At 42.1% G+C, this 72089-nt stretch overlaps 1 protein-coding gene across 1 annotated transcript; it reads left to right on the top strand.

Annotated features, from left to right (window-relative positions):
* The first annotated feature begins 37193 nt into the window (after nucleotides 1–37193).
* On the top strand, nucleotides 37194–70985 carry LOC147620544 (uncharacterized). Its single transcript, XM_086824769.1, is given in 11 exon segments — nucleotides 37194–37360; nucleotides 37462–37689; nucleotides 40995–41219; nucleotides 41222–41248; nucleotides 41251–41376; nucleotides 64026–64094; nucleotides 64327–64395; nucleotides 69881–70057; nucleotides 70138–70354; nucleotides 70471–70599; nucleotides 70837–70985. Coding segments are annotated over 5 exon segments (600 nt in total). The 5' UTR covers nucleotides 37194–37360; nucleotides 37462–37484; the 3' UTR covers nucleotides 64043–64094; nucleotides 64327–64395; nucleotides 69881–70057; nucleotides 70138–70354; nucleotides 70471–70599; nucleotides 70837–70985.
* Nucleotides 70986–72089: the final 1104 nt, after the last annotated feature.

The raw sequence follows: 72089 nt of genomic DNA, 5'->3' as shown, positions 1-72089 counted from the left end.
TGTTATTTTAAGTCATTTCTTCGCAAATGATATATACATATATATATAATATTGTGAGTGCCTCTCTATTTAAAAAAAGAAGAAGAAGAAAATAACATATAATGGCTCACATCTTTAGGGACATTCTTTATGAATGCATTCTCCATACGGACATTAGGTACAAGCCCCATATGAATAGTAGGCTATAGATAGCTTTCCAACACAAAAATCCACCCAATGTCTTAAGCACCAAACTAAACCTACAAAAATCATCAACAAGGTATATCATCAAAAACCCGCATAATCACCAAGCGAGGAGCACGTGCATAAGCACAAAATCAAGCCCTGCACCACGTGATCACAAACTCATAATCACCAAGCAAGCAAGGAGCACATAAGCAACAAAATCAAGCCCACATGATCGTCACAAACTGATAATCACCATGCAAGAAGTGTCAAAGTCACGCAACAGCAGCATGCACACCACCCTAGGGCACTGAGCAATGTCGGTGGCTGGGCTCCCATCTCCTAGTCGTTGCTCCCCCCCAAAAACCCGAGAGTAGCTACGAGAATTTCCACCTCCTTCAATTCGAGCACCTCGATCAAACAGAGGTTAGGATCGCCCAGGACCACACAGGCCGAGCTCTGATACCATGTCAAAGTAACGCAACAGCAGCATGCACACCACCCTAGGGCATTGAGCAGCGTCGCTGTGGCTGGGCTCCCATCTCCTAGTCGTTGCTCCCCCCAAAAACCCGGGAGTAGCTATGAGAATTGCCACCTCCAAGAAGCACTTATAGACAAGGAAATGAAGTGCCAACAAGAATGATTAAGCGTAACATTGAAAACTCAAATTAAATCACAAAACATGGAGTAAATATTTACCATGAGCAATAAAAAATTAGCATAGCATCCATAAATGAATGATAATATGATAAATCAAATGGGTAAATGTACCACTTACCATAATTAGAATAGATAAGGTTGGACATGAGATTAGTATACAACAAGATATGGATTCTGGAGATCATAGGGCCATAAGTGGAGTTGGGGGAGGATTTGAAAGTGATTACGAGGGAGTTATTGGAGAGTTGAGTGCCTATGTATTGCCCCCTTGCCCTCTTGAACACATCAATGGAAGAGGCCCATGGGGTAGTTCCTCCCTCATAAGAATTTGAGTATATGTCAAATACTCTTTGGCCTGGCCCGTCACATTGGGGTTTATCTCTGCAAAGAACATGATCACATGGTACATACTTGTTGATGAAATGCCAGTGAAATTGTAAGGGATAAATGGGCCTATCGAAGCTGTTTGTAGCATTGCTTTAGGAGGGCAGTCAATAGACTACACACTCACCTCATGTGTTGTTTGAAGGACATTGTTGTCCTCCAATGAAATTCGATACCAGAGTCGATCATAAGTACCTGTTAATAATCCAATAAGAGAGAAAAAAAACACCCTCATTAAAAAAAATGTTTAGATGTATAAGTCTATGCAATCTCCTCAATTTGATGTTTTTAGATTAAGTCTATGCAATCTTGATGTTGCTCTATGTATGTCCTACACATGGTTAGATCCGTGTAAGGTACATGAACTAGTTTATTCAAGTTCTACACATGGTTAGATTCATGTAAGGTCCATGAATTGGTTTATTCCTCGGGGGGCTCAACTCAAAAAATGTTAGTGTATTGCATGAGTTCAATAGGAGGGGTTTTTTAATTAGATACATTGAGAAAAATTAACACAATTACATTAACAGGAGGGTTTTTTAATTCAATTTTAGAAAAAATTCATTTAGTTCATAAGTAAAGAGGGGTTATTTTATGGGGGGGGATTTTAGTTAAGGGGTTATTAAAATACCTCTTGAACGCACGTGATACCTAGGGTTTTCTAGTAGTGCACCCCCCGAGGTTTATTCAAAGGCTCAAGTGAGGAAATTCAATTATACTAAAGTTTAGCACATCATAAAGCTCAACTCAATTATAAATGCCTAATTCAGCACATCATCATCTTCATAGTACAGGTAGAAAACCTTCTGGCGTCCAGAGTGAGATGGAGGTATGACAAGCTGGTCCATCCTGTGGAATGGCAGGACATCAAAATGAGAGACATATTATTAATTCCACCTACAAGAAAGTTGAAGGTAGATGAGGTTAAGGTTGTTGAAGTAACCCACTCAAAGAGGGAAAGCTGCTTATGAGGAGTCAATGAAGCAGCAAATAAAAGAATCCAAATCTGTTATAGATGTGGAGACTGTACAGATGGAGCTGCAGATATAGAGAAGGTTGCAGGAGCTGGGCCCTAACATAGTTGTCCATATTGAGGATGAAACTTCAGTGAATAATTTTGACTTGACAAAACCATGCTTGGCAGCATTGGCTCATAAGAATGAGTATTGCTCAGATACTATCATCCTTGCAATGCTCTAGTAAGTGTCTTTTATTTCTTCCACGGTGATTCCATTTTGTTATGTGAATATATTGCCGGTTACTATGAGCTAGGAACTATCAAAAAGGCCCCTCAATGAATAGGTGGTGAGCGTTCTGGTTGCCAATGATGCCATAAGTACACCGATAAAGGAATGATTGGAAATAAGGATTCAACCAGAGATTTTGAGAATTGTGATCAGTGACACAATGGTTTCATTAAAGGATTGTTTTTAAAGATAGCTGATGCTGAGAAAAAAGGCAATTTCAAATCAACGTGGACTTCTTGACCACTTCATTGTTGACGATTTAGCTTGGTATCTTGTAAGGATCCTCTCACCTGCATACAATCATGCAGTGTGACCCTTTTTTGAACCTTGGACACTAAAGCGTTCAGAGTTTGCAAACAAAGAAGAGAAAATTTAGAGAAGAAAATCACCATGCTCAAATGCAATGGTGCGAGGAAAGAGGTCAGTTACCTATCTCCTGTTTTTGCTTGAAGAACTCCACTAAGGTCCCTCCCATGTGTGTGCTAGTTTGAGAGTCTCTTACAAGAGCATGCAAAAGGCACACTACCAATCTACTGATTATTTCACCCAAGAGGGTGTACTTGATGTACTTCCACAACCTCTCCAACTAGATTTGTTGTATTAACATTTCTATTTGGAAAAAGACGAGAAAATCTACGCTTTTGCCACACACATGTTTACCCACACCATCCATCAGAGACGTAGCGATAGACATTCACATGTGATCAGTACCACTACAAGAATGCTTAAAATCTCTCTTCAAATGCCTGCTGAGTATGTGCTTGCATGAGATTTGACAAGACATTGTAAACATTGTCTTGCTTGTCTTTTGGAACCTGCAATATGCAGCCAAAGTAATGCAACATTATTCCCAACATCGCAACCCACAACAGAATTGACATGGGCAAAAACCCACCTGCTGTGGCAAAAGGTTTTGCACCCATGTTTTCTTGGCATGAAACCAACATAAAAGGACATGGCAAGCAATCTGTTGATGTTTTCCTTACTGTGGTCATGAGTCCAGAAAAATAAGGATCCATATCAACACAACCTTTTCGATGGCTTCCTAGCTCCATTAGGCTTTTGGCATTACAATGGCAACAAGGCGAGTTTCATGCATTCTTGAAAAGATAATCTTGAAAGTAAGCTCCAAAGCTATACTCTCCTGATTATTGCCAACATTAGTCATGCACATCATAAGCCAAATTGGAAGACCAACACCATTTTGGTTATGCAAAACAACCACATACAGAGGTAGACCAAAAACATTTGCCTTAAATGTGTTGTCCCACAACCCAAGAATTATGCTACGAAAAATGCATTGCCATCTCCAACAACCATTTGTCTTGAATGATGAGGAAAAAAGGTATTTTTCCTTGTCACCCGTGAGTGGATTATATGGCTGAACATAAAGCACCTACAACAAGTCCAAGCCACGTAAAAGCCTTCTTCAGACATATAAAAAGGTCGATCACAGCTGCATAACACGAGCTACCTTAATCATCAGGTGAACTTTTCCCTGCAAACAATAAGGAGAGCCAATAAAAAATGCCCATGCCCCTTTGACTCCCACGCATGTCATAATTGTCGAGCATGTTACCCTGAGTGCGCATGTGGTAGGCAAGCATCTAAACCTCCTTGGAGATCATGAAGAAGCAAAAGATCACATGATCTAGAGGGGAGGATCTTTGTATATGGAATCTCTATTTTTCTTTGGAGATCTTGGCTACATGGCGATATATTCCGATGTCAAACAAGTCATCCATGCAACAGGCTATGACACAAGGGTGGACAGGTAAATAATAAAGGTCAGCCCGAGAGCTTGGAACATGCCCTTCATGGACATTGTGTAGAAGGATGTTAACATTTTCTGTGTCATTAGCATACTCCAAGACAACCTTGAAGGGAAACCACATCACTTAGACTTTTGCAATCTTCTCTTATCATCACCCCTTAGGTAGATCTTTTTCCCTCGATGGCATATGAATTCCTTCACCCACTTGGAAGGTCCATTGTGCTTGGTAGTGCAAACCAACCCTAGCCTTACCTTGTACTTGACCATGATGTTAGTCAAGTCTTCTTGAACTTATGAGACATTTTTGTGACTATAATTGTAGATGATGTTTTGCTTTGTTTCCCACTTGCACGCATCGAAACAACTTCTTGTTTATGTCTATCATGCAATTGGCATCCACAAGCAATGATCCAATCTTTGATGTAGCTGATTGGAATTCCATGGCTTTGAAGATCTGTGCACCATTATGTCTTGATTGAACTAATGGTGTCCTTCTCTCCTAGGTGTTTTCCATGATTTGGATGAAATAGGGCTGCCCAAAAAATGTGCTTCCAATCTTCAATCACTACAATCTTTAAGTTGGGTGGTGATTTTAAGCAAATGCATTGACCGCTATCATTGCTAGGAGTAAGAGAGAAGCCCTCTTTTATTTGCTTCCACCTCTTTAAATTTAGTACACCTTGTATATCATGGGCCTTTAATGTATTAAGGGTCACCACAATTTCCCCTTGAAGATTTGCTTCCATCAACTTGTAGCTCCCCTTGTCGAAAGAGAAAACGGTGCTAGAGATGTAGTAATGTGGGTCAAACATATCCCTTACACTCGGAGAATCATCACATGCCAAGGGATGTAGTACTTCCTCCTCATCTTGAATGAACTCATCCATGTCCATGTCATTGCTCAATGTGTCGCCACTCGTTGCACTATCTGAAAATACCTCAAAGTTGGAATTATTTTGCATCAATTGTTGCATTCCAATGAACCAACAAGTAAAGCGAGATTACTATCCACTGATGATATTTTCATGGTCTCAAAGACCTCTCTTTTGACCATGCATACCCCATTCAGATTAGGGATAAAGACCTTGCTTGCATTCATTGTAGCCATTGGCAACAAGTCTACATGTTTGCATCAATTGTTACATTCCAATGAACCTACAAACAAAAGCCATATTACTATCCACCACTAATGATCGCTACTGGTCTCAAAGCCCTCTCTTTTGACCATGTATATGTCATTTAGATTGAGGATAGAGACCTTGCTGAGATTCATTGTAGCCATCCCTCGAGGGCACCCATTAGCAAAATTGAATAGAAGGTTGATGAGAGGAACAAATTTGAATAGAAGGCTGATGAGAGGAATAAAAAGTTCAATCTTTGTCTCTGTATATCTCGCACACATGATGGTGTTTGTGAGAAATGAGGGCACTATTTTTGTGTATGGACTTCTTGTGGCACCCCACGTGGAGGTCGAGATAAACGACCTCATATTTAGGAGTGTAAAGATACAAGTATTTTTACTAGGTGCTTGGTTAAGGGGCCTCTCCCCTAATAAGATTATGGATTTGGGAACCGATGCCATGGATCTACTAGAAAAGAAGATTAATATGCTGTCAATTGGAGTTACGCATGGGATCTTCATGAGTTTAAAGATGCAATAAGAAAAATCTTGGTAAGTTGCCTCTAAATTTTGTATACGAATGCTATTGCATGTAGATTCACATAGTTTCAAATGATATATATATATATATATATATATATATATATATATATATATATATATATATATATATATATATGTATGTATGTATATATATATAGAGAGAGAGAGAGAGAGAGAGAGATGTGAACAAAGGGGGAGAGAGAGATAGCTTGCCTTATTTATATCTCGCATCCCATTGGAAGCTTCGGGAAGCTTGCTAAGCTAGAGAGGAAGCCAAAGTTGATAGAAAGGTTTAGGAGGCAGGGTTGGGGCATCTAGCAAGCATTGAAAAATATTCAGCCTCGTTCAAATTCAAATCCCTCCCCAAGTCAAATCAAATCGTTAAAGACATTATCCCTATCCACGTGAAACTGCCATGTTGGCCTCTTTTTAGCCACATCAAACATTTGCTAAGCCTCTTACCTGCTGGCCTTTTTTCTCCACGTCATTAAAATGACTAAGTTTACTATGTTGGGCCCAGCTCACTGATCTGGATAGTCCAAATTGCAACCAATCCAGGAGGGCATCTAGGGCCGTAGATCCCATGTTGGCACTTAGTCCCATCATCATTCCCTTTAGTGCTAACGCACGGCTGGGCTGTGTGGTTAGTGCAAAGAGGGATCCAAGACAAAAGCATGGCAAGGGTAGCACATAGCAAAGGGACTAGCCTTGGAGAGGTGCTAGAAAGGCGAACAAGCGAAGGAAGTAGGAGGCCATGTGAGCGAGTGGCTATAGTGCTTTTCCAAAAGGGGCGTTGCTGTAGGCAGTAACAAAAAGCAAAGAGGGTAAGCAGCAAGGCCAAGGTTTTTTTCTCTCTCTCTAATTTGTTTTGTTGTAAACAAATCTCTCTTTACTAATCTCCTATCTCAAAAGCACAAGTGTAGCATTATATGGTAGTGATGTGTGTGAACACACTTCGGACTGCCGGGGCACTTTTTCCCTCACTAGGAGGTTTTTTCGCCCGTGCGTATGTACACCCTCTTATCTACTCATTTTGGGGTGTGTACTTCTCTTTTGTATCTAACACACATTTGTTCATTCTTATCTAGTGAGTTTGTGTGCTTTCAAGCTTCTTTATCTTGTGTGTGTGCATTGTTGCAACCCTAACCCTAATTCCAATCATTGGTATCAGAGCTAGCTTGCTTGACACTTGATCTAGTAGTCTGCCTCCCTCCTCACGAGACCCTTTTTTTATGTCTCCAATTGAGATACCCTCTTAGGAGAAGAAGGTATATACTGTAGTGTGTTGTATACAAAGTATACAAATTTTCAGGGTGCGGAGTGCGATTCGGGCGCGTTTTGGGCACCGCAGGTTTCTGTAGACGTTTTGGAGAGGCATCAGTTTGGATTGGTTCTACTCGGTTTCGGGTGTTCGAGCTGTATAACAGCAAATATTTGGTGTGCAACAGCATCTGCAGTGTCTTCACAACAACAACATCGACCATCATACTTTCGCCCCAGTAACACTATTCTCTCCACTTTGTAGGTGATTCAGTCAGTTTTGGCAGTCATCCGGGGTTGCATTCAGTACTTGCAGTAGTGTGTTGAAAGATTTTACACTTGGTATTCAACATGTTTTCTACTAAGGAAAAACTTGATGGGACTAACTACCCATTGTGGTCCTATATGATGAGGCATGTACTGGTTGCTAAAGGCCTTTGGAATGCGGTCAGTGGTAGTAAAACTCACAACTACTAGTGCAACCAGGTGCTGCTGGTACATCTAAAGTAGAATCTTATACATATGTGGCTCCTCCACATGCACCACTAGTACCTCCCACTGCTGCTCAAACGAGATGGGATGGAAGAAATGCACAGGCACATGCATTGCTTGCACTAAATTCTATGAAGCGAAGCATTATTTCTCATACTCAGTCATGTAAGACTTCAAAATAGTGATGGGATGCACTTGCTACATTATACTAGGTGTGCAATGAAGCACGTGTTGCATATCTGCGCAAACAGTTGGAGTCTGAGCTCATGAATGAGGGAGACTCAATGGACAACTTCTTGACCAAGATCAAAGATTTGAAGGAGTAGCTCACTAGTGTGGATGAGATATATCCTGATAGTACATTGGTGCCCACAATTCTCAATGCATTTCCAGATTCTTATCAGAGTTTTGCCTCTACCCTTAGCCTCATGATGAAGGAAAATCCAAATGCCCTTATATTTGATGAGTTGGTTTCAGTACTCTTGCAAGAAGAGTAGTCTAGGCAAAACACCAAGCTTTTGTTGCCAGTCAGAAAGGTAAAGGTAAATCTTCCTCGCATGGTGGTTGTAAGAAGCCAAAATCAAAATCCTCAAGTAAGCATGTAGAGAAAGAACGTGATAAGCCTCAAAAGAAGAGCAAGTGTCACTATTGTAGGAAACCAAGGCACTACATAAATGAGTGCAAGAAAAGGCTAGAGAAGGAGAAAAAGAAAGAATCGGGCATGGCTATGGCTGATGCATCTGCCAAGTGCAGAGAAGAAGGAATCTGCAAGTTTTGCTGAAGATGATTGGGCATGGATTGTACATTGTAGTTATGATCCTTCTGTTCATGATATATGTATGTTAGTTGCAGAATCGGATGCTTGGTTCTTTGACAGTGGTGCTAGTAAGCACATTACTTCACATTTTTTTTTCTCATCTTTGGAATCTATCCAAGTGTAGGAACCATCACATGTGCAAACAATTCCTCATATCCTGTCAAAGGAATTGGTAGAGTTGAGCTCACTGCTCCAAATGGGGGTGCATTTACTCTTTCTAATGTTTATATGTGCCAAGCATTAAGAAGAACTTGCGTCAATTTTAGTCTTAGCCTTGTTAGGCTTGATGGTGAAATTTGTGGATGACAGATGTACAATTCAAGATAGAAATGATGGTTATTATATCATTACCTCAGGTACCTTGTTTCATGGCCTATACAAGATGGATGTATTTGAGAAGTTGTAACATGATGCTTGCTCAGTCTCTAGGACTCGTGCTGAGTGATGCAGAATTATGGCATGCACGATTTGGCAATTTGAATTATGGCAGTTTGCTATGCCTTCAAAGGCATGATATAGTGTTTGAGTTGCCAACTCTTGAGACCCCTACTAGACATGTATGTAATGAAAAGATGTAGGGGGGAAGAGAGCTTGAGCTCTTGCAACCACACACACACTCACAAAACCCTAATGGAGAACACACAAGGTGAGAGGCTGAAAATCTTCTTCTTCTTCTCTCAACACTCAACACACCATATACAAGATAAGAGTACACACAATATGAAAGGTACTCAACCAAATACATACAAGGGTTCTCTATAGTGTGAACCCAACTAAATGAGCTGGCGCTATAACTATGCCAGTCTCGAGAATGGCTGTCACATAGCCTGTCATCCCACTAGCCGCATATCACCCAAGATCTCACCAACCATGCCAGTGGTGTAAGTGTGGGGCCTCTCCCCCAAGCCGGTCATTAGTGTACACCGCCTCACTAGACAAGCTCGATATCTCAACACTCCCCCTCGAGCTCAACTCCATCTCATGTACACCAAGCGAAGCCCTGTGAATCTGCGGAGCTTCTCTGTACCCAATGCTTTGGTGAAGATGTCAGCTACCTGATCCTCTATGCTGACATAAACAAGGTCAAGTTCTCTTGCCAAGACCTTCTCTCTGACGAAGTGGTAGTGGACCTCTATATGCTTTGTGCGAGCATGAAAAACTGGGTTCCTGGCCAACTGTATACTACTAATGTTGTCACAGAAAATGACAACTTGTCTATCCCATTGATAAACCCAAATCTGCAAGTAGCTTTCTCAACCAAGCTACCTCACATGCTCAACAATCTTTGTGAGTGCTGTGCAGAGAATCTTGTTAGTACTCTCAGCTTGTCCATTGGTCTGGGGATGATAGGGTGCAGAACGCTTATGAATTACCATAAATTCTTGAAGCAAAAATTCTATGACTTTATTTACAAAGTGCAAACCTTGATCACTAACGATCTCAATAGGTAAGCCATAGCATGTAAACACGTAAAGGTTATCATCTGTATAATCCTCTCACTAAGAAGAGATTATTGTCATTAGGGATGTCATTTTTATAGAGGATTTGGTCAAATAGTCGGTTGCGACTATAATATATTCCGCATGCGTGTTACGAGCTGGAGGTTTAATGGGACCGACAAAATCAATACCCCATTTTGCAAAAGCACGTGTGCTTAACATAGGCCGCAACGGCATATTGTCCTTTGTGATGGGAGGTTTGGTCCTTTGACAATCGTCACAACGTTTCACATATTCTTCGGCATCCATTTGTAAGGTTGGCCACCAAAGCCCAGACCACCTAATCAACTTAGCTGTGGTATTGCCCGAAAAATGTCCACCCCCACCAACACCTGCATGTGCATGAGTTAAGATTTTCAAATAGTCAGCTTCACATACACACATGCGTAAGTTGCCATCCTTGCCCCTCTTGTAGAGTTGGCCCTCTATCAGCATATAGTTTGCCGCTTCAATTTTAATAGCATGCTTTCGATGTTTAGGAATTTTTTGATCCGTATGACCATGCTGAAGATAGTCCACAATATACTTACTCCAACTTGGTGTAGTTGAAATTTGGAATAATGTGACATTATGAATTGGCTTCTGAATTTTACATGAAGCACAGTTATGAACAAATGTTTCAGCATCTGCATGCATGGTAGGCCACCATTGCCCATCCTGAGATATACGTCGCACACAAGTAGTAGCTGATGCATGGATTCCATCGATACCCGCATGTGCCCATTCCAAGATCTCCTCATATTGGTCGGGGTTAGGTATAAGCCTCAACACTCCATCATTACCCTGATGATATAATCTCCCTGAGATTAACTTGAATGGTCGCCATAGGTCCACATTAGGACCTGCTAGTTGTATCTGCCCACTTGTCAAAATTTCTAAAATGGATTCAGACCATCTAGGAGCTGTCTCTACAAGGAAAAGTGTTGAATCTAACATATCATCATCCACACCCACAGGAGCTTCTCCAGAGGTAATTCGAGACAAATGATCTACCCTTAGATGAGTTGTTCCTTTTCGAACTGCAACTTCAAAATCAAACTCAAGAAGGATGATAAACCACCTCACAATCCTTCCAGTTGCACAAGGTTTATTCACCAAATATAGCAATGCTTGATGGTCCACAAAAAATATGAATTTGTTTGCCAAAAGGTAATGGCGAAACTTTTTCACTGCATATATCATGGACAATCCTTCTCTTTCTGTTGTGGTGTAATTCTTCTCAGCATTGTTCAACTGTCGACTAGCATATGAGATTGGGAAATCCTTATTATGTTCTCCCGATTGAGCCAAAATACATCCAATTGCAAAGTTTGAAGCATCAATATGGACATGAAAGATTTGGTTCCAATCTGGTGCCCGTAAGATGGGTGCAGTCACTAATGCTTGCTTCAACTTTTCAAAGGATTCCTCACACTCATCAGTCCAATTAAACTTTACAAGAAGAGCATATAATGGTCTGGCTAGGACAGCATACATGTAGATGAATCTACGGTAATAGCCACAATGTCCCATGAATGTTTGTACCCCTTTAGGGTTGATAGGCCGAGGTAATGAGACAATGACATCAATTTTATCCATATCTATTGAAATCCCATTGCGAGAAACAATATGGCCCAAAATTTTCCCTTGTCTTACCATGAATTTGCACTTGTCAGGATTCAAGCATATACGATAAAGTTGACACTTTTGAAACACAAGTCTCAGGTGTTCTATATGATCATCACGCTCTCGTGAGTGAACACATAAATCATCCATGAAAATCTCAAGAAATTGCCTAAGGTATTCCTTGAATACATGACTCATTAACCGTTGAAAGGTTGCTGGTGCATTTGTTAGACCAAATGGCATAACACGGTAGGCAAAGATGCCATCTTCAGTAGCAAAGGCTGTCTTGTGTTGATCCTTTGGATCAATTGACACTTGATTGTAAACCGGAGAATCCATCCAAGAAACTATATGCCTTTTTCCCTGCAACTCGTTCCAGAACATGATCCGTGATGATTGGAAGTGGGTAATGATCACGCACAGTAGCTGCATTTACCTTCTTGAGGTTTACACATACTCGAAGTTTTCCATTTTTCTTGGGCACCACTACAATAGGGGAGACCCATTCAGTGTGTTCAATCTCATAGATAAATTCTGCCTCTAAGAGCTTGTCTATTTCTTCCTTTATCTTCCGTGTAAAATTTTCATTGTAAGTATAAGGATGTTGCTTGGAGGGCTTTGCATCCTCTCGCAATGGAATTGTATGCTGACATATGCTTGGATCAACTCCCTTGAGGTCTTTATAACTCCAAGCAAAAACATCGCGATACTCCTTTATTGTTTGTATTAATAACTTCTCCTCATCTAAGGACAAGTCTGTGGCAATCCACACATAGCGAGGCTCTTCTCCTGGCTTAGCAATATCTATCTTTTTTGCATCTTCTGGACCATCGTATGAAATCCCTGGCATGCTCGATTTTTGTCGCATGGGCTGTTGAAGAGCAATCTTCCGATCTTGAAGAGTGTACTGTGTGAAATTGGGAGGAACATTGAGACCTTGTTCCTGTCCACTTGAGTCTTCACTCATTGAAGACCATGCGGTTTTGAGCTCTCCTTTGCCATCTTGCATCAGATTTTTTTGTTCAACCGTTGTCTTTGCACTTCCCACACTCTTTTTTGAATCGGTTTTAGACTTGAGTTTTGGTTTTTGTTTCTTCGTTTTTTTACGATTTTTGCTAACAGTTGTTAGCTTTTCACCTGCTTGGAATCCATCTGATCGTTTGACTTAGTCTTTGATACTGTCTTGTGCTTGGACATAGTATAGATATCCATTCTTTCCTGAGAAGTGAGGTGGTGGTCGAGAGTTTTCACTCTTAGACTCCTCCTTTTCTTTTTGTAGTCTCTCACGTTGTTCCCGCTCATCTTGTCTACTGATTCTCTTATGGCTCTTACAACATTTACGTTTAGGTCGGCTTCGAGGGATCTCTACCTGAACCTCCCCTCCTCTCAAGAGTAGGCATGCCTTTCCTAACTCTTCCTCAAGGATTGTCACATCATTATTAAAATCAGAGTCCCATCCATCTTCCTTATCAGCATCATTAGCAGATTCGAGTGTCAAATCCTCCACTGAGACTTCCTCGACATGCATAGCTGTTGTGGATGTATCCCTATAGTACAAATCATCTAGAAGGGCACGAGGTTGTACCATTCGTATAGGAATAATATCATATCCATCTCAGTCACAAAATTGAATTGGCTTCGGTAAAGCACATGTCGATAATGTTGCAAGGACATGACTCCATTCTAATGGATCAATTAAATGCTCAGGGAAGGGTTGTGGAATGTATGCCTCGTCTGATACACTTCGATTACCCTTAAGTCTCTCAGTGTTGAAATCCCTACATGAGGCTCCACACATCCACAGATCTTCTCGCCCATCTGACAATGTAACTCTTGAGCCCTCAGATGAAGCAGAATCAAACTCATCTATTGGAGACCTTGTTACATCACGATATGAGTGATTCCTTAGGTTGACCCTTGTGATGATAGAATCATGTCGGAGGTACAAATAATTGTATCCCCAATCTTGAATCATTTTAAATTGTCGCATGAATGGTCTATCCAATATTACTTCATAGTTTGGATGTTTTCCAAAATCCACTACTGCAAAGGTATGCTCATATTCAATCCCACATGTGGTGACCAATATGTTCTCAAGTAGCCCAAGGGGATGTTCTAAGCTTCCATCTACTAGCTGCAAGCGCATCCTGGTACTCCTAATAGCTGGTTTGCCCCACTTTTCCCAAATGGACCTTGTCACAATGCCCACTCCTGCGCCACTATCAAGTATTGCAGTTGAAGATACTTTTTGCACTTCTAATGGGAGGGTAGCATTTCCCTGATCGTCCTCACAAAATTTTCCTACTTTGTTGATAGGAACTGGCATGACATGCTTTGTCTCAGGGTGTATAGTACACTCATGGTGACCCTTTTGTAGCAATACCTGCTCTGACAAACATGTGGCAATATCATTCCACAACTCAAGTCGAATTTTTATCAAATCAAGCAAAGGTAAGGTACAAGCCACTGGTGCTGACAAAATAGCTTGCACCATACTCATATCCTTCTCCTTGGTCAACCTTTTATGCATGGAGGGTATCCTCAAGGTTTGAGAACAGTTCTCATATTCTCCCAGATATGATGGTAAGGTTTTCATTGTATGCTTACTTCTAGGAGAAACAATTGTTTGAACTTCCTCCTGGATGCTTGGGCATCTAAAGTTGTTTTCCGTGCCCCTGGTAAAATCCACCTCAGAGAATGGAGGCGAACTAATAGAAGACATGTTCTCATTAACTTTCTCATGAACTGCGGCCCACATCTCATTTGCCATGTCCTCATTAGCATCAATAACTTCATCATTGCATGGAAAGACAAGGCTAGGTGGTGGCAGATTACCCCCTTTCAATTGGGTGTCAATTGGTGCAAACCTTTCGCTATGAGCTTGTGAAATGAGCTCACTTTTCATTTCCCGACTTGATAACACTTCTGGTATGGTTTCTAATGTTGGCTTAAGAGAGGTTGGGCCCCGAGGAATAGGTGGTGGTGGTCCCTAATGAGTTGCTGATGTACAGCTAGATTGATCTTCTCCTCACGAGGGTTTGGGTATTCTTGAAGCTTCTTGGGTAGCTCAGATAAAGCTGCAATGCGACTTCTATGAGCATCAATGATGGCCTCTAGAGTCTCATTCACTTTATCCACAAAAACAGAACCCCCAGAACTATCCTCGGTCGTACTAGCCTCATCTTGTTTAGCACTAGGCTCAGTTTGAGGTTGATGTTCCTCATGCACTTCTTGGGATGTAAAAGTTTTATCCCTCATGTTTTGTTTTGAGGCTTCTTGAGAACCAGTGGATGTACTTTTAGTTTGCTTGTTTCGGTTCTTCTTCCTCCTAGTGGTCTTTGTTCTATTGGACTGTAGGGCCTTGTCCACTAGATTTGTCTTTGCATCCCTAGTTCGAGGTGTCTCATCAGTTTGTATTTCGGCATTTCGTGTCTGTGATCTAGTCAAGACTCTAAGTGGCACGACATCCTCATTCTCAGATGAAGGTGGTGATGGAACTGCCCCTACAAGGTTGAGTGAGACCTTTGGTTGAGAGGTGCCTTCCTCATGTGGTTTCAGCAGACAATCCTTTGGGAAGTGTTCTACACAACACCCTAGACAATATCTTTCAATTGGTGGAAACTGTTGTACTGTTGTATTGGATCGAGATGCTTGCCTTGAGCGATGTGGACAATCACGAGCCCAATGGGGTTCTCCGCACTCATAACAGCGCACTCATAACAGGGGCCCATTGGTTTGGCCTCTACTTTCCTTGGCTGCCATTGACTTGAGGGGCCTGGAGTCCTAGGTTGGTAGCCGCCTAGCAACATTAAAGAGTTTTGTTCCCCTGGTTGAGTCTCCAGTGCTTGGTTTGGGTATGCGGGGCTTTCAAAGATATTTTCTTTAGATGAATATGATGCATATTCCTCCTCCACATAGCCTGGGTTTACCAAGTCCCTACACATATTTGAATTGTCGTAGTCAACAACCCTCACAGGAGCAGTCCCTGGAGCAGGAGGTTGAGCACCAAGAACAGGTCGTGCTTGCTCTTGTGCCATCGTCGTCGGTGGCTTACGTTCAAAATTAGTATACTGTTGATACATTTGTGAAGCCACTCCACCCCTTGGCTGCTCACGTTCCTGTCTCATTCTTGCAATGCGAGTACATTCCTGTGTGGTATGGGTAAAGTTCCAAGCACAGGCTTGGCACCACTTTTTTGTGGGTTGGTTTGTGACTAGAGGAGAAAAGGTATTACATTCCTCTGTTTTATGGTTACCGCCACATGCTCCACAAAGATGAGGACCTGTAGGAAGTACACTCCTCATTCTTTGCTGCTGTTGTTGGGGCTGCAAGGGTGGACAATAGGTCTGTCCTAATCTCCTTAGTACTAGGTTAGCTATCTGGTATGGATTTACTAGCGCGCTAGACCCTGAACTTTGGTCATCACCCCACTGATCTCTAGGTTTCACCTCTGGGCCAGAACCATCTTGGAATTTGAAGTTATCGGTGAAATCCATAGCATCATGGCAACACTCATTGAAATTTGTATGTTTCTTCGCATAGAGATGTGTATGCAGTGTTGAATTTTTGAGTCCTTTTAAGAAGAGAGAAATTAATCGACTTTGGGCGGGCTTCTCATCTTCTGGGCAACGATTAATGTACTGCTTCATTCTATCTACACAGTCTCTAACACTCTCATTCTCGCCTTGCTTGAAAGAGTAGATGTGTGCTACCGTGTCATGTTGAATTCCCATCAATGAAAAAGCAGCAATGAATCTCTCTTCCAAAACTCGTAAAGAAGATTTGTCTGAAGCCAAGCCAGGGCTTTTCCCTCAAGAGTGAGTCCAAATCCTTCAATTTGAGTATGCTTATCAGCCACTTGCTCAGCTCGAACTGCTTGCCTAAATGCTGCTACATGGTCGTATGGATCTCCCGACCCTTCATACTTCTTTACCAGTTTCTGAAGAGTTGATGGCCTTACTTGTCTTGAATACTCATCATAGGGCCTACGGCCTCTCACTCTCAGTGGGAATTGTTCCACTCTTTGGAAAGATGGTCCACATGCGTCAAAAATTGGTGTGGGTCCCCTATTACCAACCTCACCAAACCCCTCCAAAGATCTTGTCACCCGCATTTCAGGAGGTGCATTTATGGGAGGCCGAGTTGACTCCCCTCTCCTCCGATTGTCATAGTGAGAAAGATGTTGGTGTGGTGTGACCTGTGGTCGCACATTTGGTAAAGGACGATATCTTGGTGCTAGAGTTGGGCTACTAGCAGTGGTCCACTTGGATGTTGAAGGTCCCTCTCTAGTGAACTCTCGTAGAGGAGGAGCAACAGTTTCTCCAAGAAAGGCTGTCTCTCCTGGTTTGGCTGTATTTGTTGAGAACACTTCCATGAATAATGGTTGTCCTTTCCACGTGAGTTCCCGAATCTCTTTCCAATCTAAGGTTCGGTATTCATTGGCCCATTTATCAATTATTCTGTTCATGTGTCCTGCAAGCTTCTCAACTACCACCACCAGTGCTAGAGGAAGATCTAGCTGTGGCAATCTAGTTGTGGCATAATATCCCTCTAACGAGTCCTTATAGACCTCTTGAAGTGGGTCATCCTGTAAGACCTTTGTCACTGGAATTTGTCGTACAAACTCCCATTGGTTCTCAGCCCCCTGATCCATTCTGCTCTTGCCTTTCCTATCCCTTTCCAAATTTAGATCTACAAGAAGTAAATCATCAATGGATGGCTTTGAGGACTGGGCATTGAAGGGTCCAGGCATGTCCGGCTCAATGAGCCAGTCATCTCTCGACTCCCTTGCTCTGGAAAGTTCTGATAAGTCTAAGAACTCGGTTTTAGAGAGCTCCCCTAATTTGTCTACCTTTTCTGGATGGTAGGTGACTTCGTAGCGAACACCATCTCCACCCATGTACATGTTACCCTGGTCATTGACTAGAGGTGCTCTATCAAGTTCTGAGAAAATGTCTGCGATCTTAACAAGATACCGTTGTTGTGGATCCCTAAAGATCTCAGCTCCTTGAGCATTTGTGTAGACATATTGGAGTCTCACATTAAGTGTTAACCCCATGGTGTCGGCTTCAAATGGATTAAAAGATCTTGCGGGTGTTCTATTTGGGGGTACGGGAGGACTATTTGTCGGCCCTAGATTGTCCATGGACAATGAACTAGTTGTTTTGGAGGAAAGGGTATCGGATTGGGATTCAGAAAGGGTTTCAGCAATATCTGCCAAATTGCCTACCGATTGGGTCCCACTTTCCTGCGTAGGTACTCTAGAAGGTGCCCTAGGCCTTATGGCAGAATCTATAAGACGTCCCGACCGTAAGTGCATAAGGTCAAATTTTTTTGGTTTTTTATGTGTTTTTGTTATGTTTTGTTTTTGTTTTTGTTTTTTTTTTAAATTAATATATATATATATATATGTATATATATATATTAACCTACCTAATCACTAAATGCAACTAAAATGAGTATGTGTGGCGTAACTATCTATCCTATTTTTTTATATTATTTTTTTAAAATGATTTTTTTTAATGATTTTATGTTTTTACTTTTTTTTTAAATTAATTACAAAAATTATGAATCACACTAAAAAAGATACTAATTATGCACAAAGTTACAAAAATTAAAAAATGCAAGTTACACTAATTATGCAAAAAATTTAAAAAAATGAAGAATTACAAAATATGAAAAAAAATAGACTCCTAAAAAACACTTAATTTATAGAATTTTTTTTTTAATTTTCTTTTGTTTTCTTTTGTTTTTTTCTCCTTTTGTTGTTTTTTTTAACTAAAAAATTTAGTGCCAATTACAAAAATATGAATCTACTAATTATGCACAAAAATAAAAATAAAAATGCACGCTACTTTACTTATGCAAAATTTTACAGAAATTTTAAAAAATGGATTCAAACTACAAAAACTAAAAATTATTTTTCTTCTTTTTCTTTTTTCTTTTTTCCTTTTTTTTAATTTAATTATTTTTTCCTTTTTTTCTTTTTTTTTCTATCTCTTTTTTTAATCTCTTTTTTCTCTTTTTTTTTAAAAAAATATATATTTTTTTGTTGTTTTTTTATATTTATTATTATTATTTTTTATTTAAAAATACAAAAAACATGAAAATTTAATAAAAATTAAAAAATTAAAAAAATTAAAAATTGCGCCTACCTTATCCTCCACGCTCCACCGCTCGCCCGGATTCTGCGCTGCCCCCACGCACTCGCGTTCAATGCGGCGCTCGCTTTTCTGTGCCTCCCGCCAGCTGCACCACCAGAGTCGCCTTCCTCTCCTTCTCTCTCCTTCACCAGAGTCAACCGCCTGCTCGTTCTTTCTCTTCTTCTATCGGCCGTCTGCTCTTATGCTGCTCTGCCAGAGTCGCCGGCCTCTCCTTCTTCTACGCTTCTTCCACTTCCACTCTGCCTCAGAGCCGCCTACTCCTTCTTCTACGCTTCTTCCACTTCCTTTTCCAGCCTCCGTTGCTCTTCCGCTTCCCACTTCCAGCCTCCGTTGCTCTTCCAGCCGCCGTTACTCTTCCGACGCGTTCTCTCCACCACTTTCTGTATGGCGTTAGCTGCAGCTAGCCCTTCTCGCCTCTGCACGGTGTAACCGCGGACTAAGCCCAGCGACTTGGAGGAGCTGTCGGTGCCCTCTGTCGGTTTGATGGAGAAGAGCTCCGTATCGCCGAAGCGGTTGGTGACGCTGCTGTTGAGGGGCTGGACGAGGAACGTTCCGCCACCTCCTCAGTGCTTTCTTGCGGCAACGGCCACCTCACCAACTTGCGGCCACCCCCACTGCGCCTTCCAAAGCTCTCACCACCACTTTCTGTACGGCGTTAGCTGCAGCTACCGCCCTGCTGCAGTCAACAGCCGCCTTCGCAGCCACAGCCACCACTTCGGCCTTCTTTTTTTGCTGCGCCCAATGAAGACGCCCCCCACAGCGCCTCTCCAAGCTGCGCCTCCTTCAGTGTATATTTTTTTTCTTTTTTTTTCTTTTTTTTTAAAAAGCCGCCTCCCACCTTCTTTTGCTCTCACTGTTTGGCTCCGCCTCCACTTACAGCCAACTCTCCATGGCAGGTCGGCTTCCACCCACCTTTTGCTTCTCTTCCTACACTTTGGTGACTTTCACTCCCTTCAACACCAAGATCCCAATGGTAGATGCTACAAGCTTAATACCGAGATAATGAAGAAACAAGCAATCCTTGGCCGAGCATTATTATTTTTTACTAATTACATATATGTTAGCGAAAAGCATGAAAGCATGAAATGACCAAAAAAATCAATGAATGTAAGCATAATGACGGTACTTGAAAAGGAATAAAAGCAATAAAACATAAAAAAAACAATGCGGGAGAAACCTCAACCGCTCAATGGTTTTTTTCTTATCCTAACCTTATCCACTCACACCGGGATCGCACACCCGAACTTAACCAATCACTCAATGGTTTTGCAACCAAAAGAGGAAATAGTGGTGGTTTCCACACACTCTCAACCGGATTTAAGTCTTCTCCCCAGCAGAGCGGCGCCAATGGAGAGACGGAAAACTCTCTCACTTGTAGCAAGAGTAGTATGATCCACACGTAGCTCAATCCAATGGGATTTGCATCCCTTTCGGAGCTAGGGATTCAACCCGTACCGGTGCACAAAAGCTTATCCATTTGATGGAGAGAATGCTAAGAAAACTACTACTATTGACATGGACTTAACACACACACAAGCTCAATCTTGCCATACTCATTCACTCATCATCCCACTCCTTCATGCATCCAAAACAAGAAGAAAGCTAAGCTATTGCATACGCAAGCTCAAAGCATCCTTCATTCTCAAGCTCTTACTCCCTAGCATGCACACAAACCTTGAAGCTATCAACAAAGAAACATGCATACTAGAGAATAGACATGAGAAGAGAGACAAATATCAACTCATTGCATTGAATTAACAAAAGAATAGAACTTACAACAATGTAGATGGGGAGAGAGAAGAGCTTGCACCTCTATGGGAAAAGAGGGAGAGCTAGTCTCGAGAGAGCTCAAATGTGAGTTTGCCCAAATGTGTCCATGCTCTCAAATGAGCCACCTTTTATACAAAAACTCTAAAACTCCCAAAAGTTCCCATGTGGGATTATTGTCAAGCCCACTCCCACACTCATCTACAACTTGGAACTCCTTTCAAGAGCCCTAAGTATCTTTTTGTTGTATCCTTGCATTGATCTTCACTCGTCACGCAACAAACACCAAGTACTTGTTTTCATTACGCACAAAATTTTGGTGCAGTTACAAAATTTGTAGTAAAGTTCATGTCTACAAAAGTTTAATATAGGGGGATCAATGTCTACAAAAGTTTAATATAGGGGGATCATGTCTACAAAATTTAATAATCGCCTAAGTTTATAGGTGATGGTGAGATGGGCCTATTAAGAAGATCGTTCAATTGAAAGTGAGGAGATTCATCTGGCAATGTTCCATACTTTTCTTCATACCGCAAGAGCTTTTCCTCTTGCGCTCTTATGGTTCTCCTTAGCTCTTTGTTCTCTCTTCGCAAGGCTTCATAGACTTGTAGTAGTTGTTGCGCTGTTGTACCTTGAGTTGCTAGCGTAACTCCTTTGACGGCAAAAGATTGAATGTTCATGTGCTCATGAGGTGTGAGCACAAGAGGCTTCGTTCGTTGTACTTCTCTCCCCTCCATCTTTGCTCTCTTTTTATCAGTTGGGTGACCTTGAGCCGCACCCCTTGTGGTGGCTTATCATCCCAAATGACTTTCTTGTTGAGAAACTCCTCACAAAAAAGTTACTGCATGAAGTATAGGGGCACTTGATGATTATTTGGCATCGTTTTAGTTTTCTCCACAAATCTCTCCAAAAGAATGTCAGAAAGTCCCACATGCTGAAGATCTAATAGCTTCGGTGGGTACATTCGTTTTGGATTCTTTTGACGGGTTCTATCCACTAGTCTAAACAACTGTGTGCACACAAAAGAGTCAGGGACTAGATTCTTGCATTGCTCCAAGCTAAGTGGGGGCCCGGGGGCCCTCAAGTCCCTCTCTTGGAGGTTGCACGTATACGAAACCCTCTCGTCCGCTGCTAGATATCCTTGCATCCTCGTCCTTGAGGATTTGATGTGCTTCTTTGTGGTCTAAATCTTCCGGAGCAAGAACTGGGTAGTACGAAACTGTAACATTGGGGATATCCTCTAAATCCTCCCATTCTTGATTCACCTCCATTTCAATGAAGTCCGGCAAGGTGACAGGGTACACTGAAAAAACAAAATAAAGAGCTAGAATGAGAACCCTTGTACTAACAATTAGAGACATTGGACATTCACCGAGACAATAGACAATCAATGAGACAATAGACAATCAACGAGATGATAGAAAATCAATGAGACATTAGACATTCATCGAAAAATGAAAAACATGAAAGAGATATTACACATTCATCGGAAATTGAGTCACTTTAAACAAACATTACACAACCAATATCCAAATCGCAACAATTACTAGATTTGTTTACAAATTACAATTGACTTAGTTAAGACTCAAAAGGGCATAGGCCAGCCTGGCGAGGTAGAGATACATCATATTGGGGGGCTTTGGCTAAACACATCACCAACTCATAGGCTGGTGGCCTTTTATTTGGGTCTTCATTGGTGCTCTCTCACACACAAGCTCTATGTGTCTCAGGAAACCTCTCTTTGGATCAAATGGCAGGAAAGAAACCGCTTGGCACAATTTGGATATTACATTTCCCAAGGAGAAGATATCTTGTGCTTTGTTGAAGGGAGGTGGATGAATACATAGGCTCTCAAGCGCCATCCAAGGCCAATTTTGTCTGGCCTATACCTTTGCTAGGGCAGTGTCTCAATTCAAGGGAATTGCATGCTTGCGTGTTAGGGACCGTGTAGGCCTTCCCCAATCTCCGATACCAGCATAAACTTCATCATTTGTCCTCAAGAACTGAATGAAGGCAAATCGTTATGGAGTAAATCCATGCTGTGCATATAGTCCATTGTGTGCATTAGGGCATTAATAATGTGGAAGATATGTTTTTGGAAGCACGGCTTGTTATTGGGATCCCTGGCTAAACTCACAAAAATTTTTTGGGGGAGCTCTTTTGCCATCTACGGTGCATACCCACATCCAATTGCGGAGGCTACCGCCGTTCCAATGCTTGAAAATAATCATGGGTTCTTTTTCATCGCGGCATAGTCCAAGAGGATTAACTATGCTGCGATGAATAACGTCCACTATGGTGGCCTCGACAACTGCTGCATGATCTCTTCCTACGTTCACTTCATCAATCTTGATTACCTTGCAAACATACCACTGTTCGGGGAAGTTATTGTCATGAACCTTGCATTTGGTGGCGTATGCAAAGGTTCCCTCCCCCATTCGTGGGTGAAAGGACATCAAACTCTATTTGATTTCGTCTCGCAAGATAAATAAGGTAGGAGCTCCGGATATTGTGGCTCCATGAATTGATCTCTGCGCTTGGAGTCACGGTACCTGTGGTAGCGGCTGTGACCCCTGACTTGGAGTTGAAGTTTCGTGTTGCTTTCTCTTTCTCGTTGGCTATGCTTCTCTTTCTCCATAAGGCCTCTATATACTGTAGCTTTGCTTGAAAGGCCGGATCTGATCTTTTCTGAGCCGGAAAGTGACCAATGGAGCAAGAGATTTCTCTTATGCACCTTAAGCATTCCTTCCTGATTTCCCCATCTTCAAGTAAATGCATGTGCAACTTAAGGGAGGGATCATACTCTATCAAGGCCTTCCATGTCGTGGCCACCATGATACTAGAAATCTCTTGGAGATTTTTGTCAATTGTTTGGAGGAGCCGATCTATCTCTGCTTCAGGTTTGAAACTCAAAACATTCCCAATTGCCATTAACATTCGTCCCTTGTCAATTGGGGTTTTCGTACAAATCCCTAAGGCAGTTATTATGCTCTAACGCTTGCACTGGCGCTTGCTCTGGCTCTGAAAAGCTCATAGCTGAATCCAGGTATACCAGTAAACCTATCGAGATGAAAATGGACAATTTATAACAATACATAGATGGAGACATTCACATTAGTGCGTACGTGTGTGCATTAATATTTGTGTGATAATGTTTACATAACCAATATGACTACAATAACAAATAAAGGACAAACATTAATACACGTGTGTGTGTGTGAATTAGTGCTTAGACGTTTTAGTTCTGCGTTTTGTTTTGTCTTTGTGACGGGGTGAAACGTTTCATACCAAAACTCTACGTTTTTTGACATGAAACATTTCGCAGTGACGCTAGTGTATCCACATTAATACCTGAAGAAAATAACACACAAAGGACATGAAGACTAACAAACAAAGGACAAACATTGATACATATGTGTATGTGTGTGCATTAGTGCTTAGACATAAGCGCGTATATGCGCTAATATATGTGTATATGCATAGCCAAGACAAGACTCAAGAGATAAAGTAAAATGGGTAAACTAGTCAATGAATATGCACTCTATATAGTCAATGGGTAGAATGTTGATTCCACCATGGATATACCTAAGCTATATAGTCAGGAGATAAAGAAAACTATGGATATGCCTAGTTTCAAAGCTATAAACCTAAATTTAAAGCATGATAGAATCATGAATGTTGATTTCACCATGCATGGCTATGCAAAAGCTTATCATAATGAATGGAGTAGTGAAAGAGAGTATCAAGCTAGCTGAACTTTGATACCACCCGTAACAGTGGCACATACGTTCAACTATCTCAACACTGCCTCTCCCTACCATTCCTAGGGAACATAAGTGCTCAAAGTGCCACTCGAATCAGTGGCACTGAGTACAAATGCTTGGGGTGTTCTAGCAACTAATCTATATTCTAGAATCTACAATATGGGAACCTGGAAGTATAACAATGCCACCCAAACCAGTGATAAAGTTGTACACAGGTGGTGCCTAAAGAGAAGAGGAAAAGACCTGGAAGAGATACTCACACGAGTGAACACAAACAAAAACCTGGAAGTGCACAATGCCATCCGAAACAGTGGCACAGTGCACACAAGTAGCAAACAAACAAACCTACAATCACCACATGTTGCATCACTTAGCAGTGGTGAAGTAGGCTGCAATAATCACAACAATGTCCGATTCAACGTTGCAGTGATACTGCAATGCAAATTATGCAAATGAAGATATTTAAAAAATAAATAAATATGCTTTACACACAAATGAGAACAATGCATTTTTAAAAAATTTAAAACAAATTGTAATTTCAAAACACATTTGAAAATTCTAATTAAAAAATTCCATAACAATAGCGGAGTGGGACAACATATGCAATACAAATGAGAATAATGCATTTTTTAAAAATTTAAAACAAATTGTAATTTCAAAACACATTTGAAAATTCTAATTAAAAAAATTTAAAATTTAAAATTTTACCTATGCAAATGGTGAGAGAGAGAGAGAGAGAGAGAGAGAGAGAGAGAGAGAGAGAGAGAGTAAGAGAAATGGTGAAATGGGGGCCGATTTTGTGTTTTTTATTTCGGCACTTTTTATTCGATTGAATGGCTTTCAGTGCTTTTTATTCGATCGAATGTTTTTTATTCGATCGAATGTTTTTTATTTCGGTGCTTTTTATTCGATCGAATGGCTTTCATTCGAATATCTTTCGATCGAATCAAATGCTAAAAAAAACGTTATTCCTTGAATTATACATTTATTCATGTATATCCTCATATTTTTCGGTAAAATATCATTATACCAGACGTATAATGCAACTTAGGGGGGGTCACCCATAAATATGTAAGCGTAGCACGTGGGGTCAACAGAAGGGGTTTTTTAAATTTTTACACATTTTTTACATACAAAAGGGTACCATTTCAAGGGGGGTACTTACAGATTGAATAGAAAAAGGGTGTGTTTTATTCATGAAAAATTTACAGATAAGAGGTTTTTAAATTAGACCTTGAATGCACGTGATATAGAGAGTTTACATATAGTGAACCCCCCAGGCCCCAAGGCCATTCTAACATGCAAAAGAGGCATAGGTTATCGAGAATAACTCAAGAGTATCTAAACTGCTATAGTGCATGTTAGAATATGCATAGAGTATCAAGAATATCCCAAGGGCCATCCTAGCCTGCACAAGGGCATCAAGGGCCCAAAGGGCCTTTCTAGCATGGCATTTGTTGGAATTAGGGCTTCAGGAATGCACACACAACTTCAAGAAGATGAGGAAGCTTGAGCACAACACAGTAGTGTATTATGAGTGCCAAAAATGAAAGATAACAAGCCCTAGAAGATAATGGGCGTATATACAATGCACGGGGGAAAAAACCTCCTAGTGAGGGAAAAAGTGCCCCGGCGGTCCTAAGTGTGTTCACACACATCACTACTATAATATGGTAACAAATCCCCCCTGGAGTGATGCGGTGAACAAGAGCTAGCACTCATGTATAGGGAAGTGTCTAGCTATGTGGACGAATCCACAAAAGGGAGTAAGCCCAAAGCTTTGCGAAAAGCTTCGAACTTCTCACGAGGCAGAGCCTTTGTGAAAAGGTCTGCAAGGTTATCCTGTGTTGGCACATAAGCCAAACTGATCTCTCCTGCAGAGAGTCTCTCCCTGACATAATGGTAGTGCACCTCAATGTGCTTCGTACGAGCATGGAACACTGGGTTCCGTGCAACTGCCAATGCGCTCTGACTGTCAGTGAAGATGGTGGTGGCAGATGGCTGCCCAACACCCAAATCAGCCATAAGGCGTCTGAGCCACACACACTCAACCGTAGCTGTGAAAGCTGCCCTGTACTCAGCTTCACAACTAGAAGTGGCCACAGTAGGCTGCTTCTTGCTCAACCATGATATGCATGAGCTTCCAAGCATGAAGCAAAAACCACTCGTGGACACGCGTGTGTCATAACAACCAGCCCAGTCAGAATCTGAAAAAGCATGTAAATCTGGCGGCAATGATCCCCCCTTGGGATAAAACAACCCAAGATGCCGAGTATCACTTAAATAGCGAAAGATACGCTTCACTGCCTGCCAATGCTTAATGCCTAGGCTATGCATAAATCTGCTCACCTGTGAGACTGCAAACTGAATGTCTGGCCTCGTAATGCATACATAAATGAGGCAACCAACAGCTGTCTGATAGAGTGTGACATCAAAGTGATCTCCAGCATCATGAAGACTTAACTTCAAACCTGTCTCCATTGGAGTAGCAATAGGCTTGCAGTCTTCAAGGCCAAATCTCCGCAACAATGTTTCAATATACTTTGTCTGACACAAAGCAATACCTCCATCATACTGCTTAAATTGTATCCCCAAATAATGATGCAAATGCCCCAAATCTGACATCTCAAAAGAGGCATTCAAATCAGCCTTAAAATCAGCAATATGACTCTCATTTGGTCCTGTGAGCAGCATGTCATCGACATAGAGAGCAATGATTAGATGTACACCATCCACACGTTTAGCATACAAAGTGCTTTCTGTTGGACTATTCTGAAACCCATGTGCAGTCAAATATGCATGTATTTTTTCATACCAAGCTCGTGGAGCTTGCTTTAAACCATATAAAGCCTTTTTTAACCTGCACACTTTGTTTTCCTGCCCTCTTTGAACAAAACCACGAGGCTGCGATACATACACCTCCTCATGCAAATCTCCATTTAAGAACGCAGTCTTTATGTCCAGCTGATGTACATTCCAACCATTATGAGCTGCTAATGCACAGATGCTACGAACAGTGGTCATACGACATGTGGGAGCAAAAGTCTCATCAAAATCAATGCCCTTCTCTTGAGCATAACCTTTTGCAACAAGCCTAGCCTTATGGCGATCCACTGTGCCATCAGGCTTACGCTTCAATTTGTATACCCACTTAGTGCCAATGGCCTTCTTGCCAGGGGGCAAGTCACATAAAGACCATGTACCATTCTTCATAATAGCATCGTATTCTGCTTGCATAGCAGCCATCCAATTTTCTGAACTTTGTGCCTCATCAAATGAAACAGGCTCACTTTCATCGCACATACTAGAAACAGCCAATGCATAACAATCTGACGCATAAGAGGCACCATGAGAGCCAGAACGAGTGCGACTAGACAAAGGGGCATCCAACTTGCTGTCACGCAAAGTCTGCACCAACCATCTAGGCATATTCCTAGAGCCCTCAATCTCTTGTCTCTCATCCTCAAGTGCATCATGCACATCTGCATCAGATATAGGCTGATCTGTGCCATCATTTAAAACCTGCATAGGCTGAAAAACTGCCTCATGAGGTATTGCACTTGACTGTGCACCACTGAAAAGAGGCAACAATGTATCATAGACATCACGTGAGCTGATATCTGTCTCCTTAGTACATGAAACCAAGGGCTGAACTGCATCTTCCACAAATACAACATCACGGCTAACCAAAATGCGCTTTGTCTGTGGATGATACAAACGATAGCCTTTGCTCTCAGCACTATATCCAACAAAAATACATTTGACAGCTTTGTCATCCAATTTTCTGCGATGTTGCACAGGCACTAATGCATATGCCAGGCAACCAAAAACACGTAAATGGCCAACAGATGGCTTGCGGCCATGCCAAGCCTCATATGGAGTGACAACCTGTAATGCTTTGGTGGGACACCTGTTTAGTACATAAGTGGCACACATGACAGCCTCAAGCCAAAAACCATGTGGTAGACTTTGACTCTTAACCATACATCTTGCCATTTCCATGAGAGACCTGTTTTTTCTCTCAGCCACACCATTTTGCTGTGGTGTATACGGCATTGTACATTGGTGTTTTATCCCACGCTCAGCCAGAAATGCATTAAATTCTGAAGACATATACTCCCCCCCTCGATCTGAACGGAGGGTGCCCATCTTACTTTCTGACACATTTTCAGCCATAACCAAAAACTGCTTGAAGCACAAAAACACTTCGGACTTTGCCTTCAAAGGATATACCCATGCATGCCTGGTAAAATCATCAATGAAAGTCACGAAGTAAAGGTAGTTTCCAAATGATGGAGTTTGCATGGGACCACAAACATCACTGTGAACAAGCTGCAATCTGCGTTCAGCTCTCACTGATCCATCTTTGGGAAAGGAAGCACGCTGCATTTTACCCAATATGCAGCCCTCACAAACATGCTTGACAGGTGCCTCAAGCTTAGGCAAAGAAGACACCATTTCAGATTTCTGCAGGCGCAGCAAACTTGCAAAATTCAGATGACCAAAACGTGCATGCCACAGTTTTGCATTTGAAATAGCCTGCGTATCCATAATAGCACATGCTGAATCCTCTACACATTTGCCATCCATATTGAGCTTATACAGCCCTCGACATAGTGAACCAGATGCTACAATGATGTCACCACAAGAGAGATCATGAACAGTACATCTGTCATCCACAAATTTTACAACCAAACCTGTTTTGGCAAATGCGGAGACTGACAGCAGATTCTTTTTGATCCCTGGCACATACAATGCATCAAAAAGTGTAAAGGTGTTGCCATTTGCAACATTCAGCACAATCTGTCCAACTCCTTTAACGGGATAAGAGGAGTTATTGGCACAGGTGACAGTATTCCCTGTGGGAGCAGACTCAAGGAAAGTGAATAAACTGCGCTGCGAGGTGATATGCTTAGTGGCACCACTGTCAAAGTACCATACATCTGAATCTACTGCAGACATACATGTGTCATGCAAAGATGGGTCATAACTGCACTGCGCATTGAATGCCCATTCTGTATCTAGCACAACATTAGCAGATTCATTGTTAGAAGGAGAGGCATCTGCAACAACAGCCATACCAGCCTCTTTCTTCTTAGCCTCTTTCGCAGCCAGCTTAGGACACGCTTTGATGACATGATCATTTCCCTTACAGTACTTGCAAAATGTCTTCTGTTTGTCACCCTTCTTCTCATCTTTGTCTTCCTTCTTTGGTTGCGCAGCATTTGCAGATTTCTGCTTACTAGAAGAAAAGCCAGCTTTACCTTTCCCGCTTCTCTGACTAGCAACGAAAGCTTGATCTGCGACACGCATAATATTCCTGTTTTGCCTTGACTGGTCTTCTTGCAGCAAAACAGAAACTAACTCCTCAAATGATAAGGCATTGGGATTGCCTTTCATCATCAAGCGAAGAGTGGAAGCAAAACCCTGATAAGAATCTGGTAGACCATTCAAAACAGTCTGCACAAGTGAACTGTCTGACAGGATTTCATCTGCAGAAATGAGCTGCTCTTTGAAATCCTTGATCTTTGTCAAAAAGCTATCCATAGAATCACCTTCGTTCATATGCTCACTCTCCAACTGTTTTCGGAGGTAAGCAACACGAGCCTCATTTCTTGCCTGATACAATGTGGCAAGTACATCCCAAGCATCCTTAGAAGTCCTGCAGGAGCGAATATGTGGGATAATGGTACGTTTGACAGACAGCGCAATCAAGGCATGAGCCTGCGCATCTCTACCATCCCAACGAATCTGCTCTGCTGAAAGTGGTGGTTCTCGAACAGCTGCTACAGCACTTGTGCCTGCACCATCATCAACAGTACCTGTTTCTGATGTGTTTGCAGCATTCCCAGCCACAATAGGACGTGCATCAATACCCTGCACAATGTTCCATAACCCCTTTGCTACCAATACATGTCGCATCATATATGCCCACAATGGATAGTTGGTGCCATCCAACTTATCCTCAGCAGCCAACATGCGGAATACATCATTGTTGTCAGCCATGGCCAATGACTGTACTATTAGATGTAAATGCTGTCTGTAAGAGGTAAACCTGTATAAAATCGACCTGTGCTATGTAGCACAGCCCAAAACAGACGAATGGGCACCTGTCCTGCAGATTTTAATCTTGACAAAAAATCTGCACAGTAGGACGATTTTGCCTGCGCAGTACTTGGAATGCAAAAACGGAGGGCGAAATGACCTCAGATCAAAATTCTGAAATGACCAAGCCCTACGGGCTCTCCCACGGCATATACTAACCTGCAGTCGCTCGTGAAACCTCGTCGCAATCGGAGGAGATGAAGCGGCAGGTGCCGGTGATGCTGCCTGGGAGGAGGAAGCCTGCTCTGATACCAATTGTTGGAATTAGGGTTTCAGGAATGCACACACAACTTCAAGAAGATGAGGAAGCTTGAGCACAACACAGTAGTGTATTATGAGTGCCAAAAATGAAAGATAACAAGCCCTAGAAGATAATGGGCGTATATACAATGCACGGGGGAAAAAACCTCCTAGTGAGGGAAAAAGTGCCCCGGCGGTCCTAAGTGTGTTCACACACATCACTACTATAATATGGTAACAGCATTAGGGCCATCCTAGCATGCTTAAGAGCATCTCGAGGGGCCCCAAGGCCAAGATGTGCCTAGGGCTAATCTAAAATGCACAAGAGCATCAAGAATGGCCCAAGGGCTATTCGAGCATGGCCCGGGGGCCATTCTAGCATACTCAAGGGCATCTAGAGTGCCCCCCTAGGGCCATGCTAAGGGCCATTCTAACAAGCACAAGAGCATCAAGAATGGTCCAAGGGGCTTTCTAGCATGCTCAAGAGCATCTAGAGTGTCCATGCTAGAATGGCTTTAGGGCCATCCCAACAGGTAAAAGAGTCCTAGGTTATCAAGAATAGCTCAAGAGCATCTAGAGTGCCCCAGTCCATGCTAGAGTAGGCCTAGAGCATTAAGAATATCCCAAGGGCCATTCTAGCATGCTCAAGAACAGCCCCATGGTCATGCTTGAATGGCCCTAGGGTCATTCTAGCATGTATAAGAGCGTCATGGGCCCAAGGGCCTTTCTAGCATGGCCTTGGGGCCATCCTAGCAAGTTTGAGAGCATCTAGAGTGGCCTGGGTCCATGCTAGAATGAGCATCAAGAATGGCCCAAGAACTTTTTGGCATGCTCAAGAGCATCTATAGTGGTCCCAAGGCCATGCTAGAATGGCTTTAGGGCCATTTTAACATGTACAAGAGCTTTAAGTTATCAAGAATAGCTCAAGAGCATCTAGAGTGCTCCAGTGCATAGTAGAATAGACCTAGAGCATCGAGAATATCCCAAGGGCCATTCTATCATGCTCTAACATGCCCTTGTCCACTTTAATTGCCACCTTTGCTTGTATGGTTTTATCTTGCCCCATAGCTACTATCATGCTCATAATTTCTTGATAATGACGTTGCCAATGGTCTTCATGTCACATTGATTTCTTCTTGTCATTGATGTTCTTCCTCATGTCGATAATGATCATTGATCTCTTCTTGGCTTTGGCAATAATGAGCATTTATCTCCTCTCGCCTTTGTTGAGAGCGATCTTCGATCTCTTTCATATCTCACCTGTAAATCTCCATTGGTGTGATATTCTTGTCAAACAACTATGCGAAAGATGCCATTTCTTCCTAGGTTAGACCTAGACTAAGACTTTGCAAATCCTAGTACTGCATGCAATGGAAGTTTCATGCGAAAATGGGCTAAAAACCAAAAAAAACATCAACCCTAACTTGATATGCAAGGGTTGAAAATGCTGATTTTATGCAAAACACAAAACCTTAATTTTGGGTTGCAAACCGTGATTTCAGCGTGCAAACTATGAATGCGAGAATGACCTATGCTCTGATACCAATGTGATATGCTAACTTCTCAGAAGTGTGCTTACTAGTATATTAACACTAAACATGAAAGATTAACACAAAAACACAAACATAAAGATGTAGAGAGAAGGAGAAGAGAGAGACTCTCAACCTAACCTACTTCTACTTTGCATTAATGAATGAGTAATTACAATGAGGTGTCGTATGTCCAATATAGATATAGATGATGAATGCTTGCATAAACTAACTTCTTACTTCCTCCGCTTTTTGTTAATGCAAAACGCTGATTTGGAGATGACTTCTTGCTAATCCAGACTAATGGAGTGTTTTGCCCTTACTTTGGTCCTCTTGCCCTTGGTTAGCTCTGTAATCCCTTCTTTTGAGTGAATGATAATGAACCTATTGTGTCCCTTTTATACTTGAGATGTGATGGGCGTTTTTGAGGCTGACCATCAACTTAAATGCTGTAAAAAAGTCATTAAAAATGTCATATAAAGTCTTCAAATTGTGTCCGAAACCTGTCCCAACCATTGGTCCATGTCTTGGGCACCTTTTGGCAACTGTACCACTGCTAAAAGGGCTCCAAATTGGCTATCCTCTGCCTCTAACTTCTATAAATATATTACTTGTAACCTGCCATGTGGCAAGCAAAGGAGAGCCCCACTTCGCAAGAGAAGGAGAGATCTTTCACGTGAAGGAGAAAGGAGATTTTTTTTAATTTTTATAAGTATTTTTTACACATGCCTACATGCATTGGGCTCACAATTAGTTGTCACCATTAAGTCATTTGCTCATTGAATGAGTATATATATATATGTATGTATGTATAGGAGAGTTTCACATTTTTGAACTTTTAAAAAGGAACGTTCTTTTCCACAAGCCTAGATGCATTGGGGGTCACAATTAGTTGTCACCATCAAGTCATTTGCTCATTGAATGAGTTATATATATATATATATATATAAACACACACACACACACACACACACACATTAGAGAGTTTCTCATTCGCTCATTTGTTTTCCCTCGAGCACACACACACACACACACAATATTATATTATGTGCACATGTGTGAGAGAGAGAACGCACACACACATATACATATATATATGTATTTATAGGTATGTATATATGTATATATAAATAGATCTATATGTATGCCAACATAAACACATGCATGTGCATGCACACAACGCACCACACACACACACACAAAAAACACATGCATGTGCATGCACACAACGCACCACACACACACACACACGACGCACCACACATGCACACATGCACACAAAACACACACACACACACACACACACACACAAGAAAACACATGCACACACATTGGCATGCACGTGCACATACACAACTTACATATATATACACGCATACACACACTGAAAAACACAAATACACGTGCACACATTGATAGGCACACATGCATACATAGATACACATGCACACACACATTTGCACATGTACATGCACACAATCTCACAGACATATGCATGTGCACATGCACACACATAGACACAAAAATGTCTACATAAAAAATTTACATGCCTGCACACACGCATCACATGCACGTGCACACACATAGACACAAAAATGTCCACATAAAAAATTTACATGCTTGCACACACATATACATTCGCATATCCACACGTTCATACACACACACACACACACACACACACACACACACACACACATATATATATATATATATATGTATGTATGTATGTATGTAAATAACATACATATATATTTATATATATTATATTATATTATATAAAGAGTATAATGTGTATATAACTATATGATATATAATATATATGTATGTATATATGTGTTTGTGTGTGTATGTGTGTTAAATTATGATAAATATGTTGATTTTTATTTAAAATAATTACAAATATATATATATGTGAAAACACATGCACACACACTCGCACGCACGTGCACATACACAAATATGCACACTTACACGCACACACTTACTTAACCTCACACACACATACATGCATCTACTTAACCTCACACATACACATACATGCATCTAAACTTACATATATATACATGCATACACACACTGAAATACATAAATACACGTGCACACACATCGATAGGCACACATGCATACATAGATACACATGCACACACACATTTGCAAGTGTGCATGCACACAATCTCACAGACATATGCACGTGCACGTGCACACACATAGACACAAAAATGTCCACATAAAAAATTTACATGCCTACACACACACATACATTCATATATGCACACACGTTCATATATATATATATATATATATATATATGTATGTATGTATGTATGTATGTATGTATGTAAATAACATACATATATATTTATATATATTCTATTATATTATATAAAGAGTATAATGTGTATATAACTATACGATATAATATATAATATATATGTATATATATATATATATATATATATAGACACATACATATACATATACATATATATATATATATATAGACACATACATATACATATACATATATATATATATATAGACACATACATATATATATACATATATACATATATATATATATAGACACATACATACATACATATATATATATATATACATATATATATAGATATATATACATATATATATATACTGTATGTATATATATATATATATATACTGTATGTATATGTACACATATATATACATATGTATATGTATATATATGTATATACATGTATATATGTATATATATGTATATATGTATATGTATATACATGTATATATGTATATATACATATGTATATGTATATATATGTATATATACATATATATACATATACATATGTATATATACATATATACATGTATATATACATATGTATATGTATATACATGTATATGTATATACATATATATACATATACATATGTATATATACATATATATATGTATATATACATATGTATATGTATATATATGTATATACATATACATATATATATGTATATATATGTATATATATGTATATACATGTATATGTATATACATATATATACATATACATATGTACATATACATATATATATGTATATATACATATGTATATGTATATATATGTATATACATATACATGTATATACATATACATGTATATACATATACATATGTATATATACATATACATATGTATATGTACATATACATATGTATATATACATATACATATGTATATATACATGTATATACATATATACATGTATATATACATATGTATATGTATATACATGTATATGTATATACATATATATACATATACATATGTATATATACATATATATATGTATATATACATATGTATATGTATATACATGTATATGTATATATACATATACATATGTATATATACATATATATATGTATATATACATATGTATATGTATATATATGTATATACATATACATGTATATACATATACATATGTATATATACATATACATATGTATATGTACATATACATATGTATATGTACATATACATATGTATATATACATGTATATACATATATACATGTATATATACATATGTATATGTATATACATGTATATATACATATATATACATATACATATGTATATATACATATATACATGTATATACATATACATATATACATATATATACATATATACATGTATATACATATATACATATATATACATATACATATGTATATATGCATATATACATGTATATACATATACATATATACATATATATACATATACATATGTATATATACATATATACATGTATATACATATACATATATACATGTATATACATATACATATATACATATATATATATATATACATGTATATACATATATATACATATATATGTATGTATGTATATATACATATATATATAGATATACATATATACATATATGTATGTATATATATATGTATGTATGTATATATACATATATATGTATGTATGTATATCTATATATATATGTATATATACATATATACATATATGTATGTATATATGTATATACATATATATATACATATGTATATATGTATATACATATATATATATGTATGTATGTATGTGTTTGTGTGTGTATGTGTGTTATTTTATGATAAATATGTTGATTTTTATTTAAAATAATTATATATATATATGTGTATTACAATATTCTCAGGCACACAAGAAAACATATGCACACACACTCGCATGCATGTGCACATACACAAATATGCACACTTACTTAACCTCACACAAACACATACATGTATATAAACTTACATATATATACACGCATATTTATGCACACACACTCGCATGCATGTGCACATACACAAATATGCATACTTACACGCACACACTTACTTAACCTCACACATACACATACATGTATATAAACTTACATATACATACATGCATACACACACTGAAATACACAAATACACGTGTTATGTATATGTATGTGTGTATACATATACATATACATATACATATATATATATGTATTTGTATATATATATATATAGACATATATATATATATATGTATATATGTATGTGTGTGTATGTATATGTCTGTATATATATATATATATATATATAAACACCGGTTAACAGTCGACCTGCCGAAGTTGGGTCTTGCCCATTCGTTTCCCTTCATGCGGGCCACGCAGCATCTAATTAAGGTGTGCAGGTGATAGTTATGTGGTCATTGTCCGCCAACTACGGCTTTATATTCAAGAGTACAGGCGGAGTTACTTTGGAACGGGAATTTTTCCAACCCTGTAAGAGTGAGGTGCATTGGAAACTTGAAAGGCGTCGTCTAGAGCCTATAGCCTTTGTTGTGAGTTCCGTAGCAAGGTAGGGGTGTGCTGGCGAATAAATGCATACTCTGTCGCTTGCGAATTGGTGATAGGTTTTTGAAGGCTATTCTCTCCTTTATTGCCACTTGGCGGCTCGTTCTCTCTGTGCATGTAGGGCATCTGTGGTCATGGTAAGCTCCGCATCCGACGACTACCTTTTTTATCTGCGCATACCGTTCTATGTCTGGCACTGTCTGCCCGCGTTTTTTGTTGTATTCTTTTTGGCACTAGGGGTGAAAGTGAGGGAGGGGGAAGGGGGTGTCGATCACCATCGCCGCTGCACTCGTCTTGGCGGGCTTTGATCAGAAGCTTGAACGAATAGGTGCGGGTTTTTGCTTTATTTTCTTGCTTTGAGGCTTATATGCTGCTGCCACGTGATATTAGAGTTTACAAATACGACACACCCTCAGACTAGTTATTCAGATGATCTTAGGGTTTCGGCTTCCATGGAAGGATGCAAGGTCAAGGTGACTGTGGTGCTACTGGGTCGTTTCGAACAGGTCAGTTTCAAATCCCCTGCACCGCGTTTGGCATTGCTGGCTGAAGTCGAGGAGTCGTATGGCACTGGGCGATTATGTGACGCTGAAGGTGATTGGGTGCTTGCGGATGACCTGTCTGCGGGCCAATATACATACACGCCGGTGAAGCAAGGTATGACTCTCTGCTGCTTCTTGAGGCTGCCTTTTTTTCTAATGTGAGACAACATAATTATATTTTTCCCTTGCTTACAGAAGGATATTATCTGCGTTTGCCTTGTGTTGAATCTTTTGTCTTCCAATTGATTCCCAAGGATATTGTCTTCTTTCTTTATATTCAGAGAAATCTTCTGTTGGTTATGCTAAAAGATCTGTGTGCATTCATGGTCGAGAAGAGCCCCATTGATCGTCTTTAGTTAGCTTTTCCCACATGTAAAATCTTTCTCACATATAGAAATGCACTAACAGATTTCTTGGCAAAAAGTCCCAGGCCTTCTAGATAGTTGGTCACAATTGCGAATGGAATTATTGATGGGTAGGCGCCTTCTAGATAGTTGGTCACAATGCGAATGGAATTATTGATGGGTAGGCGTCTTAAGAGTGCATATACAGCAGCAAAACGCTGCTCATCATAGTCGTTAAGCACTTCTTTTAACATGGTGCTCAAAATGCCCTTGGTGGGCCCGCAGTAACGGTAGCAAAATGCTAAAACGTTGTTGTTTCAGCCTCTGCTCAGCTCTAGCATGTTGGCCCTGATGATGCTCCTTGATTGCCCTAAATCCGCCCCCAAGTTTACCATGCTTGCCTTCTTTTCACCCTAGCTATGTTGAAATGATGCTACAAAGGACAAAGTTCTTGGCACCCTACTAGTGCACACCCCGCCTAATGCTTGCTTGCAAACATTGAAATACAGTTGTATTCCCTCTCAGTGAGTCATTCAAATTTCAGAATCAGATCAGAACTACACTTCATACTATCTGTATTCTCTCTTTTTCACACTTGTGAGAGTCAGATTTGCAATAGCAGAGCTAGGTGTGGCACAATAGGTAGTAGCCACATGCATCACACTAGGTATTAATGCAAGCCATCCAGGCCTGTAGCAGACCTACGCAGGTTTTTTGCAGCTTGGGTGGTCGTCCAAGCAGTGCTGCAGCAGCAAACGCTGCCTCATGCAGCCCTTGAAGCCTCGGAATATGTGTCGATCACAAGACAGACTTGTGCACAGGTAGTAGCAGTCTTCTTTTTGCATGAGGGATCTTCATCATTGGGCATTCATCTTCCAGCAGCAGCACTGAGTTGTAGTTCTGCTCCTGGCCTGCCCCTATGCCACCAGCCTGCTCAACGCGGCACCCTGCTTCACCATTGTCAGCTGCACACCTGCGTTTACAGTCTTGTGTTTTGCAGGCCTTGCTCAGCACACTGCTCTTTTGCAGCCCTGCATTCGCAGCCTTCTACACTGACACCTCACGGAGTGCCACTGCAGTCCCCGATGCGAGCCTTCGTCATTGACCGTGCTCTTTGTCTTTGCTTCTTCGCCGGTCTACTTCCTCAGGGTCACTTCATTGGTGCCTCACACAGAGGTCCTCTTGTACTGGATTACATTCACCATTATACATATATTCATTCATCCATTTCATGCTGTGTTGATTTTCTCTGATCTCTCACACATCAGGTTCTTACATCCTTTTGCCTTCACATGGTATCACAGCTATCGTGAGCAAAGGGAACAAAGACCTTGAGAGCACACAACATGGATCGACTACCTGCAATTCTGGAGGACCATCCTTTGTTACCAGAAGCTGATTCTTGTTACTCGGATCGAGACCACACGGAGGACGGGACTTCTTAGGCCCCATCTACAAACCACTCGCGACTAGGCTCATGCCAGAGATGGGAGCCCCAGTAGCATTGCAGCCTGGCTCATTTGGTGAGCTAGATGCAGCGAGGCCATTGAGGGTACCCACACTCTGTCTCCTGAGTCCATCAGGAGCATTTGGCTCGACATTATTCATACCCTTCGTGGTCAATGGGGAAAGTTACGCGGAGGTTTAGACTGCATGCGGAAGCGGCGGGAAAACTTTCTTGTTCGGGGGGTTCACCTAAAAATATGTAAGTATACCACATGAGTTAAAAGAAGGGGTTTTAAAATTCAAAATTGTAAGGTAAGGTAAATTAACAGAAATACATTTATAGAAGTTTTTTTTTTAATATATTTTGAAAAAAAATCCCTAAGTCTATAAAGAAAAAGGGGTCATTTTATTCATGAAAAATTCATAGGTAAGGGGTTTTTTAATACCCCTTGAACGTACGTTATACATAGGGTTTCTTAGTAGGGCACTCCCCGAGCTTTCTTGAGATTCTGTAGGCTTGGCCCTTTCCTCACAGATCGAGGCGGCAACCCCATTTGGCATTACAGACCACCTGTGTAGTTGTTCCCCCCTCCCCCTGTATGAGATAGCCTTCTCCTCATAGAGTAGCCAGTCGGAGGAGAAGTGTCTCTTCCTTTATGATCATTTGATTCCCGCCCCATATATGAGGCGAGTTTGTATCTAGCCCATTGTGGTTGTTTTTTCATTAACTAATAGAAGGATCTTTTTCCCGGAAAAAAAAATACTGTTTGGTGGGAGGCTCCTAAAAATGACTGATGAATTGTCTGTAACATTGCTAAGGTTGCATATCCTCTAGTCAGGCAGTCTTGTGATGCTTGTCTCATCGAGAAAGGGCTATTCGTGCTAGTGAAAGTAACTCCCAGGTAAACATAGGAACTGGCTGTCTCTGCTCTTGTACCCCTGTATAAAATCACACTATCGTTTCTCACTTTCAGTGAGGTATGGAACACCATGACCTCGGTCTTACTGAGAGTCCCCTCTGCTCACAAAAATCCTCTTAAGTATCCATGTGTCACTGTACCCCTGGCCCCGTCCTATGAGTCTGAAATAAGGACAATGTAATCAGCATACAAAAGGATGGCTATAAGAACGAGTGATGCACCTCTTCCACCTGCTTGATCAATGAAGAATGAAATCTTGTCAATGTAGAGGCCAAATAGGGGGGCATCCCTTCTTGGCTTCAATGGTGCTGGCTACCTCCTTTGAGAAGCCTCCCGGGCATCTGACTCTCCCCATCACCTGCTCATATAACACAAATCATGTACCCCTAACACCTGAAGTCTTTGTAGAAGCCTCTCATATAACGGAATAATCCCCCAACTCATGTATCCCTAACACCTGAAGTCTTTGTAGCAGCCTCTCCTGTGGTACTGTATTGAATGCTTTCCGGAAGTCCACAAAGCAGCAATAAAGGCATCGTCCATCAGCTTTGGCCTGCTCAATAATGCCCCATTTACTGCGACCTTCTAACAACAAAACCACCCACATGATGGATGCAGGTACGTCTTTTACTGATGCTTCATCTTGCTTCATGACTGACAAATAAAAAAAACTTGTTACCATTGCTTCATATTGCTATTTCGCATTGCAGGTGGTGTCGACAAGAGCAGTGATTGGGCTCGTGTTGTCCTGAGGCCATTTGCTTACAGTGTTGTGGAACCTGAAAACCTTAAGGAGGCTTTGGTCGACGAACCCTTACCTCTCAAGATTCCAATCCCCCCAGTATTATACCAGGGATTGGAGCCTGATATTGCTGAACGTTTTATTTCTACTGATGAATACCCAGCAGACTTTATCTCATGTCACATCAATTCATTTTCCAACAAAGCCTGCAAGGCAGTTCTGAAAATTGCAGAGTGGTTGGTGGGACACAGTCTTCTGCAATTTATGGCACTCGCTCTTGATGTCAACTGAGACATCCATGATTTCATATAATCGGAATCTAACTGATCCCTCAGGATTATCAGTAAAAGGTACCAGTCCTGAATTAATGCTGTGGTGTTTTGAGAAGGCTGATAGCAAAATTTGAGGAGAAAAGGCAGAATCTACATGAAGCTTATATTGACTTGATAAGTAGATTGAATATGCTTCCTGCTCAGTATTATGGGCCTGTGCAATGGATAGGTTTGGCAGGTGGTGAAATGTGTGTGGTTGATCAAGAAAGGCTATCCTCCAGACAACCTTAGTGAAATTCTTAGCATGAAGTTTGCTAGGCACAGGTACAAGTGCATTCAAATCTCTGTGAATTTATTATGGGTTACTTTGACACTGACATAAGTGTTTAAGTTGCTCACTTTTATGCCTTTACCATTTTCTGCCCTGACGCTTAGATATGGATATGAAGAAATATTGACAAGGGAAATATATATCATCAGTACTGATGTGATCAAGATTATAAAATCGTGGTCTCAGTGTCGTGCACAGTGTGTATCTACCGTGTGCTACACGCACGCACGACTAGTTTCGAGGCTTGGGGAAGCTTGGAGCTAGGCAGGCTGATTGACGAGCTGAGTTAGGAATAGACTAACGAGCGGGCACCCAAGTATGGACGGGCGGGCGCAAAAGTGTGGACGCCCGATGACCGGCCGAGAGCCTATAAAAGGGTGGCCAAGGTTAGTTATTGGGATATCGAGAGTCTCGCGAGTTTGTGAGAGCTCTATGGTCTTGGAGCCTAGATCTAGTGCAGACGTGCACCTGCTTTACGCAGGCGAGGCCGACAGCAATCTTGAGGCCCGCGAGGGTAGCTTCGTGGGTGGCGGTATGGGACATCGCGAGGAGGAGATTGGTCGGTACGTCATCCTAGTTAGCTCAGCTCGTGGCTCGGTGGGGACAGGCAAGATTGTGGGCTTACCCACGGCTGTCATGGTTGGGAGGTGAGTCGGGCCTACACCCCTGAAACCGGCCTCTGGTAGAAACCAAAGTGCGGTAGACTAGCAGTCACCCTTCCACTTGTAGTCGAGATATAAAACAAATGTGATTGGAGCTAGAGTGCCCCAAATCTGAAATAAAACCGACACCTGTTGGCCCCAAAGCTTGGCGTCCCTTGCGTTATTTCTTTATTCAATTTCAAAAATATGTAAGATTGAGTACAACAAAACCAGCCAAGAGAATACACCTGTATGTCCAATCTGGCAGCCCACAATACCTCATAGCACAGAGGATTCACACACACAGATCTGTGTCTCAAAGCAACACACTGTGCTTACCTCTGATCAGCCAAGACCATTTAGGAGGACAGCCTTGAGCATACATCTGGCATATCTCATGCACATGATTCCACAACTCAGCACAAACATACATTCACTGTTCAATCTCTGTTTCCACCCTTTTCAATCTGCCATACCCCTCCTCTCACAAGGGGCCAGATAGCACAAATTTGTAGCAGACATAAGCCAATGGAAAGAAAGATAGATGAACAAATTCAGAGCTTACCAAGTCAGCACGTGGTTCTGCACCTGTGAAACAGTTCGTACCAGTCTGCACTTGACAACGACTGTTTGTACTGTTTTCCTTGCAACCACTTGACTATCGCACCAACCAAGCTCTGGAAAAGCTCTATTTGCAATTGTAGGTGCTGTACCTGCTTGTACAGACCAGTAATTCAGTACTGTTCCTGTCTGTACAGCCTGTACCAGCAGTACACGTGGCAGCTGTACCTGCCTGCGTTGCCTGAAATTGATCTCTGTACCCGATTGTACCAGCTACTGTCAGCGCAGCTAGCTTGTACTTGTTCTGTCCAGCGCCGCCAGCACCTGCCCTGTCCGTACAGTTGTCCGTACAACTGTACCAGTAGTAGAACCTGCAGCGAGCAGCAGTTTTGTACCCGTCTTCAGCTACTGTCAGTGCAGCTTGTACCAGTAGAGCAGCAGCAGTTCTGTACGAGCAAATTTCACGTGGATTGTACGCCCTGCACACGTGGAATGTACAGCCTGCTTTGCACAGAAATCAGCAGCAAAAACCAGTCGACTTGCTTCTCCTCTTCTCCACGCTTCAAACTTGCACGTATGTTACACGCCTCCCAAAAAGCTAGAGAGAGAGAGAGATGAGAGAGGCATGCAACTCCAAAAGTGGAGTGGCCTCTCCCCAAAAATGTCCTAGGGCCCCAACTTTAATAAACATTAAAGTTTCCTAGGGGCCACTAAGGCCTAGGGGCAACCATCAATAAAACATTAAAAACATTAATGTCTTGGTTCCCCGCATCCTTTACATAAATCAAGTACGCAGAAAGATGCTTTTTCATTACTGATGAAATTGCCGAAGCTGATACAATAGGAACAGATTCCCCTTTAAGTTTTACATCCAAAACATGTTCTTTCCCTCTATGAGTCAGAGTGATTTTCCTATTGTATGTGTCCACCACCGCATGTACTCTGTGGCACCATGGCATACCCAACAAAACATCACAGCCATCTAGAGGCATGATGAAAAACTCTTCGCTGTCCACATAACCTTGCAAATGAAGCCTGAGCTTCCCAATGATAAGAGTAACGGGTTCTGCATACCCTGGACAAGCCATGTTAGCCTCATATAACGGCCCCATCTCCTTTGCACGAATCCCCAATCGGCCAGCCAAATCTGGTGAAATGAAGTTGGCTCTAGCACCTGTGTCAAAGAATATCAAGGGATTCTGATCTCTCACTTTGCCCCATGCCCTGCACAACTTTGTCTCTTCACCACCTGGCTGTTCCCCCACAAGATCACGAACAACTAACCTTGCAGAAGGTTTTGGTTTCTTTGACTTAGGCTCTCCTTTATTGTCAGAGTCTTTTTGGGACTTTCTCTTGGGACAATTAAATGACATATGTCTCTCTTCACAGTACAATAAAAACATTTCCTAGCATCTCTCAAAGCCTGTCTTTCCTCAGAAGTTCTCTTGGGCATTAGCAACTTCTTATACCGCGTCTCTGAAGACCCTTTAGCATCACGCGAAGCATGCCCAGATTTCATCTGTGACATGTTCGTTACTCGAGTCTTGATACAATAATCTTGCACCTCTTTGGGCAGTCCACAACAATACTTCTCTACCTGCTTAGACAAAGGCACTGCACGGTAAGAAGTCACTGGGAGTAAAGCTTCCCAAAACTTCTTGTTATAATCTTTCAAATTTTCACATTTTGAAGCATCCAACTTGTGCCATGCAGTCATAACGTCCACCTCAAATGTAGATGTGAGCCATACAGAAGAGAACACTTGTTTAAATTGTACCCAAGTAGTGGGTGCTATGCCTTGCAAAAGAAGAGTAGACCACCACTGCAAAGCATTGCGTTTGAGAAAAGTGGCAGCTTTCCTCACCTTAGAGGACTCTGTGTAATTCCCACCAGAAAAAGCAGCATCAAACTGCTGTAAAAAGGTAAGTGCTTTTAATTTATCTTTGGCTCCACTGAATGTATCAAATTTCACAGCAGCTCCCCCTTCCTTATAATCCTTCGCCTTCCCCATAGGCATTAGATTATCATATGGAAGTGGCTTCGCAAGATTGCTACCCCCAACATTCATGCCCATCATAGGGTCAACATTACCCATTCCCACACCTGGCATGCCATACATTTCAGCCATGTTTCCAAACATACCATTATGCATACCTGGTTGCATATCACTATACATATTTGCTTGCATTCCAGGTTGCATGCTCCCAAACATATTTCCTTGTATTCCGGACTGCATACCACCATACATAGTCCCGTGCATTCCAGGCTGAAAATTAGCTCCAAAAGACCCTGGCATACCCATGCCTCCCTGAGGATAACCCTCAGTCATGGATTGGAACACCGAGCCACCACCAAAATAACCTGGTTGCATAGTCTGCTGAGGAATAGATGGCTGCCAAAGAAGGAACTCTGAGAGTTAGCACCATAAGCATGCTGCATGTTCGGAAACTGTCGAAAAGATGGATCCTGTGGGAAGGCACCACTATGACCCTGAGGAAGGTTCTTAGAATGCACCTTCTTCTTCTTCTTTTCAGGCTCAGTGCGGGATCTCATAAATTCAGCAAACTTCTCACTTTGTGTGAGCTGCATAAACACATCCATAACACTAGCCAAATGATCTTTAAACCGAGCATCATCATCCTCTTTACCAAGTACATCTTCTGGCTGTGTTACATCCTCAATGCTCATCATCTGCAGCCTGTTCTCTTGCAAAAATATCCTCAGATGCATTTCTCTCAGGAGAGGTCTCTTGCTCTTCCTCTTCATGATAAAAGTACTCATCTTCTGTATCAGACATGCTGAATTTTTCAGTGATGACTTTCCTCGAGACAACCACGAGCTCACCCCCTTAAGAAAGTTGATGATAGGTCCCGATAACGGAACCTTGAAACCGGCCTCTGGTAGAAACCAAAGTGCGGTAGACTAGCAGTCACCCTTCCACTTGTAGTCGAGATATAAAACAAATGTGATTGGAGCTAGAGTGCCCCAAATCTGAAATAAAACCCAAAGCTTGGCGCCCCTTGCGGTATTTCTTTATTCAATTTCAAAAATATGTAAGGCTGAGTACAACAAAACCAGCCAAGAGAATACACCTGTATGTCCAATCTGGCAGTCCACAATACCTCATAGCACAGAGGATTCACACACAGATTTGTGTCTCAAAGCAACACTCTGTGCTTACCTCTGATCAGCCACCAAGACCATTCAGCAGGACAACCTTGAGCATACATCTGGCGCCAAAGGCAAAAGGGTGCCAAGACAAACGTAGGACCCAAGCCAAAGGCAGCTAACCAGTTGTCTTTGACAGGTACGTCAATTACTGTACTTTCTTGCCCTAGTACTTGTTCTGATTGTCTGTTTAATTCTGAAGTATTTGGATTGCATGATCTTCTCCGAGTTTATGGAGAAGTCAATGGCCATAAGATTCACATTCTTCTAGACCCTGGTAGCTCACACAACTTTGTTAACTACAAACTTGTGCATAAATTGAGTCTTGACACGACACCCAGCGATCATACCTAGGAGGTACGCCTACCTGCGGGAAGGCAAGTATGGGATCGAAAGGTGGAGATGCTTCCAATCCAGATTGAGGACTACAAAGATACTCTGGAATGCTATGTAATGCATCTAGAAAATGTAGACTTGTTATAATTAGGGATTGAGTGGTTTAAGACTCTTCAAGTCCAGATAGATTAGTCTAGTCATATTTTTTCTTTTCAACATAGAGACACCTAGTATAGTATTTTAGGTGATTGTATTCATCCCTCTCAGGGACCTCTTGTAAATACAATTGATTTTGGAAATATAATGGATTCTTCTTTGTATACCGTTTTCCATTGTATATTGATTCCACTTTCTTCCTTTCTATAATTTGAGAGGAAGGAAAGCTCGTTGGGCAGAGTTAATGCAAGATTTTGATTTTGAGATCCGTTATCAGAAAGGGTCCATGAATAGTGTTGCAAATGCGCTTAGTCGAATTCGAGAGGTGAATACTTTGTCGTTCACCGAGATTTCTACTGACTTATTTCAGTCATTGAGAGGGCTTTGCGGGACTGATAGTTATTTTGGTCCATTTTGGCAGAAGATCCAGGACGGGAGCTCATTGATTGACCAAGACTCGATGACTGAGTAGTCTACCATTCAGGCTGCAGGAGGCCAGTGGGGGTGGATGATTCGGAATGGTTTACTGTTTCGTAATGACAAAATTTGTGTACCACAGATCCCAGACATTAGGTCCAAGGTTCTTAAGGAGTGTCACGACGTCCCTTCTGTGACACCCTGGGGTACACAGGACGTTATCATTAGTGAAACACACTTTTTATTGGCCAAAGATGAAAGGGTATGTAGAAGATTATGTTCTCAAGTGTCAGATTTGTCAGGCAAATAAAGCTGAACGCTTTAGACAGGCTGGGTTGTTGCATCCTTTGCAAATCCCAGGTAATAAATGGAAAAGTATTTCCATGGATTTTATTACTGGATTGCCAATAACACATCAAGGCCACGATTCTATTTGGGTTGTGGTAGATCGCTTGACAAAAATGGCTAGATTTTTACCGACCCAGAAGACTATTACAGCTACGCAATTAGCACGACAGTTTATCGAGCAATTGTTTAGACTGTACGAGTTACCGTAGAACATAGTTAGTGATAGGGACTCTTAAGTTTACGAGTGATTTTTGGAAACTTGTTTTTGAGAAGTTGGAAACAACTTTGAATTTGAGTTCCTCTGATCATCCTCAATCTGATGGCCAGACTGAAAGAGTGAATCAGATTTTGGAGGATATGCATCCAAAAGATAGAGTTCATGGGAGGATTATCTTCTTATGTTAGAATTTGCATATAACAGTACTAAGCATACGAGTACAGAGTTTAGTCCTTTCATGCTTATGTATATCTTCCTATGTTAGAATTTGCATATAACAGTACTAAGCATACGAGTACAGGGTTTAGTCCTTTCATGTTTATGTATGGTTTTCAACCTAGATCACCTGTTGCAGTAGGATTCTTAGGACTTCAGCATGAAGCAGCACGTAATTTTTTACAAGATATGTAGGAAATGTTACAAGTTGCGAAGGAATCTATTAGAAGTGCTCAAGACCGAGACAGGTTTTATTCTAATAGACATCGTTCACCCAGAGAGTTCTTTGAAGGAACGATGGTGTATTTGCGAGTTCTGAAAGATTCCGAGACTTTACGGACAGGTCGATCTCCGAAATTATCCCCTAGATGCTGTGGACCATTTCGTGTTACACGACGGATTGGTTTAGTTGCATATGAATTAGATTTGCCTTCTCATGTGAAAGTTCATCCTGTATTTCATGTTAGTAGACTTAAGGAGGTACTGGGTGGAGCAGATTAGTTAGTTACTCCTCAAGAAATTATAGATGTCGAGGACATGACATTTGTTCCGCACGAACCTGAAAAGATTCTTGGATTTCGTGAACGAAGATTGCATAATACGCTTATCACGGAATACAAGATCAAGTGGAAGGATCGTATTGAGGAGGACGCTACATGGGAGACATTGACTACTCTTCAGAGAGATTATCCTGGCTTTTTAGTGAGCTCAGGAGTGAGCTCTTAGAGGAAGGGGAGTATGTCATGTGCACAGTGTGTATCTACCGTGTGCTACACGCACGCAAGACTAGTTTTGAGGCTTGGGGAAGCTTGGAGCTAGGCAGGCTGATTGACGAGCTGAGTTAGGAATAGACTAACGGGCGGGCACCCAAGTATGGACGGGCGAGCGCCCAAGTGTGGACGCCCGATGGATTGGCCAAGAGCCTATAAAAGGGTGGCCAAGGTTAGTTATTGGGATATAGAGAGTCTCGCGAGTTTGTGAGAGCTCTATGGTCTTGGAGTCTGGATCTAGTGCAGACGTGCACCTGCTTTACGACGCAGCCGAGGCCGCAGCAATCTCGAGGCCCGCGAGGACAGCTTCGTGGCGGTATGGGACGTCGCGAGGAGGAGATTGGTCGGTACTTCATCCTAGTTAGCTCAGCTCGTGGCTCGGTGGGGACAGCCAAGACTGTGGGCTTGCCCACGGCGGCTGTCATGGTTGGGAGGTGAGTCAGGCCTGCACCCCCTTGTTTGTTTGTTTGTTTTGTTTGCAGGATTCGAGTCTCGAACCAAGGACGATCACGAAGATATCCGTGAGGATTTGACACTCAGCATGTGTTGCAGGGATTCACGACTCTGAATTATGTAACAAAAGATTACAATATTGGGACACTTCAGCTGATTAATGGAACTTGTGAATACAATGCTAGACATGATAAATATAAAGCCAAGATGAGGCCTGTGGGATATGAGGAGGAGATTGTCAGTGATGAGCATAGAATAAGGCAAGCTCTTATTGTAGTACTGTATGCATTGAAGGCATTGCATAATGCAGGTGTGGTACGCAGGGATATTAGGTGGAAGAATATTCTCAGGAAAAGTGACGGTGGATGGATGCTCACAGATCTTGAAACTGTGTGGAGTTCTGGAGAGAAGCCCAGTTGTTGGTTGCAGGCACGGGACAAGAAGACGTTGGATGATGGTGGATACTACACAGAGCAGTCCAATTTGTATCTTGTGGGCAAGCTCATGCAGAAGCTCCCTAATGTAGGACTTTCTCTCCTGTGGAGTCTGTTGAATCGTACATACAGAAGTGCAGAGGACGCTGGATTCCTTTGGGTTTTACTTGATTTTGTTCTTTTTCTTGCTCAGATTCAGCCCGTGTATCGGCCAAGTTGGAATCCTCATCAATCTTGTTCATATACACTAGTTCATTGGATGTCTCCAAGTTTTTCCGTCATATTTTCTTGTTTTTTACATCTTTAATATATTTCTTCCAAAGAGGGTGCTCAGCCTTTTTCTCAACAATTGGGGGATTTTGAGCCATGAGTCATGAGATTGCATTCACAAATGCATAATGAGAATTAGGGTTTTTCAAGATGATTATAAGCATTTGGTCGCTTACACCAATCATGTTAAGTGGTGTGATGATAGGACCACTCTCCGAATTTTCTACCACGAGATTCATTGGGTCGTCTCTGAACAAATGATCTGTGGTAGAAGGACGATTGCAGGTGGCCAAGCGGCATGTTTAACAATGCCACTTGAGTGGCTTATGTGTATCTTAGTGGACATTCGGTAAGTGTTAAACCCAAGGTTAACGTGGGCACCACAAAAAACTTCTTGTCAAGAACTTGTACACAATGGATAATGGAGAAGTTATCATCAACAAACGAGCTAAGAAGACACATCCAGCTTCTGGAAGAGCTCAGAAAAGGGCGTGAACGTTTGCAGCCAAGAAGGGGTGGCCATGGACATCAAGATATATCAATTGGTCACCCAAACCATGCAATGTCGTCCCGAAGCTAGACTTTAGATGCGTGTAACACGCCCTAATCTTGCATTTGCACTTCATGTTGTACTTAAATATGGGGATGGTAGGGCTTGTATAAAGGCCATCATCCTATGCACTTCACGAGAGATCTCTATTTACTTCTCATTAGTTCTTTTTTTAAGTGTTGGGCACCCAACTTCAGTGAGTGTGAACGCCCGTGGTGGCGAATAATAAGTGGCATATATATAAGCGACTTTAACAAATGAGAAAGGGACATTCCCTGGAGTGTTGTGATTGAGAGTGTGCTTTTGCTTGTGTTTTAGCTCTCTACTCTATGCTCTTGCCCTCTTGGTAGTGCTTGTGTGCGAGTGAGTGTGTGTGTGAGAGTCTTTCCCTCTTTCCCTCTTGGTCTTGCTCTAGTGAGAGACTGAGAGTCAACTATTGTCTTGTGCGGTGGAGCACATTCTCGCAACAACGGGGTGTCCAAAGCTCTACATACAACTCTTGTGGTGAGACAAACAACGGGAGGTGGGTCTTCTCAAGTGCTAGCTTGCATTCATGCGGTTGCCTCTTCTACGAGATGGCAAGTAAGCTACCAAGTTCCCTACGACACGTGAAAGGTGAGTACTCATTTGGCTAGCTTTGTGCTAGTGAGTGCGGTGTATTTGGACTTTTCATTGGCGCCGCTGCCGGGGAACATGGTTGCTTTCCTTGGCATTTGCGTGTACTCTTGTGGATAATGGGAGGTGGGTCTTCTCAAGTGCTAGCTTGTATTCGTGTGGTTGCCTCTTCTACGAGATGGCAGGTAAGCTACCAAGTTCCCTACGACACATGAAAGGTGAGTACTCCTCATTTGGTTAGCTTTATGCTAGTGAGTACGGTGTATTTGGGCTTTCCATTGGCGTCGCTCTGCCGGGAAACATAGTTGCTTTCCTTGGCATTTACGTATACTCGTGTATGTTGGAATCAGGGTTGCAGGAAAGCACACAAAGCTTGGATAAGAAGAAGCAAGAATGCACACAACACACAGTGTATTAGATTGTGTCAATGTACAAAGATAAGTTAGCCTTAGAATGATGGGCGTATATACAAGCCGGGGAAAAAAATCTCCTAAAGAGGGAAAAAGTGCCCCGGCGGTCTTAAGTGTGTTCACACACATCACTGTCTATATATATGGTAACAAATCTCCCCTGGGAGTGATGGTGTGAATAAGAGCTGGCACTCATGTATAGGGAAGTGCCATGCCCAAAGTAGATCAGTCCACAAAGGGGAGCAAGCCCAAAGCTTTGCGGAAAGCTTCAAACTTCTCACGAGGAAGTGCCTTTGTGAAAAGATCGGTGAGGTTGTCCTGTGTTGGCACATATGTCAAACTGATCTCTCCTGCTGAGAGTCTCTCCTTGACATAGTGATAATGCACCTCAATGTGCTTTGTGCGAGCATGAAAAACTGGGTTTCTCGCAACTTCCAATGCGCTCTGATTGTCAGTGTAGATAGAGGTGGCAGACTCTCCTGTCCAACACCCAAGTCAGCCATAAGCCGTCTGAGCCACACACTCAACCGTAGCTGTGAACGCTGCCCTGTACTCAGCTTCACAACTAGAAGTGGCCACAATAGGTTGCTTCTTGCTCAACCAAGATATGCATGAGCTACCGAGCATGAAACAAAAACCACTTGTGGACACTCTTGTGTCATAGCAACAAGCCCAATCTGAGTCCGAAAAAGCACGTAAATCTGGTGGCAACGATCCCCCCTTAGGATAAAACAACCCAAGGTGTATGGTGCCACTCAAGCAGCGAAAGATGCGTTTAAATGCCTTCTAATGCTGAGACCCTGGGCTATGCATAAACCTGCTCACTTGTGAGATTGTAAACTGAATGTCCGGCCTCGTAATGCATACATAAATGAGGCAACCAACAGCTGTCTGATAGAGTGTGACATCAAAGTGATCTCCAGCATCATGAAGACTCAACTTCAAACCTGTCTCCATTGGAGTAGCAATAGGCTTGCAGTCAAGGCCAAATCTCTGCAACAATGTCTCAATATACTTTGTCTGACACAAAGCAATACCTTCATCACACTGCTTAAATTGTATCCCCAAATAATGATGCAAATGTTCCAAATCTGACATCTCAAAAGAGGCATTCAAATCAGCCTTAAAATCAGCAATATGACTCTCATTTGGTCCTGTGAGCAGCATGTCATCGACATAGAGAGCTATGATTAGATGTACATCATCCACATGTTTAACATACAAAGTGCTTTCTGTTGGACTATTCTGAAAACCATGTGCAGTCAAATATGCATGTATCTTTTCATACCAAGCTCGTGGAGCTTGCTTTAAACCATACAAAGCCTTTTTCAACCTGCACACTTTGTTTTCCTGCCCTCTTTGAACAAAACCACGAGGCTGCGATACATACACCTCCTCATGCAAATCTCCATTCAAGAACGCAGTCTTTATGTCCAACTGATATACATTCCAACCATTAAGAGTTACCAATGCACAAATGCTAGGAATGGTAGTCATACGACAAGTGGGAGCAAAGGTCTCATCAAAATCAATGCCCTTTTCTTGAGCATAACCCTTTGCAACAAGTCTAGCCTTATAGCGATCAACACTGCCAGTTTCAACTTAAAAACCCACTTATATCCAATGACCTTTTTATTAATAGGCAAATCACACAAAGACCATGTACCATTCTTCATTATAGCATCATATTCACTTTTTATTGCAGCCAACCAATTTTCTGATTTTTGTGCCTCATCAAATGAAAGAGGTTCTTCCTCTTCACACATACTAGACACAGCCGAAGTATAACAATATGATGCATAAGAGGCATGCTGAAAACCTGAACGAGTACGACTAGAAATAGGTGCATCAATTTTACTATCACGCAAGGTTTGCACCAGCCATTTAGGCATACCTCTAGCCTGCTCATTTTCAGTCCTATCCTCATAAATTACATCCTGTAAATCTGCATCAGAAATAGGCTGATCTATGATGTCGTTTGAAATCTGCATAGGCTGAATATTTGCTTCATTAGGACTTACATTTGAATTCCCACCTATAAACAGAGGCAACAACATATTTGAATTCCCACCTATAAACAGAGGCAACAACATATCAAATACATCCCGTGAGCTCACACCTGTCTCCTTTGTTATGACCCTTGCTCTAAAATGCATTTGTTGACAGCCTTATCATCCAATTTTCTACGTTGTTGCACATGCACTAAAGCATAGGCCAAGCAACCAAAGATACGCAAGTGACCAATAGAAGGCTTCTTGCCATGCCAAGCTTCGTATGGAGTAACAGACTGCAAGGCCTAAGTGGGACACCTATTGAGTACATATGCAGCACACATGACAGCCTCAAGCCAAAACGCATGTGGCAAAGCTTGGCTCTTGACCATACATCGTGCCATCTCCATAAGTGACATGTTTTTCCTCTCAGTAACACCATTTTGCTGAGGGGTATACGGCACTGTACATTGGTGTTTTATCCCACAACTAGCGAGAAATGCATCAAACTCTTTAGATATGTACTCCCCCCCTCGATTAGAACGGAGAGTGCCCACAGTACAATTGGATATATTTTCAACCATAAGCAAAAACTGTTTGAAGCACAAAAACACTTTGGACTTTGCCTTCAGTGGATATACCCATGCATGCCTTGAGTAATCATCAATGAAAGTCACGAAGTACAAGTGTTTACCAAATGACGGAGTTTGCATAGGCTCACATACATCACTATGTACAAGTTGCAATTTGCGAGTGGTCCGCACAGAACCATCCTTTGGAAACGCAGAACGCTACATTTTGCCCAAAATACAGCCTTCACAAACATGTTTTAATGGTGCCTCAAGAGGGGGCAATGAAGCAACCATATCAAATATCTGCAAACGCAGCAAACTAGCAAAGTTCAGATGACCAAAACCACTACAAGACATTGCTGCCATACACGCGTTCAATACACGCGATAAGTTACGGACGTGTGTATAGTTGCGCATGTATATGAGTAGTATCGGGCGCGTGTATATTGGCATTTAAATTCGCGTGTATACTGGTTTCAGAAACGCGTCTATCAGAGCGTGTATTGGCATCTAAATTCGCGTGTATACTGGTTTCAGAAACGCGTGTATCAGCGCATGTATATACACGCAATTATACACGCATTATTACACGCGAGAACTTTATTAAGAAAAACTCCATTCCTTTACAAAATTAAAAATCATTTTCTTTAGACCATCTCATAGTACATTACAGTATATATCATTACACAATCCCACTACATGCATTTACAACAATGAAATATATTCAAAAATAAATCATGAGATGATAATTAAAAGACAACATATACAATAGAAATGTCATCAATTTAGACGATACAGTTATGGATTGGTTAGGGTTCGATCTCATCTTCAATAAGATCCATCCTTGCCAAACGATCAACATCAATATCCATTTGATCAATTTGTAAGGCTACGATTAAATTTATTTCACTATCGATATTCTTTCCAATGGTATCGATGCTCTGATCATCCTCATCAACATCACCATCATCCTCAATGATAGGGTCATTCTCATGATCATGAGAAATGGCACGCTCATCCTCATTATCATGATCATCTCTTATTTCTTGATCATCGATCACAACATCTTCATTGGCATGTTCGACATCATCTTCATTGCGGCTTGTTACATCCTCCATATGCTCCATATCAGTGAATGTATTATACATCACTTTGGAACGTGGTGCAATAGAGATGACGTACCACCATTTAATGTCATGCACCATTGGCAGATAGATAACCTACTCAAATACACATATTGTAGTAATTAAATAGCATATCAAAAGTCAAGGGGTACGCGAGCTTAGATATATATGTACATGAAACACATTAGTAAAAAATGCATACCTGCTCACATTGTTGTGGCAATACAAGCCTATCTTTCTTTGTTTGCCAAAACTTTGTAGAGTCAATAGTTACATAGCCACTTGCATGGCGTTTTATCGTTGCATTAGGCCCTTTTTTCACCACGTTCATTTGCTATTTGACATCCAAAACATACACAAAGAAGCGACGAAAGTCAAGCCTAAATATGTCTTGGATTGTGCCACAATAATCATCCATTTTTCCATTAGCTCCCTCAAAGCTACTAATGACACCGCAATCTTGTGTATTCCTCTTTCATCAATTCTTTGTGTTCGAAAATGCTTGCCTTCACACCATATAGCATTGAACATAGTGCACTGGACCAAAATAGAAGCAATATTTGTGTAAGCAATGTGAATATAAATATTAAAAGCAAATCACTTACAACTAATGCAAAACATTAGTTCTATGTACCTTTAACATGCATCCTCGTGCATACTCCCATTCTTTCGCCTTGATATGCAGCCCCTCGTCGCTCTCTGCTCTCTCCATTTCCTCATGCAACCAATCAACATGGATATCATTCGGAAGTGTTGCTAGATGCTTAGGTTACGCCTTACGAGAGCCATGTTGCCTCCGAAAGAGAGCTCTTTCTGCTTGCCTTTTTGTCTTTGCATTCTCATATCTCGTAACCCATCTTCTCATCACATCACTATTAAGAATGCAAGTGAAATTGAGATCATCAATCAATGTTCTGTCAATTACTTTACTCTGTCCTTTTCCTTGAGGCACAATAGAGGTCATCCTCAAGTCCTCTTCATTGCTCCATAGTCGTTGGCAAAGAGCTGTTCACCTGACCAAGAAATTCTGGAATATATACGAGAGACTCTTGTATCAACCACCAATCCTCGGCCATGCTTCCTTTGGGCCTTGCACTTTGCCTCACAAAGTCTTTTAAGGTCTTCATGAAGCGCTCTAGGAAGAACATCCAACGTGCATGCACAGTGCCACATAAAGCAATTTTGTCCACTAAATGCACAATGAGATGTAGTTGACTTGTGAGAATGGTTCGCGGAAAAGTCTCCTCTACCAAACAAACCACCTCCACTGCCATAACACGCGCATCATCCAACGTGGCTGGATCAATTACCTTGGAACTAACATATCTGAAAAATAAATGAATAGTACGTTATACCTCATGCACGTTCATTTTGCAAGGTATAATGAAGGGTGATCTGACATGGGTTTTACATACCTCACAAGCTCGCTCATCTTATAAATACATTTTTTTCAAACTCTTATTTGCACAATGGTCGATGCTAGTAGGTAGTATGAACTGCGCACATAAGAGCACATATATGTATGGTTTATGGCATTACAAAATTTAATTTCAACGTACAAGACTTGGAAAACACTTACTTGGAGCATCTTGTGCCAATCGTGGGACTTCAACCCATATAGTTGCTCAACGCCTCTTTTCTTAGTGGTTGTAAAGGCTCCCTTCAATGATCTCATGCATCCGGTGGGAGTACGCAAAGTGGTGATGGCATGCTTTACCTGCTTCTCCTCTTTCTTTGATATAATCCATGGTGCAGGCGGAAGACGAACGTGCCCACCCTCCTCTCGTGGCCAAGCTTGTCTAGGATCAAGAAGATGGTTGATCTTAAGATGGGTCCAATATGGTAGCCGAAAAAAAATGGAGTACCTACACAAGGGATTGCTCTAATAATGTGATCTTTAATCCAATTAGAGACTACACAAAACAAGATTGAAAAACATTACTATACCTGTTCATGCCATTTGGAGAAAGAATATTTGTAGACTCCCAAATATGCTTCCAATCTTTTGCACGAAGTGTTTGTGGAGGAATGTTACTCTTACTAGCAACATATTTAGGATGATCTGACAGGAGAAATCGATGATGATTATCGAATGTGGTCTTACACAAACCGTCAGCATACTCATGTACTAACGAAGGGCCACAAACAAGACATGCATGTTTACCCGATGTTTTCAAACTTATTAAAATATAAATATAAGTTAGAATAATAAAGTCAATAGTTATAATTAATATAGCCAATAGTATTAGAGTAGGGAGGTAATTAGAATTCTTACCAGAACAATCGCTGTATCCTGGAAAGTCATGCATTGTCCACATCAACAATGCTTTTAAGTCGAAGTGTCGAGAGGAGGGAGGCCTACTAATGTCCACCACCGCAACACCTCTCCATAGTTCCTCCAACTCATCAATCAACGGTTCGAGATAAACATCCATATGCTTGACTTTATGTTTCCCTGGAATTAGAAGGGATAACATAAGATGTCCCTTCTTGATCGCCATTGATGGTGGAAGGTTGTAATTCACCAACATAACTGGCCACACGCTGTATGCGGTGCTTTTGAAACCAAATGGATTCACTCCATCCATACCTAGGCCAAGTCTCAAGTTTCTGGGCTCTGTTTTAAAGCTGGGCCACTCATCTTCAATATGCTTCCAAGCAGGAGTGTCTGCGGGAATTCTCCACATGCCATCATCCGATCGATGTGAGGAATGCCATGACATGAGCTCTGCTCTATGGATTTGCACTTGAACATGTGTTTGATGCGAGGAATTTTAGGAAAGTGTCGCAAGACTTTACGCAAGACTTTACGAGGTACATCAAAACTCTTCACATCTGTTCTATACCTTGCGTCACCACAAGTGGGATAATGTCGAGCCTCCTTATGCGTCCCACGAAAGAGAATGCAATCATTGACACATGCATGTATGCGATCATAATCCAATCCTCCAAGAGATGTCACATAGCGCCTCGCTATGTCTCTTGAGGTGGGTAGTCTATTTCTCTTTGGAAGCATGTTTGATAATAGCCTGCATCCAATATCATCAATCAGTCCTAAACCCTATACCCTAAACCCTAAACCACTAATTCAAATTTGTAAGTTCGAATGCTTACTTCAATAATGCGTCAAGACTTGCATTGCTCCATCCATAAACTGTTTGTATATTGAGTAGTTCAAGTGAAGCACGTAAAATAGAGAATGTGCACCCTTCGAAAACCGGTGTCGATGAAGCCTTGTAAAGATGCTCTTGTTCCATATCATCGTCGTCCATACCTTTGGGATCATCCCTAAAAAGATACCGCACCATATCATCAAACACTTCCTCTTCCACAACTTCGTGGGGTGTAGGGCTATTGTCATCCCTTTCCCACTCATCTCTGACAATAGATCCCGAAGCTCCAGCATCATCTCGTACACGCTTTGCGTGCTCTCGTCGCGCGTAGGGCACCATGTTAGGGTGTGGTACTGCATCGTGCTTCATCTTGCTTCAATTAGAGTATATATATTAATCCAGAGAGTGCTATTGGGTGCTAGAATGCTGGAACAGCATTTTCAGGTACCAAATAGCACTCTCTGGATTTTTTTTTTGCTCTCTGTTCGCGTGTATAGACGCGTCAACTCTGCAAAAGTCACGTGTATATACGCGGATACTCTGTGAAATATGCGTGTATAAGCGTAGCTAAACTGACAAAACGCATGTATACACCCTCGTATCAGCCCTCTAAGCGCAGCTAAACTGACAAAACGCGTGTATACGCCCTCGTATCACTGCGTCTGACTGCTTCTATACACGCGCTTTTACACGCATGTCTCTGGCCACGATGATACATGCGCTGATACATGGGTCCGTTACTTTTTTTCCACAAGTCATTTTTAGCGACTAGGAGCGCGAGTATGAGCCCGATCCCTTGTAGTGAACGAGCATGCCATAGTTTTGCATCTGAAACTGCCTTTTCATCAAAAATTGTATTTGTTGAATCTTCCACACACTTGTCATAAGAATTGAGCCTATACAGCCCCACGAAACAAGGTGCCAGATGCAATAATCGTATCACCAGAAGTCAAATCATGAACAGTACATCTGTCATCCAGAAATTTGACTACAAGTCCAAGTCTAGCAAGCGTAGAGACAGACAATAGATTCTTCTTTATCCCTGGCACATACAAAGCATCTGAAAGTGTGAAAGCACTGCCATTTGCAGCAGTAAGCATAATTTCACCAACGCCCTTCATTGGGTAAGAAGCATTATTGGCACATGTGACAGTATTCCCATTAGGGACAGCCTCAAGACAAGTGAACATATCACGATGCGAGGTAATGTGCTTTGTAGTACCACTGTCAAAATACCATACATCAGAGTCAACAGAAACTGCCAAACATGCATCATGTACAAATGGGTCATACTGGCAATACACGCTAAACGCCCATTCTGTATCCTGCACAACATTTGCAGAATCTGCATTTGTAGAAGCATCCGCTATTGTGGCTGCATTTGACTCTTTCTTCTTTGCCTCTTTAGCCTTTAGCTTAGGGCAATTCTTAATGACATGATCAGTTGCCTTACAATAGTTGTACGTGATTTTTTTCTTGTCTTTATCAAGAGCCTTCTCAGACCTATTGTTACTACCTGTGGAAGGAGAAGAAGTTGTAGACCTACTAATAGGAGAAGAAACAGTGGAAGGGGCTGCCTTACCACTTCTTCTCTGCTGTGGGCAGCAACAAATGCCTGATCAACTGCACGCTGCCTAGCCCTGTTTTGCCTGGACTGCGCTTCTTGCAAGAGCTTGTTGACTAAAGTATCATACTTCACAACATCAGGTCTATCCTCAGTAACAAGTCTCCACGTGGAAGCAAAAGTCTGATATGACTCAGGTAAAGCATCAAGAACAGTATGCACAAGAGAATGATCAGGAATAATCTCACCTGCAGAAATCAACTGTTCCTTGAGATCTTTAATCTCAGCAAGAAAAACATTCATGTCATCATCTTCCTGCATAATCTTCCATTCTATCTCTTTACGCAGGTAAGAGATTTTTGCCTCGTTACGACCTGCATACAAACCAGCTAGAATATCCCAAGCCTGTTTTGCTGTTTTAGCTGAACGAATATGTGGAGTGATGTTACGTTTGACAGAAAGTGCAATCAAGGCATGAGCCTGTGCATCTTTACCATCCCAACGAGCTTGTTCAGCAGTGGGTAAAACAGCAGCAATAGTAGAGCTGCTAGAACCTGTAACATCCTCAACAGATCCTACATCTACAGAACTTGGACGTACATCCATACCTTGCACAATGTTCCACACTCCTTTTGCAACCAAAACATACTGCATCATGTATGCCCAAAGTGGGTAGTTGCTGTCTCTATCCAATTTGTCATTAGCAGACAACATGTGAAATACATCATTGCTGTTATCAGCCATGGCCACCATTGAGACTGAAACTGATGCAAAAGCTACCTGTAATGAAGCAAAGACTGAACAGAAAACAACTCGTGCTATGTAGCACGGTCCACAATAGAATACGTATGCCTGTTTTGCAGAAAACTGCACTGTCGAAATTTTTGCACAAAATGACGAAAACACCTGTACAGAACTTGTAATGCAAAAGCGGAGCCCGAAACGACCTCAGATACAATTTCTGAGAATGCGAAGCCCTACGGGTCTATCTGCAGAGTATAAGGACCTGCAAGCGCTCGTGAAAGCTCACCTCAATCGGATAACGTGAGTTGGAGGGTGCTAGCGGCGTAGCCCTGGGAGCCGATGCTTGCTCTGATACCAATTGTTGGAATTAGGGTTGTAGGAAACCACACAAAGCTTGGAGAAGAAGAAGCAAGAATGCACACAACACACAGTGTATTAGATTGTGTCAATGTACAAAGATATTAAGTTAGCCCTAGAATGATGGGCGTATATAAAAGCCGGGGAAAAGAACCTCCTAAAGAGGGAAAAAGTGCCCTGGTGGTCCTAAGTGTGTTCACACACATCACTGCCTATATATATGGCAACAGTGTAGGGTTTGTTTGCATTTTGCTACTTCGTGAAGATCCGGTGTGAAATGTTGTGGGCGTTGCACTCGGTGAGAGATCTGGTGAGATGGTTGGATTTCGTTGTTTCGATATCGTTTTGGTTGGGTTTGATTTGTATTTTGTTGATTTGTAGGTTTTGGATAGGGTTTGTGTGATTTTTATTTAGTTTATTTTATTTTTTAATGTTGTAGTATTACTTAGTTTTATTGTATTACTTAAAGGTGTTATAAGTAGTATTATTGATTTAATTAGTTAATTTAATAGTAGTAGTAGCCATAATATTAATTAAACTAGTCTTTATTAGTGGTAGTTAGGTTAATATTAGGGATAGATTAGTCTAGAAGTAGATTAAATATTTTTTATTTTTTATTTAAAAAAACAAAAAAACCCTAAAGTTGGAGGAAGCTGCTGGGGATAAGGTCTGCCTTCATCTGGGCCTGGCCATGCTTCTTCGCTGTTGTACCACCCTATATACAGTATAGAGAAACTAGCATCTCCTCGTCCAGAAGATAAAGTGGAAGGACTGCAACCTTTAACATAGCGCAGACTACCAACTCTTGTGAATCATGCTGGCGTGCGCATCAAAGAGTGCCGACAGCCAACACAAAAGCCCAGGAAGGCGTGGAGCATAGGGCTGAGCAGCCAAAAGAAGTATGTACAGGAGCTTCGCTTTACAGGGTCTATGACTTTCATTGATACAAGGGGAGTAGGAGACCATCAAGCCCCTTGGGCTAAGGAATGGATATTTGTGTGTGAGTGTGTGAACATGCATAGGTAGGGGTGTGTGTGTGTGTGAACATGCATAGGTGGGCGTGTGCGTGTTGTGATATTCACGGAGCATGAGAAGAACAAGGAATGGAGAACGGGTGTCTATGTATGTGAGTGTGTGAATCAGAGACTACTTAGGCAAAACTTGGTCCCACTTGGAAGGCTTGTAAACAAACGGAAAGGAGGTTGTGCATAACTTGTGATTAGTGAGCTGAGAGCTCCAAGCGACAACATCCCGGGCGGGGAGGTCCTCAAGCACATGTTGCATGAGCACATCACTTTGTGTACATGTTCATGAGAGCATTGTGAAGCACAATGTTTTTTGCAGCAAACCTTGTCTCACAATTTCAGCACGAATTTCTTTGCCCTTGTCAGCCAAACCTATAGTGCCGCAACTAAGCATCATGCTCACGGGTAGGGCTACCACGTTCATTCACCTTCAAATAATGCTTTCTTTTTGTCACGCTTGTTGCCATGCCACACTTTTTGCCAATGAGCTTTTGCCACATGGATGCCTTATCCTTGCTTGCTTTTCTATAAAAATGCCCAAAGCATGGCCATCCAAGTTTACATACCCATTCCCATGCGGATGCCGAGCTGAGTTTCCCATGCCATGCATATGCTGAGTTTACCATGCATGCCCATGCCCATGTTTACCATGCCCGTGCCGAGTTGGCCATGTCCATGCTCATGCCCATGTCGAGTTCGGGGTCGAGAAATCAGGGCATACGAAGGGCTAGACAACAGTAGTTCAGTGCTAAAGTTCCCAAGTTTTACTTCGTGTTTCCGAGTGTGGAATTAGAGACTACTTAGGCATAACCGGGTCCCACTTGGAAGGCTTGTGAACTGAGGGAACGGAGGTAGTTCGAGGGCCTAAAGGCCGTGGTCAAGACCATTCAAGTAGAGACTTCATGGGGACAATTAGTTGGCACACATGCATGTATCAAGGGTGGGGAGGCATTCTTCAGGCTTTACACCTTTTGAGTATTAAAAAAGCCCAAAGCATGGCCATCCAATTTTACATGCCCATGCCCGTGCCATGCCAAATTTATCGTGCATGCCCATGCCCATGTTTACCAAGCACGTGCCGAGTTTACCATGCCCATGCCCATGCCGAGCCGAGTTTGGCGTGCATATGGGGTAGTTTTAGGCACCCTTACTGGGCTGTTTTGATAGTGCTTTCAACAATAGAGTGTTTTTATCCATTACAAGGCAGCCTCAGCAGTTTTTTCTCTCTCTCTTTACCCACCAATCAAGAGGTGCCAAGCTAGCCAAAGGCTCAGCGTTTTTCAGTATTGAAGAAGGGCTGCAAAGGTGGTCTTTTCCTCATCGGTAAGTATCGGGCTACAAAGCAATACTAGGAGATCTTCCGGCAAGGTTGGGCGTGACTTGGGGGAACCAGGGGTCGAGCAATTAGGGCATATAAAGGGTTTTATAATAGTAGTTTGGGGCACATATCAAGGGTGGGTTTACCATGCCCATGCCATGTTGAGTTTACCATGCATGCCCATGCCCATGTTTACCATGCCCGTGCCGAGTTTACCATGCCCATGTGCATGCCCGTGTCCAGTTGGATTTACCATACACGTGCCGAGTTTACCATACCCATTACCATCCGAGTTGCGTTTACCATGCCCATGCCAAGACAAGTTTACCATGCATAGGGGTTGTGTTAGGCGATAGTGTTTTCAGCAATAAAAGTTTATCAACGTTTTCAGCCACCATTACAAGGAAGTCTCATTAGCGTTTTTGCTCTCTCTTTATCCGCCAATCAAGAGGTGCCAAGCTAGCCAAAGGCTGAGTGATCGGGGCATACAAAGGGTTGGATAGTAGTAGTTCAGGGGAAAAAGCTCCCAAGTTTTACTTCGTGTTTCTGAGTGTGGAATCAGAGACTACTTAGGCAGAACCGGGTCCCACTTGGAAGGCTTGTGTGTGCATGCATGTATCAGAGACCACTTAGGCAGAACCGTGTCTCACTTGGAAGGCTTGTGTGTGCATGCATGTATCAAGGGTGGGGAGGCACCCATGCCCATGCCGAGCCGAGTTTACCATGCCCATGACATGCTGAGTTTACCATGCATGCCCATGCCCATGTTTACCATGCACGTGCCACGTTTACCATGCCCATGCCCATGCCCATGCCCATGCCTTGCTGAGCCGAGTTTACCATGCATAGGGGCTGTTTTAGGCGCCCCTAGTAGGCATACGAACTTACGAAGGGCTAGATAATGGCTGAAGTTCCCAAGTTCATCTACATCATTTCAAGTTTGCTTATTTTATGGAAAGTTATCTAGTTATTTCATGGAAAGTTCGCAACAAGTTGCTTTATGCTAATATGACACTTTGTTTGTAGGATTCGGGAACCCATGAGACTGTTGAGTCGTGTGTGGACATGGGAGAGAAAATGCCCATTGAGGAGGAAGTAAGCCCTCTATCTCCTCCATCCCCTCGTTAACACTCTTCACCTACATCATTTTGGGTTTACTCACAGCACAAGTTCGGATCACTTTGTGGCAAGTTCACTTATTTCATGCTAAGTTTACTTTTTGCATTGTGAGTTCACTAATATGGCGCTTGTTTACAGGATTGACTTACTTTTATGCTAAGTTTACTTTCTGCATTGTGAGTTCAGTAATATGGTGCTTTGTTTGCAGGATTTGGGAACCCATGAGACTGTTGAGTCGTGTGTGGACACGGGAGAGAAAATGTCCATTGAGAAGGAAGTAAGCTCTCTATCTCTTTCATCCCTTCTTCAACACTCTTCACCTACGTCATTTTGCGTTGCTCACAGCACAAGTTCGGAGCACTTTGTGGCAAGTTCACTTGTTTTGTCACGACCCTGTGTTTTTCTCTGGACAAGATGCAGATGTGCACGGGGACATGGTGAACAGTGTGAAATGGCATCAGGTGGGAGTGAAGATGGAAGCCCATATGTGGATAACCCCATGTGTGAAAGGGGGCAAAGGAATTTTAGCTTTGAAGGTTTAAAAACCTTTAAAATCTTTTATTAAGCCCTTCATTAAAGAAACGTGGCCCTTATGCTATATTTGGGGCCACGTGTGCTTTTTGGGTAAAAGGAGGGCTAGCAGGCAAAAGAGGCGCCTATCCCTACAGCAGGCGCATGTGCTTTTTCGCTGAGGAGGGCTGCTCATCAATCCGAAGAGGAAGCGTGTGCTTTTCTGGGGAGAGGTGGACTGCATGCTGGCTGCGTATGGATGGGCCTGTGCAGGTAGTGTACGGCTGCTGTCTGCAGGTACAGCCCACGTGGCAGGACAGGCTGCAGGTGCAGATTCAGGTGGTGCAGGTACTGGCGGTGCAGGGCAGGCTGCTGCAAGTATAGACGGCGCAGTCAGGTACACCTGCAGGTACAGTCCACGTGGCAGCTGTACGGACAGCTGTACGGGCAGGACAGAACCAGGCGCCTACTGAATCCCTCCTTCCCCTTTGCTTTTTGGAGACTAAAGGGCTGGCTGCTGTGCTGTGCTTCAGAACAGAGACACAGGCCTCCTCTCTCTCTCTCTCTCTCTCTCTCTCTCCCTCTGCTGAAGAGTAGACAAGGGTTGGTTTCTCTGGACACAAAGGTGGACAAGGGCTATTTTTCCATGAACATAGACATCATGTGGATGGCGTTCAACTGATGGAACTTTCAGCCTTTCTATGCTTTGGATTCGGGACTGTTTTGGGACAGTCTATGGGCTGTTTTTGTTTGGCTGCGAATTCAGCTATGTGCTTGGGTTTTTGGCTGCAAGTACAAGGTTATTTGGTTATGTTTCTTGGCATGGGAGTGATGCAAGCTCGCATGGCTGCGTGCTCATGGAGCAGATTGCTTTCTTCCTGCTAGAAAGGAACAGATGGACCTACAGTTATGGGCATCTCTATGTTGCCAGATGTTTCATGAGGGAACAGGTAACTAGATGTATGCCGTTGTTGGCGAGGAAACATGTTTTTGGGTTTCTCCAGGAGATAGGTCACATGCAGGCAGAAGGTACAGGAGTGGACACATGTTTGGTACAGCCTTGCTACTGGTAGGACAGGGGACAGGGAATCCATGACAGAGATGGATGCACCCTTGGAAGGTAGAGAGGACTTGTACAGGTGTGTCAACTGTATGGTATGCTGTGCTGTGATGCGAGTTCTCTTTTGAGAGACAGTTTGGGAGTCTGTGTTGTGATGCAGGAGCACTGGATGTGTCAGGGTGTGATGCTGTTCATAGTGTGAGAGGCTATGGATGGTTGTGGCAGCCTTGATCATGGGAGAAAGCTTCTGTATGCAGACTCAATGTGAGAAGAGTCTTTTGATATGAACATTGGCTGGACTTGTTTGTGGATGCCGAGTGGACAAGAAGCCAGATGCAGGTTCTTTGCAGGCTTCAGGGGTTCCACTGTGACGGCTGAGTTTCCAGCCTTATATTGTAATCAAAGCTCTTAAATTCAATTAAAGAAATACCGCAAGGGGCGCCACTGCGATTTGGGGCCAATCGGTGTCCGTGTACTTTTTGCAGGAGCACTCTAGCTCCCCCTGTTTGTTTTCCTTTTCTAGGTCCTCAATGGTGTTGGAGTGTTTTATGTGCAAATGTTTGTTCCACCGCCCTTTGGTCTATCAGAGGCCGGTTTACAAGGTTCCGTTGCCGGGACACATCGTCGACTTTCTCAAGGAGGCGAGTCCGTGGTTGCTTTGGTCGGGACACATCGTCGACTTTCTCAAGGAGGCGAGTCCGTGGTTGCTTTGGTCGGGACAATCGCCAACTTTCCTAAGGGGGCGAGCTCATGGTTGTCTCAGGAGAGTCACATCAAAAGCTTCAACATGAGGAAAGTGAAAAGGAAGTGCAGGACACAGTGCAGGATTGTGTCTTTGCCTATATGAGGTAAAGAGCAAGAGCAGAAGATGAAGTTCAGGAGAAAAGACACCAAGGACAAGTAGTCGGCCAGGAACAAGTAGCAGTTGAAGTGTTATGGTGCAGGAGATGCGTTGAAGGCTATGGCTTTCGACATTGTCACCAGTGGTATCTTCATAGAGGCTTCATGGGTTCGGAAGACAGTTTGTGGTGATCTACTATGCTTCATCGGGGACTTGTGCTTATCACTTGGGTGGAGTGCAAGTGGGTTTTGGGTGCCTGAGAATGTATCAGATGAGGCTCAGATGGAAGTGGAGGAACTTGACGAGGTTCTTATTCCTGAGCATATACTGGCACATAAGGAAAGAAAGGTACAGGGTAAGGTTTCCCGTCGCTATCCTGTGAAGTTCAAGAGCTGTTCACTGATGGATATGAAGTGGATGGAGGAGGTTCACTGATGGATGCGAAGTGGATGGAGGAGGGTGACTTAGCAGATTCACCTCAGGAGTTGCAGCTTTATCTTGATGCCTATGAGTTGGAGTCGACTCTTGTTACGGCTCATTCAGGTTCAGCAGAGCATAGGTCTGGAGCATTGCCTGATGCTCAAGAGGGGGGTAGCACCTCCGCTCCCTTGTTACAGACAGGCTCATTTGTTATCTAGGAGTCGCTTGGTGACATCTTTGTATTCACCCGAAGGTACTGAGGCTGACAGTACATCTGCTTATGGGACTTCTATGATATTGTGTTCTAGACACATGAGATGATGGTTGAGTATGGTTCACAGTCGCGCGCACCTGGAACTCTAACTGCAACTATGGATAACTCTATGGAGGGCATAAGTCTTGCGAGCAGTCCTAGAGTTGGTTTGGTTCATGGAAATATGGATCGAACTCTATTTGTGCATGTATGCATACACTTTTTGAGGTAGAGGTATTTTTGTATTCTGGTGCCATTGGATCCTGGTACCATTGAGAATACATTGGGAAATACTCTGCATTGTGTTGAGTGCTGCATGTATGTTGGTATGATACATCAAGTGCTTTATTATGTTCATGGGTGTGTCTCCTGCGGGATGGCCATGAAACATATGTGGGAAAGTACTTAGTGGATGTAGTGTTTGGATGCATTGAGTGCTTTCATATGCTCATGTTGTACCCTCAGTCGTCGTGGGTCCTGCGGGATGCCCATGGGCGTAAGGCTTGCGAGTAGCCCTTAGACTGTTACTTTGGAGTAGGTAGAGCATTTTGAGGAGCATATTGTTTGCGAATGCATATGTGTGTCATGCATATGTGTGTCATATGTAGAATGATGCATGGTTTTGTTTTTGGCTAACACCGTTAACGTGTTTCCATTTGGTTTTAGACTTTTGCTGTAGGTTCTGAAGGAACAAGCAAGAGGACAGTGTGGCTTATTGTGCAGGATGATTGTTCTATCATCCAGATGCATTGGAAGGCCATTGTTTTTGCCATATGGGGAGTCTTTGCTCATGAGATGCTTTACTGTGCCATTGAGTGCAATCGAGGACGCTTGCCATTTTTCAAGAGGGGGGTATGTCACGACCCTGTGTTTTTCTCTGGACAAGATGCAGATGTGCACGGGGACATGGTGAACAGTGTGAAATGGCATCAGGTGGGAGTGAAGATGGAAGCCCATATGTGGATAACCCCATGTGTGAAAGGGGGCAAAGGAATTTTAGCTTTGAAGGTTTAAAAACCTTTAAAATCTTTTATTAAGCCCTTCATTAAAGAAACGTGGCCCTTATGCTATATTTGGGGCCACGTGTGCTTTTTGGGTAAAAGGAGGGCTAGCAGGCAAAAGAGGCGCCTATCCCTACAGCAGGCGCATGTGCTTTTTCGCTGAGGAGGGCTGCTCATCAATCTGAAGAGGAAGCGTGTGCTTTTCTGGGGAGAGGTGGACTGCATGCTGGCTGCGTATGGATGGGCCTGTGCAGGTAGTGTACGGCTGCTGTCTGCAGGTACAGCCCACGTGGCAGGACAGGCTGCAGGTGCAGATTCAGGTGGTGCAGGTACTGGCGGTGCAGGGCAGGCTGCTGCAAGTATAGACGGCGCAGTCAGGTACACCTGCAGGTACAGTCCACGTGGCAGCTGTACGGACAGCTGTACGGGCAGGACAGAACCAGGCGCCTACTGAATCCCTCCTTCCCCTTTGCTTTTTGGAGACTAAAGGGCTGGCTGCTGTGCTGTGCTTCAGAACAGAGACACAGGCCTCCTTTCTCTCTCTCTCTCTCTCTCTCTCTCTCTCTCTCTCCCTCTGCTGAAGAGTAGACAAGGGTTGGTTTCTCTGGACACAAAGGTGGACAAGGGCTGTTTTTCCATGAACATAGACATCATGTGGATGGCGTTCAACTGATGGAACTTTCAGCCTTTCTATGCTTTGGATTCGGGACTGTTTTGGGACAGTCTATGGGCTGTTTTTGTTTGGCTGCGAATTCAGCTATGTGCTTGGGTTTTTGGCTGCAAGTACAAGGTTATTTGGTTATGTTTCTTGGCATGGGAGTGATGCAAGCTCGCATGGCTGCGTGCTCATGGAGCAGATTGCTTTCTTCCTGCTAGAAAGGAACAGATGGACCTACAGTTATGGGCATCTCTATGTTGCCAGATGTTTCATGAGGGAACAGGTAACTAGATGTATGCCGTTGTTGGCGAGGAAACATGTTTTTGGGTTTCTCCAGGAGATAGGTCACATGCAGGCAGAAGGTACAGGAGTGGACACATGTTTGGTACAGCCTTGCTACTGGTAGGACAGGGGACAGGGAATCCATGACAGAGATGGATGCACCCTTGGAAGGTAGAGAGGACTTGTACAGGTGTGTCAACTGTATGGTATGCTGTGCTGTGATGCGAGTTCTCTTTTGAGAGACAGTTTGGGAGTCTGTGTTGTGATGCAGGAGCACTGGATGTGTCAGGGTGTGATGCTGTTCATAGTGTGAGAGGCTATGGATGGTTGTGGCAGCCTTGATCATGGGAGAAAGCTTCTGTATGCAGACTCAATGTGAGAAGAGTCTTTCGATATGAACATTGGCTGGACTTGTTTGTGGATGCCGAGTGGACAAGAAGCCAGATGCAGGTTCTTTGCAGGCTTCAGGGGTTCCACTGTGACGGCTGAGTTTCCAGCCTTATATTGTAATCAAAGCTCTTAAATTCAATTAAAGAAATACCGCAAGGGGCGCCATTGCGATTTGGGGCCAATCGGTGTCCGTGTACTTTTTGCAGGAGCACTCTAGCTCCCCCTGTTTGTTTTCCTTTTCTAGGTCCTCAATGGTGTTGGAGTGTTTTATGTGCAAATGTTTGTTCCACCGCCCTTTGGTCTATCAGAGGCCGGTTTACATGTTTCATGCTAAGTTTACTTTGCAGGATTCATGAGCCAATGAGGGTGTTGGACCATTTGCAAACACACAGGAGGATGCCAACATCGAGAGGATTTTGCGGGTACATTTTGTGATGGATCACATTGATGACGGGGGGAATGCGGACGTGGGTGCCAAGAAGAGTGTTGGCATGACGGAGACAGTGCCAGAGTTGGTTGGACCAGTTCAGTACACAGGATTTAATGGAGTCTATTGCATGCTTGATGGTTTCTTGCAAAGATAACTTTTTTAGCCATTGTGTAGGCATTTGGGGCTGCAAGGAAGAAGTTGCTCATCAAGTCTTCTCGTGCCAAGCGGATAGGGAGCCAATCACAATGCTGATCGATGTATCATCGTCAACTACATTTGAAGCGGCCAGCATGCTACAACTTATATTTGAGATCTCCAACTCGCATGTTGTTGTTATCAAGAGAGGGGAGGGGAGGTTGGTAGCAACAAGGGGTAATGTTGCATGATCCAGGTTAGCGGGGTAGCATGCCAATTAATTGATATTTATCAAACTCGCTTGTTCTATTCATTCATGCATGGTAATTTTAGCTTGTGTGTTTTGTTGTTTTGTTTTCTCTTGCATCACAGGCTAGCTTTCGGGGTTGACATTGAGTTTGCTTCCACGAGATCGAAGCTCTTTGTGTGTTCACATGGATGAGGCACTTATGAGGGGAATCTTGATTGACGAGGCACGAGGACCATGAATTTATTTGGGATGTAAGTGTACCACTTGGACCATTTCACTGTGCTTGTAAAATGTTACATGGATGCTCTTTCATTACCTCGCATGCACAGGTGGCTGGAGAACAAGTTGTTGCCCACCCTTCTTGAGAAGGTGTTGGTTGTTGATTCTATGTGGTAGCCACCGAAATCGCGTGACACTTTTGTCAACCGCTTCTTTGGGCAAATGGATGTGTCTGGCATGGAATTGTACTTCTTCTTCTGTTTGTGCAGGTCTATCTATGGCTGTGGAAAAGTATCTATCTGTGTTTTTTCACATACACATTTGTGTACTTCTAATGGGTGACTTCTGAGCAACGAGAGCCATTGGACCCTCTCTGATTTGTATGTCAACAAGCACAAAAACGTGCTTAGTTTGAGAGGGAAGAAAAGCTATTTGTTGTACATGGACTCCATGGGACTTACAGATGCAAAGGAATGGTCTTCTCAGCTATATAGGTATGTTGTTCTATTCCATGAGAGTCCAGTTTTACGCATGTCAATGGGTACTGACACACGTATTAGTGTTGGTTTCGATTGATTTCAGTGCTCTTAAATGCTTGGGGGCACATGTAGCTGATTCGACCCTCCAAGGTGCTCTTTTCAATCCTGCGAGCAAGCTGGAGTTGAAGATTGTTGAGGTGAAGTCGGCAATGTCTTTCTTTTGAGTTTTCCGATCTAGATGCTAAATGAAGTAGTTGTGCTTACGTTAAACATGCATCTTTTGGGGCAGGTACCATAATAGCCCAATGGCACATATTGCGGGTTTAATGTTATGGCATTTGTGAGGTACCTCATCTCCGGCATACTACAAGATGGTATAGACAAGAGTTGGCTCATAAAGAATTGGTTTCAACATGAAGATGTGTGCACACTAAGGATGGAGCTGCACACATGGTGCATGGGGTGTTTGGAAGCATTATGAAGATCATTTTTTGCTGTAGGGAATCACCTTTTATTCGTCATCTTTGCATCCCCTACCATCGTGGGCTTACTTACACATAGCCATACTACTAGCCAACTTTATTCTCTCCCAAATCTAGATATGCTTGTTAGTTGTTTTCTGAAGGAACATGCTAATGTTTTGGGATGTAGAAACAATCTGGATATATCTTGGGAAGTGAAGAAGGACCTCCCTTTTGTGTATCAAGGCTATAATGATCCTGTGATCTGCAGTGACTAATGGAATTATGCGATTTTTACTATTTTCATCTCTCAATTTCAGAATATAATGGCATTTTGATTCATGGTTTGTTGAATCTTCCACTGTATTTTGTTGGCATCAGAGTTTCATGAAGCCCATTGAATTGTAGTCATGAGATAATTTTCTGAAATGCTTCACTTGACAGCTTGTCTCTTAAAGTCTTTCGGTGCATTTGTGTGTAAGATCTAAAAGTGAAATTATTGTTGGATTGGAAAATGGTCTTGTCTGTGTTGTACTTTGTTGCCGTATGGGTGCACAAGGTTCTTGTGTGTTGAAATTCAGA

This window comes from Cibotium barometz, chromosome 31 (assembly GCF_041138505.1).
Source record: "Cibotium barometz isolate CiBa-2024 chromosome 31, ASM4113850v1, whole genome shotgun sequence".
Taxonomy (NCBI): Eukaryota; Viridiplantae; Streptophyta; class Polypodiopsida; order Cyatheales; family Cibotiaceae; genus Cibotium; species Cibotium barometz.
Note: the sequence above shows the minus strand (reverse complement) of the source record. Positions and strands in the feature narration are given on the sequence as shown.